Here is a 72,089-nt window from a genome sequence, read left to right as displayed (position 1 = left end):
ATTGTGGATGGATTATCTCAGTTGTTCTCCTGACTGAAGTTTGGTCCGTTTACAGCATCCTGCCATGCGATTGCATTTGTCTCTAACCATCAGGAACCTTCACGTTAACTTTTATAAGTGGAAAAGTGTTAGTGTTCGTCCTCCAGCTTCACTGTTTATGTTATGCTAACATAGCTGTGTCGCTAGCGATCACGTAGCACATCATTATATACCAGCTAGCCCAACTTCAGTAAATCTCTCAGTCAAAACATGCAATATCATGCTTAGGTAACTAGCGAAACTAGCGAGCTAACTTCCGCTAGCTTGCTGCTAACTTCTAACTCTGTTAAATGTAATACATTTTGTTTTCATGGATGCCTGGAAGTTAAACTTCATAGTTACACCTGGTAAAGCAGCAATGCTGATCGTTTTATTAAAGATGAAAGAATTTAGACAGTTTTTAACTCTCAGTGCAGTGTTCGTTTGACCTGAAGAATACGGATACCAGATACCCAGCCCTACTTGTGGCTCCAGAGGTGATTTAGTAACAATATGTATGACAGTAAATGCTGCCACCAATAACTTACTAACAACATATGCACAGCTTGTTGCTTATAATCTAAGCAAAGGTTTTTTATTTCTCGAACTGATGGGGACGGAGCAGGGAGTAGTCCTTTATATGAATCCTGAGCTGAGTCTTTACATAAAGTCTGTTTTATTACAAGCAGTTGCACTATATAAACCCAAAATATATATCAGCAGACCTGACCAAGCAGCATTTTGGAAGATCCTGATGAATGCAGTGTTAATGAAACCACTGCAACTGGTGCACAAGCATAACTACACACATCACGCTCATTCATTTTTTTCCTGTTTTGCTTCTTGTTTCACGCTGCATGTGTTTCTTGATCCTACAATAGAGAACTTTTTGAATTGTAGTACAAGAGGTGCTGTTGCAAATAGGGCTGGGCCATATTATACCGTTCACGGTAATACCGGTATAATGTTAGGCAACGAAAGGAAAATGAAATATCGCGGTAGAATATGAGTAAAACGCGCATGCGCAGTGCCTTTGTTTTCATACGCACATGGCCGATTGTTGAGTGAAACAGATGAACCAGAATTGGTTTGTAAAAATGGTGCAACTTCAGTGATGTGGAACTGGTTTGGTGTTTGTCCGTCAGATACACGACGAAGCACATTTTTTTGCAGAACATGCAAGCGGCCGTCGTTATTGTCGTATTTGTCGGGCTAAGATGCTCTTAAATCTGGGAGTAATCTGGGTCCTAAACTCCATAATTCTTCAGGTCAAACAAACACTGCAGCATCACTGAGAGTTAAAAACTGTCTCAATTCTTTCATCTTTAATAAAACGATCAGCATTGCTGCTTTACCAGGTGTAACTATGAAGTTTAACTTCCAGGCATCCATGAAAACAAAATTTATTACATTTAACGGAGTTAGAAGTTAGCAGGAAGCTAGCGGAAGTTAGCTCGCTAGTTTCGCTAGTTACCTAAGCATGATATTGCATGTTCTGACTGAGATTTCTAGAAAAATTCAAACGTACAGCTCTGCTATCACGTCCAACATAAATGAAGACAGGAAACTAAACAGCACTGACGTTTGTAGGGTTACTGAAGTTGGGCTAGGTGGTATATAATGATGTGCTACGTGATTGCTAGCGACACAGCTATGTTAGCATAACATAAACAGTGAAGCTGGAGGACGAACACTAACACTTTTCCACTTATAAAAGTTAACGTGAAGGTTCTTCATGGTTAGAGACAAATGCAATCGCATGGCAGGATGCTGTAAACGGACCAAACTTCAGTCAGGAGAACAACTGAGATAATCCATCCACAATACGAGGTTAGTCATTAATATACTGCAACAACATGGGAATAGAACAGCTGCCAGAGAATTCAACATTAATGAATCAATGGTACAGAAGTGGAGGAAGCAAGAAGAATGAGTTTAATAAAGTTTGATTTATCTGACTGCTTTGTTTCGCTTAATGTGCCTTATAATCCCGTGCACCTTATGGTCCGAAAAATGCGTACTGCACACTGCAGTTTAATGTTGCAAAGCACCTCTTTTTAACTTCAGTGGATATTATACATGGTTATGCTCAGGATATGTCAGCCCATTTCTACTGGAAATGCCTTTTGGTTAAACTTTCAGCAAGGAATTTGCATTTGCACTGTTACATTTTTATAAAGCTTTAATGTACATAAAAACCAGCTTCTTGTTTAAGTGAAAATAAATGGAAGGTTGTCTTTTTGCGCGAGTAATGTTGTGGAGTTGTATTTTGTCTCGCATCAATTATATTGTCAGTTATATCGTTATCGCAAATTTTCAAATATATATCGTGATAAATATTTTTGGCCATATCGCCCTGCTCTAGTTGCAAAGATCATGTTTCTGTTTTCCTTAAAACCTAGTAACCGCCAGATAAATCCTAGTTATTGGGAATGCTAACATTACGGCTGAATTAATTTGCTAACAGGCAAATGCTTTTCCCCCCAGAAACCAAACTAACATATAATATTTGTTTATGGGTGTTTCTTCTTCATTTGTAGAGCACACAAATCCTTTTTTCCGGTCATTGATGGTTATCAGCATGCTGCACTGTGCATCATGGCTAATGCTAACGTAGTCAGCTATTGTGGATTCAAGCTAATTTGTCCAGCTGTTTGCATTAGCCAAGCTGTGGTACAAAATATTAGAATTCTTAGTATTTTGTACCACAGCTTGGCGAACACATGTGACAACTATCTGTCTGTTTTGAAACTCCTCAAAGCCCAAGGCCATTTCTATAAATGTTAGCACAGACTGCCTAAAGAATAAAAGGAAACAACTGTAAAAGTCAGCATATGATATTAGAGAGCTGTATGTGTGCATGCTGGTTGTTATAGATGCACAAACAGAAAGTTATACTAAAAGGGAAATATTATGCAAATAAAGCATTACTTTAGTAACTCCCAACCTTTACATGTTAACACCAAAAGATGTTTTTGTGCTGGTGCAGGCAGTTAGTATAACATGCCTCACTTCTAGTGACCCAGCTGTCAATGATCCACTGGAATGGGGGCAGTGTGGGGAGTGAAGTTAGAAGTGCTGCTGCTCATTCTGGTTGTAAAATAGAATCACAGCCGTGAGACGAGAAGCTCAGATTAAGGCTCAGACACTTACCCTCTTTGCTGTTGTGGATGATGTTCTTGCAGAGCAGGTCATTGTGACAGAGCACCACAGGTGAGCCAAGTGTGGAAAGATGTTCCTTCATCCAAACCATCTCCTGCTCCAGCACCACCTTGCTGGGAACTTCCTGCTGTATTCTGGACAGGGAAGGAAATGGAGAGAAGGTCAGTGTAGTCGCGCACATTGTTGTGACAACCATTCAGAATAGCTGCACGCACAACACTGTGTCCACCTGTTAAGTAAGTATCACAGGAATACTTTCACTGGCCGTTTTTCACCTAAATAAAACACCTTTCATTATTTTGGTATCATGCCACGTGGGAACATATGTGAAATGAAAACAACTGAGTGCGACATGCACAGGCAGCACACACAAGCTCAGTGGGGCTCTGGCCTGCTGACTCCTGGGAACACAGTTGCAGAGAAACAAGTTCTCAGTGGACCCTCCTGGTGCTGGAGTCACTGTTATTACGGCTACATTACACCTCATTTCCTGAGTTTTCAGACCTGACTACCAACATCTGATCTGCGATTTATTCCACACTGTACTTGAAATAATAACCTGGAGACCGCTGGAAGCACTGTGAGAATCATGTTCTTTGATTTCTCCAGTGCCTTCAACACCATTCTTCCCTCGGTTCTAAAGGACAAGCTGGTGAACTCTGGAGTGGACCATCACCTCACTACCTGGATCCTGGACTACCTCACCGACCGACCACAGTATGTGAGGACTCAGGGCTTTGTGTCGGACAGGGTCGTCTGCAGTACGGGGGCCCCACAGGGAACGGTTCTGGCTCCGTTCCTCTTCACCATCTACACTGCAGACTTCTCCCACAATTCCACCCAGTGCTTCCTGCAGAAGTTCTCTGATGACTCTGCAATAGTCGGCCTCATCACTGATGGGGACGACAAGGAGTACAGAGGTCTGACCCAAGACTTTGTGGACTGGTGCCAGCTGAACTACCTCCAGATCAACGCCAGTAAAACCAAGGAACTGGTGGTAGACTTCCGCAGGCACAAGCATTCTCCACTGCAACCACTGAACATCCAAGGTATGGACATTGAGGCTGTGGACAGCTACAGGTACCTTGGTGTTCATCTGAACAATAGACTGGACTGGACTCATAACTCAGACGCCCTCTACAGGAAAGGGCAGAGCAGGCTGTACCTGCTGCGGAGACTCAGGTCGTTTGGAGTGGAGGGCCCACTCCTGAAGACCTTCTATGACTCTGTTGTGGCTTCTGCTATCTTTTATGGCGTGGTCTGCTGGGGCGGCAGCATCTCTGCTGGGGACAGGAAGAGACTGAACAGGGTGATCCGAAGGGCCAGCTCTGTTCTAGGATGCCCTCTGGACCCAGTGGAGGTGATGAGTGACAGGAGAACGGCGGCTAAGCTGTCATCCCTGATGGACAACATCTCCCACCCCATGCAGCAGACTGTGACAGCACTGAGCAGCTCCTTCAGTGGCAGACTGCGACACCCACGGTGTGGGACGGAGAGATTTCGCAGGTCTTTCCTCCCCACTGCTGTCAGACTCCATAATAAAGACTTTAACTGATCAAGCACACACATCCATACATATGCAATAACACTAAGTGCAATAATCCTTTCTGTCATCGTTGTATTTTTACTCAGTTGTATATAGTATTTGTATTTGTATTCTATTCTTATCTTATTGTATATTTATTTTATTTTATTCTACTGTATATAGTATTTTATTTTATTCTATTCTGTACAGTTGTGTACTGTATTTATTCTTATTGTATTCTAATTTTTGCCTCATAACTTTTGCACTGTCCACTTCCTGCTGTGACAAAACAAATTTCCCACGTGTGGGACTAATAAAGGTTATCTTATCTTATCTTATAAACATTCATGCATATCCTGCACCAGTATTTATATAAATCTTTGCTCTTCTCATCTGTGTGCACATGACACAAACCTACTGAGGCTTCACGCATCACGAAGGGTTCAGCCCAGCTAAGATTGTGTAGTCTGATCTGATGGTAGTCCAAAGGTGGTCTTACTAGATAGCAGAGAAAGAGCTAAGGTAGTCTCATCCAAGCAAAAGCTAAGAGTGCTGAGTAGAAACCCCTTTGTTAAATGTAATGGGCTTATGTGGATTACTCCAGTATCAATCTGAAGACAGTCTGAGCTCAGAGAAAACCAGTGTGCACACAGGATGCACCCTCTCCTCTCAGATTTCCATCTAGCTAGCTCTCTCTCTGACACTCACTCAAACTTAACTAATCTAACATGTCATCCACAAAGGAAATGTTACTGAAATGATTCTGATTTAGACTAAATGCTACAAATAACACCGGCCTATTAAAATGAAGCGCAACATGAGGGCTTCTCAGATAGCAGTGTGCAACAAGTGTCTGCTGTCCAGGACCAGGGACTCTAGCTGTCTGTGTTACCAAGGACGGGATAAAGTGATCTGATAGACCGGGCTAAGCAAACATCTGCTGGCCCACTGAATGCCAAACACTCCCTAATCCAGTCTGCTATTATTGTTACAGTTATATAAGCCACATGCTGGACTTAATCTAACAGGGAAGAGAACAAAGATATTAGCTGGGACTGGGCAGCTGGCCAGGTTATAAAATGGTATACTTTATCTGCTCCACATGTCTCTGCCATGCTATCCTCCTTATTATATAGAGATGAATTTACATTTTCATTAAACACACTTCTAGGTAAGGCTGGGAAATTACATCTCTATTACATCTCATCTTTTGGCTGACAAATATCTTGGTGTTTTCTATGCTGCAAGCCAAGTGTTCAGTTTTATGCTAAAGCTACAAGTCAACGATATTTTACTCATATAAAACACAAAGATAAGATTAAAAAGTTTACTGTCTCCATGCTGCTTTGACATATTTCAGTAGAAATATAAAGCTTGCTCCATTGTTGTAATGAGCTAATTAGCATAGCAATAACATTATTGTGTCATTGGTTAATTCTGCCCGGCGTCTGACCTTAGCACATGTTTACTTCTCTCTACAGACTTGATTTGGGCTATATCCCATATGCTGTCAAATCATGCGACTTTGCAGTATGTGTGCTTGCAATGGAACAGGAGACCTTGTATTTGCAGCAGAGCACCTAACTCTCTTCTACTGAGACTAGCTAAGGTGTATTGCTTATTTAGTCCTACGTGCTTTTTAAACAAACCTGGAAAAAAAAAAGAGAACTTGAGTCAGTGCCGAGTATTTCAGCTGCGTGACAGTCTTAATTGCTAACGCATTCTCAAATGGACAGTGCTGTGCCAACAGGAACATTTGTTAGCCTTCAAACCCAGAAATAATGTTAAAGTTTATATTTGGACATCAATACATGAACCGCACAGGATACAGTCGTACGCTTTTTGCAGTTATCTCTGTCATTTTTTATGCAAAGAAAGCCCAACTACCCCACTGCTTCATCACGGAGAACTTGCAGAATATTTCAGGCTCTATGCAAACAGCTTATGTTCTCATTTAACAGGAAACTCATGCTGGGCTTTATGGACTATTTGCATCATTATCACGGTGATAATGATAACCTTAACTTTGAGCTTTGAAAGTAGATAAGCAGGAGCTCACCTGATGTTGGAGGCTTGCTCTGTGAATTCTGTGGCTACAAGTGAGAAATATTTCCGCATCTTGATCCAGAGGTTGGGTTTGGGGATGCAGCCGTTGTGTGCATGGATGGCGTGGATACGAGCCATTTCCCTGGCTATCAGCCTAAGCGGAGACAGACAGAACAAGGTTACAGTCGTGGCAAGATTTCAACTACAGACCATTAGTATCTAGTTGTAAAGAATCCCCACAGTACAGTGGCAGAGTGTCCTACTTCATTTATCTACAAGGACAAATTTTGGTTACAGAGTTCCTGGAGATAGTTGAATTAAAACAAGAAAATACATAATGTCCACTACACAGAGCTGACGTCCACAATGTTTTGACTGTTTCACAGTCAAAACATTGTGTTACCAGATAAAGCATTCCCTCTAAATGTTGCGTTTCAGCTCAGAACCTTGTGGAATTGTCCGTTTTCTTCATTATACAGTTCTTTTTTTGTGTGTCCTGTGCATTTCTCCATGTGTCTAATCTTTGTTGTATGAGGCAGAAAAGCACTGATGTTAAAATTTTCACCATCTTTGAGTAAACTCAAAAAACCCATTCAAACATTGCTGTGACAAATTCACACCTGAGCAGAGTAGGATCTCTGACATCCTGCGTTCCAAGTGCATCTCCCTGCATGAACTCATAGCAGATGCCATTTAGAAAGGTGCAGTAGAGGCGAGGAGCACAACCATTAGCATGCAGCACCTAGGAGACACAAAAAGATGACAATGAGGTAGGAGCAAACAACTGCTTACGTTAATTAATTTAGGACTCTGCAACGCGGCAACACTACCTGAAAGCTCTTAAGCTCATTGTCTCGGTCCACAATCAGCTCTGTTTTGTTTCCATATACTCGGACCAGGACTACGTCATTTGGACTGTCGTCCACGTAGCAGCCCACTAGCTTGTTGGTGGTTCCATCGGTGAAGAGCTGGAAAAAGATGAAACCACATCTCGTCTCAAACAGAGCCTCTGATTGTACAGCGCCATGGTGCTTCAGGACTGTTTTCCTGAAAGCTATTAGTTACCTCTAAGTCAACATCAACCCTGAAGACACCATACAGCTTTGACCTACATGAGATGAATATGTCAGAACGCCTCCGCAGGGTTCACAGAAGACTTGAGCTAAATGTTGAAGTGGTTTTTAAGTCATCTTACTAAGATTTTGTTTGAATAATAGTTGTACAAGAACATGAGAACAGGGCATGGTCAGTCTGTGTTAGCAAGAGCAGTGTATGGACAGTGACATGGAGAGGGATATTACAGTAGGGCATAAAACTCATCAAAAATGAATGCACACTACAGAGTGTAGTGGTTCAACAGCCCTCTGCAGCGGTCTACACAGATACAGTCCTCAGATAGAGTCATCTGCCACCATGTTCTCGACAAGTGGTTGAGTGTTTGTGTGGCATCCACCAAGCCCACTTGTCCCCTTACGCTGATGACGATGATGACATACCAACATTATACTGAGTTACTCCTTTTAGCCTAAGAGGAAACATTTTTATCTTGATCATATCATCCTGGACGGTACGGTGGTGCAGTAGTTACAACTGTCACGTCACAGCAAGAAGGTCCAGGGTTCAAATCCATCAACTGTGTGGACCTTGCATATTCTGCTAGTGCCTGCGTGGGTGCTCCCCATGTATTCTGATTTCCTCCCACAGTCCAAAGGTTAACTGGTGATGTTCTCTATCTGGCTACAGGATGTTTTTTAAGCTTGTAATGTACACCCAGTATTTGTTTCATATCGGCTCACGTTCACATTGTAAACGAACTGTAAATGAACCTCTCTGGAGTTCGTTTGGACTTTGGACTGTTGGTTCTTGGTGTGGTTGTTTTGGTCCACATGTGAGTGCAGTTACTATGTTCACATCCACACAAACAAACCGCACCAGTTGGGAAAACGAACCAGAGTTCAATTAAAACGGACTAAACAGCGTAGGTGTAAAAACACCCTGAGTGTTCCTTCATATCACTGGTGAAGACTTCTTGCACGTCGCCTGATCAGTCTTAAAGAGTGATGCTGTCAACAAGCTGAGTCAAATGCTTTTTCTAAAATGAAAAGTTAGCAAAAAGCCTTGTGTGTTTGAAACTTGGCCTTAAAAAACAAAAAAATCGGAGTGACAGCGTGGCTCCAGTGGACAGTGGTGGGCTGGTCCGTCCCGCTGCAGCGGACACAATAACAACATACACACTGCCTGCATCTCCCCCCAAGGACCAGACGCTCACTCACGCATATCTGGCATTCCACACGTGGCTCACCACAAAGATGGGCGACAGACATCCCTGTTATGACTATTCATACACAAGCATACACGCCTTTGCCAAAACGTGACTGATCCCTTCTGCCCGCCACACAATACGCTGCTAAGACCTACGATCAATACATCGACAGACAGCGATAAGCTTGGACCCAGACAGAGGTAAACATTCTGCCATATACTGCTTGCATGGGACATTGATGGTGGCATCCCCCCCTCAACCACCCCACTACCAATAACCAGCTCCCTGTAGGGTGGCCTCACTGTACAGGCTGGAACAGGTTTCCTTTGACGTGAATCTTTGAGTCTTCGTTATGTGAAACTTGTAAGAGGAGACCATTTCTCTGTCGCTGCAGGCACTCTGCCATTTTCAGGAAGTGTGTGGATGTTTGGCAATAGACAATAAAAATCTCCCTGTCCAGGTGGCAGGGCCGGTCAGGTCTTCCTGTTAGCAGTGCAGGTGTATAAATCTACTGTCAGAGTGGTAGTCGTTGAGAGAAGTTTTGCCAGTCTGGCCTGGAAAAGTTGAGATAAACACGGTCACATCCTCAGCTGCAGGTGGCTGTTGTGCAAGGCCCAGGGAGAGGAGTAACCAGGATGTAAATACAGGGCTGAAGCAGCTGGGCTTAGACTGTGCCACTGAGGACTTTTAACAGTTCTGTAGCGCTCACTGCTCCAAAAACTTTGACCCAGCTACGACACAACAGTTACTAGATCCTTTTACCTGGAATCAATTATGCATTTTTCTTTCCCTGATGAGTCAAGTCTCTGTGGATTACCTAACACCACCACACTTCTAGGGAAATCTTTTAAAAAAAGACTTCTTGGAACCACATCTGCCACCAACTGTTATTATATTACAATGAATAAAGGTGCTGATACGCACCATTGTCTACATACCCAATGGTACAATATGTCATGACGTTGTTATAGGGGTGGATGTTTAGCTCATGGCCTATATTATTAAAGCACATTGTTATTATCGTCCCACATCAAAGTATAAGCAAAAGCACAAACCTGAGGTAGGCCTATGACGATGAATTCCATATAAGAGTTTCCTTCAACTTTGTAAATCAACATCAAGGCTTTACTTCCAACCTTTTAACTTTGCATTAAACAGGGGATTAATTTGCAAATATTAGATATAGATTTTAATCCCACAGTAGGGAAATTCACTTGTTACAGGAGCATGAGGGTCCGAAAAAAAGGGAATTATAGATGTATTCAAAAACAATAAAAATAAACAAATAAGGTACTAAAAAAAAAAAAAAAAAAAGTTAAACCTGCTAAAAATTAAGATCAATACAATTCATACAATTTTTCTCCTGTTGACTCTCAGGCCTGATCACTCCATCAAGACAAAATGATTTCCACTGTTTAAAAATTCGTGACAACTACTCAATAAAAGTTCAGCTCTAACATAACGAATGAATAAATCGTCCAGTATCTGATAATGGGATGCAGGGGCACCAGGCTAAGCAGGGAGCCCAGATCTCCCTCTCACCAACCAGCGAGCCCTCCAGTTTATCCGGGGACTTATTGGGGTGTTTCCAGGCCAGCCGAGAGACAGAATCTCTCCAGCGTGTCCTTGGTCTGCCCCATGCCTCCTCCAGGTAGGACGTACCCAACTGAAACACCTTACCCAGAAGGCAATACCTCAACTGACTCCTTTCGATGTGGAGGAACAGCGGCTCTGCTCTGAACCCCTCCCAAATGACTCAATTCCTCTTCCTATGCTAATGGAGAGCTTATCTACAGTTCGGAGAAAGCTCATTTGCAAAGCATGCATCTGCGATCTCATTCTGCCTGGTTCTGCCGGAGGTTTCTTCCTGTTAAAAGGGAGTTTTTCCTTCCCACTGTTGCCAAAGTGCTTCCTCATAGGGGGTCATATGATTGTTGGGTTTTTCTCTGTATCTATGAAGCGCCTTGAGGCGACTTATGTTGTGATTTGGCGCTATATAAATAAAATTGAATTGAATTGAATTCTTTCCCCTTTAAAAGAACCAACAATGTCCTGTCTGCCTGCATCTGAATTTGTATTCTCAGATGGCTGGCATCACCATCAGCCCACATACCATAACAGTAGATGGCTTTTGTATGGATAAAAGGATAAAAGTTTTCAAACTACCACATGTAAATCTTACGGTTTGCTGACTTAGACTTTTACAGTGCAGGGTCACTAAAATTCCAGTAGTAATAATTTGTGACATTAATGTTATGACATAACAGTAAAGTATTTTTCCATTGTCAGGTAAATCATTTTTACAGTTTAAATGAGCTGCCACTAACAGCCTGGGCTGCTGGTGAGAAGCAATGATTGGTGGGATTTGACCTGTAAGGCAGGGTTGGCAGAGGTGTGCTCACGTGTTGGTGCCCGATCTACAGCAGCTATAAATAAATGCTGATTAGCACATCTAGTAGCACAGTAACTATTACGCTAAATTAAACTCAAAGTTCAAATGATTGCTGGAGGGCAAGCAGTACTGTTTTTGCCATTCAGGTGGGCGTGTCCCAGTAATCTGACATCACCTGAAAGCTAGAGAGACATGTTGGCTTGCTAATGCCCATCAGTGATAAGATACATATGACTGGGGCTGATGTTTAATCTCTGCTTTTGTAGCTGAGGAAATGTTCAAAGAGACGAAAGACTTTAAAACACTTGGAAAAAAAAGTTTTTTATTTTACTTGTATAAAATGGGAACAACAACAATATTATCCGGAGACTCAGCCTATTTGCTATATCCTCTGTAGTGGACATAGTAAAACTGGAAGATGTTTTTTCCCAACGGTTCTTTGTTTATTAAAACACACACACACACACACACACTTACACTTCTTTAGTACTATTTTTTAAGAAAACATTTAAACGGTTTAAAAGAAGAGACTGTATATCTTGGCCTCCAACATGTACACTCCATTGAAGTCCAAAATCTAGTGTGTCTAATATCATTAGGATTCACACACATGTATTTGGGAAGAAACGAGACACAACAATCAGCTGCAGGCTATAATGAACACAAAGCTCAGGGACCTGCTGTAACACAGTCTGTCCCTTTGAACTAGTAATTATTACCAATCACCGTGTTCCTCTATCAAACTGACCATCGCGCCACCATCAGCTGTCCTCCAACACCAAGATGACAGCGCGACTTATACCAGCTTTCACACCGTCTTTAAGTGCCCTACGCGATGTGCACTTTGGGCATACACTACAGATAAGAAGCGTACCAAGCTTTGGGACATCCTGGTGCAAGTTTGCTAATTAATTAGAACACCTTGATAGCTACGGTAACCTATAAATGTAAATTTTCTCTAAAGCAAAACCAATTTAAACTTCTTAGTTGGTAAAGAAAATAGAAATAGTCAACTATAGGCGGTGCAATAAAATTAATTCAGCTAGGCGACATGTCAGGTTGCCACGACCCTCCTACTAGCTTGCCGGTGATGCTGCAAAGCTGTCAATCCTTTCCTAGCCTAGCATAATCAGTACAGCTAGCTTTGCGGCTAACGTTACCTTGGTCTTGACGTCGCTCGAGTCCCACGCCGGTCTCAGCTCTTTAATGAGCTTCATCGCTCCCTCCGTTACGTTGCGCTCGTCCACGAAAACTGGGATTTTTCTAATTACCGGCGAGCCCACGGGTACATGTATTTGCGTCTCCATCCTGCAGCGATTTCTCTGAAACGTTAATTTCCAAGCCCTTGGCGTAAATTTCTAAAAAAAAATTGCACCATACGAGTGCCGCTTGGTTTAGAAGTAAGTGTTGGTGTGGTTTTTGTGAGTGACCTAAGACTGGCTCAAGAGATTTAACACGCTGCTGTAACGTTGAGTTGAAAGCGGTACAGATGTACGATGAAACTGCCGGGTACTGATGGTCGTCGCCGGTTTTCTTAGGAGTCAGCCAACTGTACCATTTCCTCCTAATTGGCTCCGCCCGCCCGGGATCATCCGATTGTACCGCCGGTTGAGACGCACTGCATTCGAGCACGCCCATTACTTCCGAAGATGCCCGAGCAGTGCCGGGTTCAGCCGAATGATAGCTGATAAAATGGAAAAATGAATTTTGAAAGTGAAGCCTGGAATTAGTGATGGGACGCGCTGCGCCGTCGAGAAATCCAGGAAGGCTTTTATCAAGCGCGTGCCGAGGCTTGCTTCTTTAAGGGCGAGTGACGTCACTAATGACGTCTGAAGCCTCGCTGTTTTAGCAGGTGGTTCGAGCGTTGGTGTGATTTATGATTTATAGATATTTAGTCTTCCTTTTGGAGTTTCACATCTGACATAGACGCGCTTGTTATCATGGAGCATGCTAAAAGGAGAAGGGCTGACATTGTCCTTGCAACATTGGAATTTCATAAATGCACGAATGGCTTGGCGCGCAAAAGAATAATGTCACAACAATGTGATTGGTCACTTGCAATGTTGAACCTGGAACAACATTTTCATGATGGTCTGGGAACAACACCAACACGAGGATATCAGATCATCCAAATAATGATATGAAAATATCATTATTTTGTCATTATTTTAAATGTCTTACACTGTAGGCTATTTTCTTTGCCATCAGAATCAGAATGAGAATACTGAAACATGCAACCACACCTGAATTAAAAATGCACAATTAATTACCCAAACACTTGTAATATAATCTTAGTAATGAAAATAATAATACAATGCACCTTTGGGTCATATAGTCTGGAAAGGAAAGTGATGCTAACCCATTTCTACAGTTTGTACATAACTTTAAAGAGAACTTTAATTCAAAAACACCTCACTTACATTCAGATATTTGATGTAGGGATTATGTCAGTCTTGGCCTGTTTGCATTAGCAATGTTACAGAATTGTTGCCAACTAATCTAATTAGTTGCCAAATGTTTCTCGACCTGTTTCTTTTTAGTACCACTTGCTTTTTAGCCAATGATCTTTTTTTCCCTTCCTGACAAAAAACAAGATAATAACAAAATAAAAACAAAGGCATGTGTCTGTCATGATTAGGCTGTGTGGCAGGCAGGAGAGGACCCAAACGCAAACTCACGGGGACACGGGGAATAAACTCAGAAAGCACAGCTTTATTGCTGGAAAGACAGATCACGAGTAATACAACTGGGGAAAAACTAAAGATAAAGCTCACCAGGAAACACAGGGAGAATCACACACAGCACGAGGGAGAACGCAACACTGAACTGAGGGAGACGTGGACATAAATGCACAGAGGGTAAACGAGGGAAGTGGGAGCACATGGGGAACACAGCTGACACAGATAATTGTAACAAGGCAGGGCAGGAGTGAACACAACATGACACATACTGACGAGAGACTGTCAAAGTAAAACAGGAAGTACACAGAGGTTCAGACAGGAGGAGAGAGAGCACGGACATAACGGGCTGGGGAAAACGTGGAATAAAACACAAGGAGGGGAAACAAGGGTTCACAGATACACAGAGGGGCACACAGGGGGAAAAGAAAGAAAATCAGAATACACTGACATAAGGCAAGGACTATCAAAATAAAACAGGAAGAATGACATCACGACTTGAAATGGAAACACGACAGACTCTGGAACAGAAGAAATACAAAAGCACTAGATGTGGCACACAGGGATATAAAGAACAGGGAAAACACGGGAACAGAGACTAACTGCAGGCTGAGATAAACGTTACGGGAGAGAGAACTAAATAAAAAACTCAAAAACACGAAGATCAGTAATCAAAGAATATAATTCCAGATGTTGAAACACAAATACTGGGTCACAGCATGAAGACAAATGAAATGGACCGACACTTTCATCAAAATATAAAAATGGCTTGAAAAATTTCTGGAGAGATGAGCTCCAGTTAGCATGTGTGATGGACCACTGTGCGGTAGGCAGAGAGTCGACCCAAATGCAGAAGTCAGGAGGCAGAAATAAATAAAAAAAAAAGCTTTATCTGCAGTCATGGCGTACGGGAGGAGTAAACAGACTGAAACCTTGACTCCCGGAGACACACAGCATCAGAATGAGTAAGATGTCCTAACTTAATTATTGTAAGCAAGCTTTACTTTGTTTTTTGAGCCAATGAGTCTGTATAATTTTTTAAAGTTTTATCAGCTAATTCGATTTTACAGTGCATAAACGAGGATCGGACAAGGAACACACGCAAACTGAGAGTTTAACGTGATACACAGACACACAAATGAAGCTAATGCAGGTGACTAAACATGATGATAAACACTGAGTGAGGAATTAACTCTAAAGCAGAGAGGAACAAGGAATAGAACCAAATATGCCAAAATGTGAACCCTATAAACCAGAAACCAAATCAATAATTCAAAACACTGGGTCCAACACCAAGAACCATGGCAGTAAGACATGCCCAGGAAACTGTATCATTTTAGATTTAGTCAAAAATAATCTTATGATATTTAGTAATCACATGAATTCAGATGTCTAAATTCTGACAATAACTAAATGACGCTTCAGTCAAAAGATATGGCTAAAACTAAGTTAAAAGTTGCTCTCAAAACTAACCCTTTTTACTGTCAGCCATAAAAGACAGATGGGGTATTGTCAGGACCCTGCCGGATGGGTAGGCCAGCGACACCTGAGTTTCAAACTCTATCTACTAAAATCTTGGATGACATCACATCTCAGTGACCTCGGCCTTAAGATCAAGGTCAGAGGTGAAGTGTTTTTAAAAATCTTGTGAATGCAATAAGTTGAAGAACAAGGTGATGTAGGTATGAATTTTGAAATTCATACCATTGCAGCATCCATATGTTTTTAAAGATATCTTTCTGCATTCACATTCAAAATGAACTCAAAGTTTTTAATGAAATAATAAAATGACTCTCTTTAAACATTTAATATATTTTCTGTATCATACTGTGAATAAAATACAGGTTTATGATACTTTGGTTTTGATGTGATTATTCTGCAGCTAAATTCAAAATACCACAACCACACCGAGAGCATTATTTTTATTATCATTATATTAGGAGTAATAATTTGTACTAAATGTAAGACTAAAGAATGCATGTTAGACTGACATATCAAAAACAGAACAGGGTGAACAACACAGTAAAAAATACATTAAATAAGTTCTATAAAGTGTATCTACATAAATGTGAAATATAAAAGCAGCCATGTATGAAAATCACACAAAAATTTAATTTTGTTGGTGTAAAAATATGATATTCTTGTTAAATGTCCAGATAAGTCCAACAAAGTTGTTTAAAATGTACCGGTATGCATAATAATTTTTAAGTGACAAATCATTATCACTCAGTTGCGTTTTCAAATCTACTTGTGCCTTACAAAACATGCAGCACTCTCAGATCAGCAGTGACAGGTGTTCTCTGTGTGCCCAGAATTAGAACAAAGCAAAGTGAAGGTACTTTTATTTTACCATATAAACATGGACATCTGTGAGTGTGGTAAGACCTGACTTAAGAGGCCAACGAAGTGCAGGAGACTGATGCTGTCCAGTGTTTGTGACCAAAAAATAAATACTAAACTCAAACTCAAACTCAACTCAAACTCAACTCAAACTCAACTCAAACTCAACTCAAACTCAACTCCACACAGCTACACTGACCTGGTCCTTTCTCCCCAAACACCTGAATTCTTCTGCTTAAATAGTCCACTTAACCAAACAATTTCTCCTCTGGCCTATTCCATTCAGTAGGTAAGATGAACATTATCATACTCAAACCTCTACTGCTACTCTTTACTGGCAACATAACTGGTTACTGGTGTAATCAATACATATTACAACAATAAATCAATTTCTCCATAAACACTCTAAAATCAACTTTATTAAATTACAAGAATTCTTCCCCTTCTGCACTTGGTCTCTTCCTGTGACCTCGGATTAACCAAGAAACTATAAAGCAGGAAGTAAAACTACATTTCCTCCTTTTGTTTCTGGAAGACAGGTAGGTAAGGTAAGTTTAAACAAATTAACAGTTGAAATAAAGAACATGTTAACTTAACAAACTTGTAGGAATTGATTTAAACCAAGATGTTATATTATATAATCTGTAAAAGTGCAAAACATAAACAAACCCGGGATAGTAGATGTTTGCCTATTGCAGATTACATGTGAAATATGGTTAAATCAAATCAAGAATGTTAACTAAGAATATGGATAAGTAGTGTTCTCACCCACTTTGTCACTTTGAAACAGCTCGTCACTTCTTATGTCTGTTTATATTTCTATTATCGGTTTTAAATCGCTCCTTCTATCTCTCTGTAAAACACTGTGAATTTACTTGTCTGAGTTGTACTGTACAGTTTGACTGAATAAATGCACAAACGTCCCACCAAAATGAAGAGAGCACAAAGCCTCCACTCTGACACTGCCATTTCTCAGCCACATGGTGGCAGTATAGTGATAAATATAAGCAGGGGAAACCGTAACCAAAGAACGAAAACTTTGATCTCCTGGGTACACTGCTGCTTCTGAAGAGTTTCCAAAGCCCTTCATAAGGAGTGCAGATCCACTTCAGACCAAAGATCCTCTTACTTGATGCATTATAGGTCTCAGTCTCCTTCTGTTACAAGCCTCGCTGTCAGGTAACATTGATCTTACGGTGAGACTTCTAATCTAAACAACTGGCTTAGCCATTCCTGTGTGCTTAGAGCAAAATAAAAAGAACTAAAAAAAGCTTCCCCAGTGAAGACCGCCACTTGTAATTTTGGAATTACAGAATTTCATCATTCTTTTTCTAGTATGTAGTTAGTATGTCAAGTCTTTAGTATTCAGTATACCCCAGACTTACTGTATGCAGGTCTCATTAACATCCATATGCATTCAGTTTCATAAAGTGCCAACAAAAGCCACAGCACAGTGAGCTAAACAGCCAAGATTAAATTTGCCCAGACTTGTTACATGTATAGCTGAAGTTTTTTTTTTAACCAGAAAGTAGAAACAAGTCCACAGGAAGTTTGGGGATTCTCATTTGTATTATTTGCTGTTTCGAGGCAGAATATGGACCAACACAAAACATTTTTTAAAGCTTTTATTTACTTCACTAACCTTAAAGGGATTCATCAAGTTTTTTTGTGTGTCTGAGACAAAGATGCAAATGTATGTTCTGTTTATTTTATGTTGATATTTACTATGTAAAACTGTCCTGCCTACAGAACTATTTAATGTGCGTTTTCCCCTTTTAATAATGGATTGCATTTATATAGCACTTTTTGAGACCCTCAAAGTGCTTTACAATTCCACTATTCACTCACTGTTGTAGCCACAGCTGCCCTGGGTCAGACTGACAGAAGTGAGGCTGCCATATCGCGTCATCAGCCCCTCTGACCAACACCAGTAGGCAGTAGGTGAAGTGTCTTGCCCAAGGACACAATGACTGAGATTGTCCGAGCTGGGGCTCGAACCAGCAACCTTCCGATTACAAGATGAACTGCCAACTCTTGAGCCACGATCTACTAGTGTCTGCTATTGTTTTTATCCAGCTCTTTAGTGTCAAAGGTTCCTTAATAAAGATGCTGTTATGGGTTGTTTGAGATGTTTAAAGTTAACGTTACATCATAGAAGTATTAGGTATTAACAGATATAGTGCAGCGATGGGGACCTTAACAGAGAGTCTCCCTCTATTTGTAATCCAGCAGCAACCTCTGAATGAAGCTAATACTGAAGTGCCAATGCAGTGCACTTCCTCTTTGCCACAATCCCATCAAATGGACCGAATCCAACGTGTATGAAACTTTTAATCCTTTTTGCGCCTACTTTGTGTTTCTGCCTGATAGAAACACCATTCAAACTCCCCAGTAACTGACTCAGTTGTTGTTGTTTTTGCTGTGGTCTATGTGCTGGTCATAACAAAACTGAATTTTATAAATCATTGTGGAAACTTTTATCATTTCAACCAGTCTCATAAAGCTTTCAGTACTTTAAACATTTTACAGTAAGAAACTGTAAACTGGATGATTCTATTCAAGCATTCAAGGAAGCTTTATTGTCATTCGCATCACGTTTACATGAGGTGGAACAAAATATGTACACACGGTCCGCGAGCGAAAAGAACCAGAATAAAAAACTAAAACACCAAACAAAAATAACCAGAAACACAGAATAACAAGTAATAAAATAATACAAATAAACCTGAGTACCAGTATGGAGTGTAGATATAGAAATGCAAGTATAAATACTTTAGCAGCAAAAGGGCATGATGACCAGCACTGATAAAGTGACGTGTCAGTAAGTGTCAGTAGTGATTAAGGTGCTACAACAACAGTTCATGCCCATTATGCATTGAGAAGTCTCACAGCTTCTGGGATGAAGCTGTTTCTCAGCTGGGGTGAGATATTGGGGTGACTGGTGATTAAATAGGAACACATCTGACTGTAGTATACTATAAATCTTTTATTTTGTGGAGTACAGCCTTTTTTGCACAGTCAAACACTAGTTTGAAGAAGGATTATGGTGATCAGTTTGATGGCTGGTTCTGATGAAAACTGTGAAGTGAATGGGGTGGACGAGGATTACACTGAAGTGACAGCTAACAGCCACACAGGAAACAACACTTCTATTATTTGGTTTGCTCACAGTGGTAATTTTGATTTTGACAAGATTAAATTCTCAAGTTAAGGACTGACCTAGCTGACATCTCTGTCAAAAGCACTTTCTTAAATTTCATATACCTAAATAATGGTGAGTAAACCTGACTTAATTGGGAACGTCAGATCAAGCAAGAATGTGCAATCGAAAAGGAACGCATGTAAAAATGTGTTAACACCCACAATTATGAGCAAACTTTATGTTTACAAATGACTAAGCCTTGGAGTTGTACAAGACAGTGGGATGATTTGCAGTCACACCCAGACACTGTCCTTTCAGTGGGAATGTAGAAGCTCAGAGCAGCAGCTCTACCTGTAGCCACATGCCTTATCTGCTCCCTCTAAACTTCTCATCACGGGCACTTAGGAATGTGGTTGGTAAATTGTGTGCCTGAGTGTGTATGTGTGTGTTCTATATCTGCCATGACCTTGCACACAGGTGGGACAGCTTAAAGGTATAGACCGCCACTCCTTTGATATCTCAAGAATGGGGAAATGTTTGCACACTGCTGTTTACAAAGTAACACAGAGACACAAGATAAATCCCATCACCGCTGAGAGAGCAATCTCCAGGCCTGCTTCTTGTCGAACCCAATTTCTCATGTTGAGGCTCTTGTTGACATTGTCCTCATCTATCACGGACTGCATGGTCGCAATGAAAGGGGGCTGTTTGGGAAGAGGGGCTAGTCCACATGAGGGGTGTTTTAAAGCTAATCCACATCCTTCTACAATCAACTTCATAACCTTTGTTCACACCCACAAAGGAAGTGGATTGGCTTCAAAACTGACCGTCTTTGAATGGAGGAAAAATGCCAGCACTTTATGATCTGTAACAAATTATGTGCAAAGTCGTTCAAGGATGTCCGACCATCTGGACAGTTTGACAGTTACTGGACTGAAAAAAAAAGGATTTTTTTTTGTATCTCTCGATGTTCACTATAAATGTTTATATGAACAGTGACACTTTGGTGAGTATTGTGCCCATTTAACCTGTTAAAATAGCTGGTTTGCTTAAGGTTTAAAAACACTGTACACATATAAACACAACCAACTGCATTTAAACATGAATTTTATTAATAACTATTAATAACTGTTGACTATATTCTACAATTCCAGGACACGTTACAACATTTAAAGTTGCTACGTGTTAGGTGTAACACATTCCAGCATAACATGTTACTGTAATCACATTCCGTTTTTAGTGATGCAGTAATGTAACAGCATATTTGACTAAATTCAGTAATTACATTACAGTTACAATAATGTCATTACTTGCATTACAAATGGTCTTCAGTTATTTGTATGCTGGGTGGAGAAGAAAGAGGGACAAAAACATCAAACACATGCTTTTTTCCTTCCTGTTCCACTTGTGCTGCAACCAGCTGATTTCACTTTGTGTGATGTTGGAGAAAAGGTGGTGTGGTCTGCAGCTTTTGAGGACACAAAATTTATTGTAATTACACAAAAGCACAAGTGCACGATGATAAACTGCAGACTGCTGCCAGGACAGAAAGAACTGCACTATCCCGCTAACACAACTTTAGCTCTTTGCAAGCATCTGCACAGACAGTATGCTAACACAAAGCTAGCCAAGAACCCAGAGTGACATTAAAATCAAATGGACACCAACCCTAGCCTGATCTTCAGCAGAGTCAGTGATGAGTAGTCAGGATTGCATCCTCCACTTGTACCTGTTGATGTTTCCACAGCAGAGTCACTGTAGTGATCTCTTTGGTCTCTTTGGGCTGCTTTTTAAGTTTGTTTTCACGTGCAAACACTAAGAAAGATCATGTGTGTCCTCATTAGGATGGGGATTTGTGTTAGTGTGTGTGGCAGCCTCAGGTTTTTATTGTTAACTGGTAATTATGTGAAAATGTGTTTCAGGCCTTTTATGGAGTAATGCAAAAGTAATGAATAGTGTAACAAATTACTTTTCTTAGTAATTTTCTCTTTCTTGTATTTGTTGCTGTATAGATAGTATAGAGTATGTTCCATGTGCTTTAATACAAAACCAGCTAGCTTAAATAAGATAGGAAGCTCACATGTTTGTCTCTGTGAAAGACACTTCTTGCATTATTCCCACCTATTTATTTTAGTAAAAATCTGAAACTATTTTAAAACTTAGTTAAAAAAAACAACTTTTGTTGTCAGAGCTGTACAGCTGTTTGAATCAGTTCTTTGTGCGTCTCTTGTATTGATACACTGTAAACTTTTCGCCCGTTCTTTCTTTAGCCATTTTGTCCTTTTCTGTCTATACTTTTACCCATTTTGCTCATTCCTCCCTTTTTATCTCTCTGCTCTCTAAAAGTCATGTCAGCTGCCTCATATAAAGTCTCCTTGACTCTCTAGAGTTGATTATTTTGTCAGATTTAGGTCAACAATTGTCCCACTCTGCATCCTTTAGATGGCCACACCTGAGCACACACAGTCGAGATCATCAAAGCGTTCTGAGCTGACAAAAGCTCATTTGTTCTGTCATAAATTAAAGTTACCTGTTATGTCTCACACAATATGGCTGTTCAAGTGCACATGTACAAAGATTCAAATCCAGTGTAGTCATCAGTGATAGAAGATCCTTGATCATATACAAGCAGTCAGACTGCATAGGCCGTATTTTTTTAATAGCATTTGGCTATCAAATTAACACCCACAGAGACATCGTGTGACTTTGCATACTGCATAGAAACGTAAAAACTGTGCTGACAAATCAAGCAGCTCATTTGTCAAAGTGAGCTGAGTGAGTTCTGATCCTTCAGCTCGACTCAACATTTGGTCGTTTTCCATTACGGTCAGTGTTGGGAAGGTTACTTTTAAAATGTATTCCATTACAGAATACAGAATACATGCCCCAAAATGTATTCTGTAACGTATTCCGTTACGTTACTCAATGACAGTAACGTATTCTGAATACTTTGGATTACTTAATATATTATCATGCTTTTTACGACTACGTGAATGTACTATTGCTGTGTGATTTATTACTATTACTGAAGGTCCGCGACTCCGAACTGTAGTAAAGGGACCTCTGACTAATACGGCGGGGTCCCTGTCGGCTCGTAGCCGAAAAATAGCTTTACTTTGTTGTGTGGGTCAACTTTTCTTGCGAGAGACAGAGACAGAGAGAGGCGTTGAAAGGCTGCTCCAACGGAACTTATTGTTTTCGGAGGAAAACACGAACACGGTGTACAGTCGAGTCTTAATAGCTTACTTACAACTGGGCTCGTCAGGCACTCTTCTTGGCTGCAGTGGTTATTATTATATTTACATGCTTCCAGCTCCCGTTTTTCCTCGATGACAACTCGTACCTTTCCACTCCCCTTTTTTCTCCCTCCTCGCGCTCACAGACCCATAACGTGTATGGCAGTCCATTCTCCCTGCAGCACGGACTACACTGCCCATGATGCTACATTCTTTAGAGCAGGGCTGCCCAATCCCAGTCCTCGAGAGCTACTATCCTGCAGCTTTTAGATGCATCCCTACTCCAACACAGCTGAATCAAATGAATGGCTTGTTATCAGGCCTTTGCCAAACACGATGGCATGCTGAAGAGGTAATCAAACCATTTGATTCAGCTGTGTTGGAGTAGGGATGCATCTAAAAGCTGCAGGACGGTAGCTCTCGAGGACCGGGATTGGGCACCCCTGCTTTAGAGCTATGCTTGTAGCATTCTGCCTGTTAGCTTAGCACAACAACAACAACAACGAAAAGGCGCTCTCTCACCCAGGAAACACACAGTCGCAGAGAGAGAGAGAGCGTCGCCCTGTAACCATGGCAACCGTAACGCTGCCGCCTGGAACAAAGAACGTAGCTGTCAAACAAAACCCAAACAGTCCTGACCCGCGACAAAGTGAAACAGGGAAGTACCGCCGTGTAATCCATTTATTTCAACAAAGTAACTGTATTCTGAATACCACCCTTTTAAACGGTAACTGTAACGGAATACAGTTACTCATGTTTTGTATTTTAAATATGTAACGGCGGTACATGTATTCCGTTACTCCCCAACACTGATTACAGTTGAGTATCACCTCAGTGTGCAGGGGCTTGTTATAGCAAAGTCTGTGACATCGTATGCATGTGACACAAACACAACACAACACAACAATGGAGGACGACGAGGCGACGGTACACCTGCTGCTCGGTCTTGGTTTGGCAGATTTGGGTGGCAGTTTTGAATTTTCTGGAGTCATTCTCACGACTCATCGACTGACATCTCTATTTGGTCAACTTGTGTCATGTAGTCAGCTGACATCACATTTTTGGATTGACTCAGCTCCTTTGGAACCCTGGATGAGTATGTACTAAAAAGTACTCCAGGTAATACCACCTAGTGAAAACTGCAAAAAGCTGAGCTGAGAAGGTACTAGTGGAAAAGAGGCAGATGTTATACGCCTGCGAAGCTAAGTCGTGGACATGAAGTGAATAAGAGTGCGGTGTTTTGTTGGGTAAATTCAGGTCCTTGGTTTTACACCTTAACATTGCCGGAGACCAAACACCCACCTTCCAGGAAAAATGTTGCAGAATGGTTAAATTCTAATGAAGAACTCAAAATGGTTACATAATCCATTTGAGCATCCACATGACAACCCTGATTCAGGATCGAAACTCAGCTTCATGATGTCAGAACAGAGGGGAATGCCAACACATGCATCTGTCAGGTTGCTATTCTTTTATTATAAAAATGCCTGACAATGGAATCAGGAAGTTCAAACAAAAGGAAAGCTAAATCACAGATTCTTTTCAAAGGTTTTTTTTGTTGTATTTTTCACTTACAAACTGCGAAAGGGATTTTCCCTTTAGTGTAGAGGTTTTGCTACAGGAGGTTAGGGTTTAGTCAGTTTTACAGCTGAAGTCTTTACTTGCTTTGCCACATTATCTATTTCCTTTATCCAGCATCTGAACCTGCACTTTTTACAGCCACAGGTGACACTGTGGTAACATTGTGCGACCCACATTTTAGTCCCTGACATGTGTCACAGTCCTGAAACACAGAAGCTGTGCATCATCAGTGAAAAAGTGAGTGGACAAACAATAGCTCCCCCCGCATTCAGAGACCTCAGCACAACTGCAGGGTAAACCAGTTCGAGTCCCTCAGTGAATCTGGCATAAAATATCTGTCAGTGTCACTACTTTAAAAAAAGGTGGTGAGTGTGTGTGTGTGTGTGTGTGTGTGTGTGTGTGTGTGTGTGTGAGTGTTAGGAGTCTGTGGTTCTATTTGGCTTTTAGTTGACCCTTGGAAGAACATATGGGAGTGCAACGCTAAGCCTTAACCCAACTGCAATCAATACTGATAGTGCCTCACTCCTCCTCTCCAAGGTGAACAACAGGACACTTGGGTTTGCATGCATGAGCGCACGAACACACGCACGCACACACACACACGCACACACACACACACACACACGATTTTAGATCTCCACCTCCCCTTTATTTATAGCCTCTTGTTGTTTCTTCCCATCCTTTCATTTTCAGATCAGGTCCTTTCACCCCGAGCAGGCAGCAGCTGGAGGACTGTCTGTCAGAGGGGGGCAGGATGACAGCAGGACTCAAGGGGGGGTCCTGCTGTCTCATATTAACTACTAATTACCCCACACAAACACACACATGCGGCATTTAGCTCTATCAAAACACCTATTATGCAATTTATTTAAGCTCCTTCTCATATTTTTTTTTGAAGCATCTTTGATGGAGAAACACGAGATTTAATTAAACAAAAACAATGCGTGAGTTTCTCACACAACACAACTTGAGTTGTCTCTGTGAAAATCCTCATGACAAGTTGTCTGTTTTTTTCTCGTTGGATGCGTGGCCACAGGTTTGAGCTGACAGCTAACAATTAAATGTAATACTAGCACCAAAGGACACTTTCACACTCTGTGTGTGGGCTTTTTGTTTGTAGCATAGTGCAATATGAGCTCACTTTAACATATACTTTTCATGAGAGAAGAGCATTCATGCATTTACATTTAAATAGTGTTTACTCAGGGTTAAGGCCCACCCTTAAAACCCCCCTTTTATGGTCCCCTTTAAGCTGATTATTAAACACACATAAAAAGTCATTTCTGCATATAGTGTTCTTTTTTCCTTTCAGTTGAACTAAGTAGTGTAACTAGTGTAACTAGTGTAGCTAATAACCAGAATGGGTTATTAGCAACCAGGTTACTAATAACCAATTCATTTATTTCTATTCCATAAATAAAATCGGTGCTGTTTAACGTTTGCCTCAGTTTGTTACCATCATGCATCACATGTGCATCACTGTGCAAAATGAATTATAATGTGTTTCAAGTTTCAAGATCCACAAAGTTTGTTTAAGTCACTGAAAACTTTAAAAACTTCCATCAACGAGGTTTTTTGGCCCACAGATCTGGCACTTGGCGGATATTCTTTTCTTTTTTATACAATTTGCAGCAAGCCCTAGAAAAGCACGTGTGGATAAAATGCCAGCCTGGCATCAACAACCACTTCATGTTTAAAGTCCCTTTCTTACCCATCCTTAACTTAATTCCAGCAAGTTATCTTGACTATATCTACATCACTAAATGCAGTGAGCTGCCATGTGATTAGCTGACATTTGTCTTAATGAGCACTTGAAGACATGTTCCTAATAAAGTATCCTCTAAATCTGTGACACCTGATTTGAATGCAACATTGTCTAGTTTCTGAAAATCTGCTTATTTAGAGTTATTATAACCGTAGACAGTTAGGTAATCAGAAAACAACAACTTTAGTTGTATTATTATTTATTGTTTATAGCTTTTGATTAAATGTATGACAAACTGTTACTATTTAGCAACAGCAATAAAATACATTATTTACAGTTTAATACATTTAACTCTGTGATGGAGGTCTGCCAGCCAACAAAGAGATTATAGCTGCCGGTCTGCTAAACCAGCTAAGGGCCTTTAGCTTGTTGTGAAGATTTCATAAACTTCACATTTTAGGTTTATAGATATAAAACTAGTGAAAAATAAGAAGATGAAGTTGGGTTTTTTTTGTTGGTTTTTTTTAAATTATTATTATTCTTTGACTCAATAGGTATCTTGCTCCAGTGCTAACTTTAGTGACTAGTTTTTCTTTATCTGAAGCTGTGCTGTTAGTTAGTATCTACAGCAAAGCTTTGCATCTATAGTTCAGGCTTGGAGTTCAAATTTGGGGTTTACCTAACGAGATATGGTATATAGTACCTTTACTGACTTTGCTTTTTCCACTGTAAAAGTACATGTGTGGTGTGTAAAAGTAATGTGCATTAAACTTGACATTCTTCTTTCAGCTGCTTTAGGGGTCACCACAGCAGATTAACCCTCTTCATGTTGTCCTTCAGTCGTCTTACCCTTCAGTTTCTGCCTGGCAGTTCCATGTTCAGCATCCTTTGTCTAATATCACTATCCGTCATCTGTACGTGCCCAAACCATCTCAGCCTTGTTTCTCCAACATTGTCTCCCAAATAAAAGTAATATGTGCCTGTTTCCATATCAGTAGTGCATGCCCCAACCTTGACTGCCTTGGAAGGAAAAACAATGTTTCTGAGACACAATCAAAGGACTTAAATTGGCTTCTATTATCCTGCATGCCTCCACATGTTTGTGCCTGTGGCCTCAGGGGATAATTGTCTTTTATATTTTCTGGACACTTTTTATTTTTGCCTTTAAATAGCACTGACTGAAACAGAACACCTTTCCAGGGTAAAAGCCTCCGATGAGTCACTGCCGAGCACTGTCAGTCAAGCATTTTCAGATTACAGCTGGAAACCAAAACAGACTAAACAATATCTGGGATTTTCTTGTGTGAGCTTTTATAAGTTCTATTAACACACCAACTAGCCCGTACGTTAGTGTGTGATTTGCAAATGAGAAAAAGTACTGGTCTTTATCTTAAATGGTCTAGGCGTGATGATTCATTTAGAAATATCCTTCTTTAAGTATCCGAGTATTCTTCGTTCCTGTTATGCATAAAAGGTATTTGCGTTCACGAGTCTCAATCCTCTCCTGCAATGTCAACAAAACTCATTTCTGTTGACTTTCACTTTAACAGTATACTTATTTACTGTCTTGTTGAGAGTTAGAGAATAGATTAAAATCACTGTTATGTCTGAAAGCCAAAGGTAGAGATGAGGTGATAGCCAAAATGCAGGATGCATTTGCATTGCTTTGCTAAGCGGCTGAAAAAGGTTTCAGTTAAAAGCGGCTCATAATGTTCTCGTTTGGTCACATTGCCAGATTGTGTGTGAAACATGAAATGCACTCTAGTACAGCCCAACCTTTAGTGGTAAACCATGAGCAAAAATATCTGTTATAAAAGTACCACAACTTGGCATTATGAGTTTCCTAATGACAGATGCTATGGCAGGCCTGTTATGTTAGATTGCATAATGGCAAATGTGTCTCTACACCAGTGACTCCTGAATATCTATGTAAGGATTAAATGTACTGAGAACATGACAACAGCTTCCATCCTGAATGGATCATATTGTAGTTTGAAGAGGTAAAAGGGGAAGGGCTTCTGTTGAGTCAATAAAATGTTCACAAACACAAAGTCGGCTCCATCAGAAGTCTTTTAACACAGCTTTATCTGTGTCTGTGTCGAGCAGCAAAGAGTACTGAGTACAACGTATGTTGAAATAATGTCTGTCTGACTGTGCTTGCATGGAAACGCACTGCTTTTGTCTTTGCTTTAATTGCTGCGTTTGTGTAAACAAAGGGCAACATTTATTGGGAAAAGCCTTCAGAGCCAAACAGGACATCTTTAGATGAGTCTTTGTGAGTAACTAACCAAACACAGAACTCAGTGACCACAGCTGAGAAGCTTTTTTGCTTTTCTGACTGATAAACTTCCTAAATGTCAAACGCATTAATGTTGGTTTACAAATTGTTTTGGCACTAGTTCTGAAGAACTGATTTCTTTTCTGTGTGCCATGTAAGTGCAGCAGAGGAGTGTGATTAATGTGGAATCTGCGCTTTGTGGTGCAGTCATGCCCAGGTAAGTAAACTCAAGAAGCCCTCTTTGTTTTGGCTGTCAGGTGGGTGATAAGTGGTGAGGTCAGGGTGTGGGAAGGTATTTCCGGTTGACGTTGCTCAGCTTCCCAGAAACAAATTCACATTTGACTTCTAAAGGAAGGTATGTTTGTGAGATCAGTGGACAGAAGATCCAAAAGGAGTCAGGTTACTCGTCTTTAACAGGCAGCCCAGTGAGACCGATGCAGAAGAGAAACCCGCCATGACTCATTCTGGACGCGTTGTTGTCACAAAATACCCTGCAGATCACAATTTAACTGAAAAACGTGCAACAGATTCATATATGGAAATCTTTTGCTCTTTGTTGAGATTTCTTCTACCTGACATTTGATCCACTTTCATGACAGGCATCAAACACCCGGAATGCTTCGCAGTAAGCGGTTAAAAACACGTATTAACGCACTCACACGCACGCTCATGCGGTCACTGTATGCACACAGAAGGGTGGAGCCCTCCCTTAGTACTTTTTTCCCCTTACCGGCGGGGATCAGATCTTGACTTGATGCGTCGCTGTGAGGAATGTAAAGTGAGGGTTTTCAGGGAAATGCGCAGGGGCACACCAACCCGTAAATCGTCTTAGCCTCACACGTTTTTAGATCTCATCCAGTGCTAATTTCTCCAGTCTGCTTCCGTTTGATAATATCTTTTAATTTATGTGCACTTCACCGGCCATGCAGCGCGTACAGCCCTCACCGCGTGCAGCGCGTAAAAGCGAGTGGCTCCGGAGCGCCCTGGCACATCACCACTGCTCCGATCCTGGAGTGGAGAACGAAATCGTTGTTTTGGCCACTGGAATAGACCAATATCTGCAAGAAGTCTTCCACCACCTGGCCTTCCCCAGCCGGGACGATACTGTGTCGGCGAAAGATTTCACTGCGCTCTGTGCCGTTCTGGGACTGAACAGAGCTGAGGTAGGAAAGAAAACTGCGACCGTAAAGGAAACAGCGGGAGCTGGAGAACGAGAAGAGGAAGATGAAGAGTTTAGAGATATATGCTCTGGGCTTCCCAGCCAGCTCTCTTTCAAAGAATTTCACTCACGGCTCTGTGGGTATTTCCGTGTGCGCAGTGCGCGTAGAGGTACCGGGGAGTGTGCCTTGCGTCTGCCCGTTAGCGAGGATACAGAGCTGGTAGAGAAACAGATCCGGCTTCGGTGGCCACGAGTTAGGCGGAGAAAGTGTGTCAGTTTTGATCTGACAAAGGACCAGAATGGATCAGTCAACACATCTGTGAAAGATCGGACCTCAGAGCACCGTGAACCAGGTACTGGAGAAGGAGGTCTGTCTTATATGTGCATTTTAATAGCTCGATGATGGAAGCCAGAACATTTCAAATCCCTGTTTAGAATGTGCTCTGCTGTCTCACCTTTATTAAATTGTGCAGGATGACCTTATAATTATATACAACCAAACACTATAATATCACTACTTCATATACCAATTGTTAGTGCAGCATAATCCCAGGCTAATACAAAATGTATTATTACACTATCAAAGACTCTTATTTAGACTTGACATCTAGAAGAGCCCGGTAACAGCTGTCATGGCGGCGGGCAAACTGGGCTTTTGGGCACAAGCGTTTTAAAATTGTTATCTTTTTATATGTTTTACTAAAGAAAGTTTAATTTGCAGCTTCATTCAGGGTTTCCTCCACTGATCTTAATTGTCACCTTGCACACAAAAACTCTGTAACATTATTACAATGTTCATATTATAAATCAGGCTTTAGTTAGCGTAGGAGACATGGTTTATGTTCTGTAATCTGTTCTTAATCTGAGGTACTGGCTCCACAAGACAGAAGATGTCATCACTGTTGTAGATAAGAAGAAAGCATTTATCCATTGGGATGTTTTTTTCATTCTTCTCTTTATGTTTTTGATAAAGTTTTGGAACATTCAGCTTCTTTGTGTCTCAAACTGTTATAAAAATGAAATTATGAGAGAAGTTTAGATTAGATTAGATGAAACTTTATTAATCCCTCGGGTGGGTTTCTCCGGGAAATTCAGTAGTAGTTTAGTAGAACTGTCATCCACTTATCGGCATATAAAACATGACAAGCAGCTCAAACTAGATGCTGAGTATCTAAAAGGATGAAGAGAATCTGTCTTAATAGTTATCATGTTTATATCTTCATTTAAAATCTTCTACATATTTAGCGTTTTTGCCAGACAGGTATAGTGGAGTAAAAAGTAAAATCACTGAAATCTAATGAAAAGAAATATGCAGCAGAATAAATGGTAAATGGCCTGTATTTATATAGCGCTTTTCTAGTCCCTAAGGACCCCAAAGCGCTTTACACATCCAGTCATCCACCCATTCACACACTGGTGATGGCAGCTACATTGTAGCCACAGCCACCCTGGGGCGCACTGACAGAGGCGAGGCTGCCGGACACTGGCACCACTGGGCCCTCTGACCACCACCAGTAGGCAACAGGTGAAGTGTCTTGCCCAAGGACACAACAACCGAGACTGTCCAAGCCGGGCTCAAACCGGCAACCTTCCGATTGCAAGGCGAACTCCCAACTCTTGAGCCACGATCGCCCAAAATGAAATAAAATAAATAAAATAATAAAATAAAATAAAATGAAATAAAATGAAAATAAAATGAAATAAAATGAAATAAAATGAAAATAAAATGAAAATACACGCATTTCACTTTTAAAGTTCACCTATAAAGGTTATTAATGTAAAACTATGGATATATTATTATGCACATGATCTGGTTTCACTTCACTTGTTCCTCTTTCTTCTTCTCCAGATGAGGTGGCAGCTCTAAGGGAGCTGGTGGAGGACCTCCGCTCAGCGCTGCAGGGGAGCGATGCCCGCTGCCTGGCCCTGGAGGTGGTGCTCCGACAGGAGAGGAGCAGCACCCTCCCTTCTGCATCCTGCTACAACCCTACGGTTTCAAAGCCTAAGACTTCCATCACATTTATCCAGGGAAAACTAGTTCCAACTCAAAGAATTAAAGGACAGTTAAGCAGTGCTGCAGGAGACTCAGCAAGGAGAGTGGCAAGGAAACGAGATATCAGAGACCCACTTCTAAGGGAGCTGAAGCTGATCCGCTTCTCACGTGATGGGCAGCTGGAGGAGGCCATCAGATTCAATAAGCATCTGGAGGAGGAGCTGCAGTGGGCGTACCAGGAGGTGCGCAAGTTGCAGGGGGTGGAGGCTGCACTGAGGAAGGAGAACACTCAGATCAGGTTGGAGTTACTATTCATCAGTGGAAGGTTTTTAAAAGCTTGCTGGATGATATTTGAGTGGATGTAGGAGACTAGTGAGATGATCTTTGGTGATCTCCATCAGGAAGCGGGCAGAGGAGGCCAGGGAGGCTCTGAGCTCGGGGCTGCAGCAGGTTCGGCTGATCCAGGAGCAGGCCCGGTCTGTGCCCCAACTCCAGTCCAGGATCACCCAGCTTGAGACTGAGCTGCACAGATACAGGTACCATGTGTGGTCATGAGCAGGTGAAGGAATTCAGTACATGGGTGTGTTTGTGCATCTATTTACACATCATTTGCTTGTGTACTCTGCTGATTTGAAACTTGATGCCACAGGGTGCCCAGGTTAAGCTGCACACAAGTTTGTGTCTAGGAGACCTTACGCAACCCCTAGAAAATAACATTTAATAAGCAACTTAACTTAGTTATGCAAAACCTGAGCATAGCAATAAAATGGACAGTTCTGATTATTATGGTACATGCATCACTTAGTTATTGCTATGCTATTAAATTTGAAATGTAATTGGTAAAAACAAAACAAAAAAACATTTACCTTAAAAAGGCATTTAAGGTATGGCCTCTGCCTTTTACCACCCTCAGAACCAGCTGCACGTGTGTCCTCAGCCCTGGAAGTCAACAGAACCACCCCGAAGACACTTGCAGCAAAACAGGTGAGTAACTGAAAAAACACAGATCAGTATGAGAGTGTTAGTGTGGTCTTATTGAGGCTCCACTTAAACAGGCCTAGAGACTGCTCAGTAACTCTATGGACATCACTGGTCGCTATGGAAAAGTATGTATTCTGTAATTGTGGGAGGTTGTTTGCTGTCGCTATGTGAAACCAGTCACAAAGAAACCAAAACCTTATTCCTTTAACAGTTGCCACAGAAGAGAAATCGTCAGTATTCTGCAGTCTTGGGCCCTAAGCTGTCTTTGATGACTGAACTATGCAGTTGCTCTGTCTGCAGATGCTGAGTGTCTACAGAGGGCAGTGGAGGGAAGAGCTGCATCTGATGAAGAGGAGGAGGACAGTAGGATGAGAGAGGAAGAACAGCGCTGCCTGATGGAGGTGAAGAGGCACATTGGACGAATGCACGGCTGTAGCAAAGGGTTAGCTAACATCTTGTGTTCATACTTGGCATTTTCTCTAATGTTAATCTGACAAATTGATAGCAAAAACAAAATACAGCTGGCTTTCTCACATCTGTTCTACTGTTGAAGAATTCAAAAAACAGTTTTCACGACACAAAAATGATTGGTTTATGTTTAGGGTTAGGCAACCGAAGTCACCAAAGATGTGTACTTTTTACTTTGCACCAATAAGCTCAAACACATATCTTAACATTCACTCTCTACACAGACAACACTAATGGTAAATGGACTGGTTCACACAAGCACTTTTTCCTATGCAAGTGCTTTTTATCAAACATTCACACACATTCATGCTCTGATGGATGCATCGGAGAGCAGCTTGGGGGTAGTAACTTGCCAAAAGATAGTTAACATGCAGACTGGAGCAGATAGGGATTGAACCACAAACATTCCCATAAGTAGGTGAGCTGCTCCTCCACAGCCTGTTTCTTTGGCTGGATTAAACTTTGGATATCTCAGTGTGGTGTGCATTGGGTCCTTAAAAAACTGAGAAAACTGGAGAAGTAGAGGGCAAACGAAGAGGTGGGAAGCCTACAAACCTAGAGCAGATGAACAGTCTCTGAACATATTCTTGAGGAATAGGAAAAAATCCATCCATGTATGCATCTGGTCCTTCAGCTCATCCATCTGCTTTTTGCTGAAGCATCTCCAGTGGTCTAAGTGGTAGGGTGGGTTTCAAGAAGCCTTTCTTAAGGAAGAGAAAGAGGGAGAAAAGGCTGAAGTATGCCAGGTTACACAAGAACTGGACTGAAAATTATTGTAAACAACTTTTATTAAATGATGAATCAAAATTGAAAATGTGAAATTTTCAGTTTCAGCAGCACTTCTAAAGACAACAGGGGGCACTTCTGTCAGAAAGGACCAAACCAAGAGCGGCCGCAGGGAGGCTTTAAACAAGCGGTGAGGAAAAGATGCTCTTGCTTTTTGTCAGTTTGACATATAAAGTGTCAGAAATGTATTAACAAAAGATTGTCTTTTCCACCGTTTTTTCTTATAAATCATAATTTTTGACATTTGCGTTTCTAGATTTTTTGTTGTTGTTGCTATAAATACACTTTAATGTTGGAGAATATCTTCTTATCAATATAAGTCTTGAATGTCCTGACACATCCTTTTCAGCTGGCTCATACTCATCTAGCTCCTTGAGCCTGGATGTCTCTTCCTCTTAAAAGGGACTTTTTAATTCTCACTGTCGCCAAGTGCTGCTCATAGAGGATCCTCTGACTTTGAGGTCTTTAGCTTATAAAAAAATGCACCTGGAAGCACTGAGCTTTTTTTGTTTTTAAACCCACCCAGTTTGAACAGGATTGTAATGGGCGCATGCATTTCGTGTTCACTAGAGTCCTGAGGAAGAGGAGGAGAGGACACAAGAGGAAAATGCGAAAACACGTCTGTCTTTGTTGGAGGGCAAACTCACTGATTCGCTCGCGTTGCTGCTGCAGCTACGTAACAAGGTATTCGTGCATTGTTACACCTCATCAGCGCCATCTAGTGGTTCCTCCATTTCATTTTCTGTTGCTTACATTTTATATGTGTATTTGTGATGCGTTAAAAAGCCTCTGCTGACAGAGGTGCTGCTCATAAAAATGTATATAATAGTTTATATATAAATATTATATTCACTGTGTAATTAAGTTCATTTGAAGTAGGATTTTGGACCTCATATATAACATTACTACGCTTCCACCCCAACAAAACGAGCCTGTCATTAACTCGTGTTTATTCTGTTTAAAATTACACACAAAAAAATCAGGAATCTGTGATTACTTAACATTTAAGTGATTCAGACCAGGGTGTAATCAATGTGCCAGTATACTGTGCTAAGCACTGGTATGACATCATGCTGTTTTGGCTTAGCAGTAGTCTTACAATGAGTGAAAACGTTTGTTTTTTCTTCTAGAACATGTCCAGCAGGGGGCTGGGGAAGATGGTGATGGATACTTTGGATGTGTGCAGCAGGGGTGGAGCTGGTGCGTCTGCTCTGAGCTATCCAGTTTTATCCAAATGCTCTTATTTCTTCATTTTTGTTACTTTTTCAATAGCTTTTATTCCCCTTTCTCCGGGACCGTCCCAGATCCTGCAGGTCGCTGATTCTCTCTCCGTCCACTGATCCACAACTGCTCAAAGATGGAGGAGAAAGGATGACGGAGGAGGAGGAGAGACAGAGAGAAACTCCTGCTTCTACCCTCAGGATATCAAACTAGCAGTGTCAACCCACTGCTCATCTCCTGCTGAGTCAGCTGTAACACATGTGCTGTATTGCATGATTAGCTTGTTTGCACCATGTAATTTTTAAAGTATTTAATAATGAAATAATTTATGTAATTTAGTCTGCTAGTGTTTTATTCCGCATCTGTTTAGGTTGAATGATTATTTGTTTTTACTGGACTTTTCTTCCATTTCTGTGAAGACAGAAATTCCAAGGCCATCTGATCTGAAACACACTCAAGCTGAAAAGAAAAGCACATCCAAGAGACTCTTCAAAGAGACCAGTTCATCCAGCTTTCATTTACTAGTATAGCAAACGTCTACTAGACACGTTTGGTGGAATATATTGTACTTCAGTGATTCTTGTGTAATTATTGTCTCATTAAGTTGTGTTAAAATATATCCAAATACCTTTATTTTTTGAAAAGCTAATGTTTTCCAGGTTTCATTCTAATCAGATAACACTGAAAACCCCCATTAAACTGCACTGCTATCCTTGTGTCTCTTCTAATGTATCCGCTTTGAGTCTAAGCTTTATTTGGATGATTTGAGGATAGTCGGAGAATATCAGGTCATATCTCAGGTTGTGTCAGCACACACGAGGTGTTATTCAAAGAACATCCCTCTATTTGGCAGCCTTCATTCACCGTTTACGTCTGATCAGCCTCCTCATATGTGCTGCTAGGAAGTACCATCATCACGTGATGCCGTGTGTCATTGTTCAGATGTTTTAGGTAGCAGCTGGACAGAAATAATGCTTGAAGTTATGGCTAAAGAGTTTATGCACCAACAGACTTCCAGATGTTTTAAATGCTGCTTGCCAAACTACCAGAGAGCTGTCAGGCAGCCTCTTACCTCAAGGTAAAGCTCAAAGCAATGTAGTGCAGCTGAGATGGCATGTTCTCCGGACACTGCAGAGAACTTCTAAATGTCTGTTAGAGTCATCTTAACTCTCTGTGGTCGCTTCCCTACTTGCTTAGTTACGTTTCAGGCAAAGCGCGAGTACTGTTGGTTTAAACACAATTACTGTTCACAATTATTGATGAACTGTGCTTCCTGGTACGCTGAAAGCTTTAGAAACATTTGAGAGCCTGATCTGATGTGTGATTTGTCACAGTTTTATGGATAGCACCTGCAGACATCATTGGTCTTTATGGCTTAGGTTTTGTAAATTCTTCTTCTTCTATATAAAAGAGCTTCATTCTACACTGTCCAATCAGTCCAGTTCTAATAACAGATCAAGAGTAAATATAGCACCACAATTTACTGCAGCAAAGAGTCTAAATGTTTTTGTTAAGGAGAACTGTGTAACATTATCATTGTAGGCAGTGTAGTTTGGATTAATGTGGAAAAATGTCAGTTTTAGCCGTTTCAAAACAAATGTCTGCAAAAATTGGAGAGATGTAGGAGGTCTGAATACCTCCTGAAGCAAGTATAAAATAAATGCATGTTCCTTGATGGCTAATTAACTGTACTAAATGATATGCAGCAATATTAATAACTGCTAAAAATATAAAGATACACATCAGTGTGTAAAATAAAATTATGCAATTTAAATAGATCTTTGGCCAAGTTTAGCAACCATTATATTGACAATGAATTGGGCAAAAACGCGCGCGCGCACACACACACACACACACACACACACACACACACACACACACACAGGGATGGTATGAAATAATATAGTTTATTTATTTCCAGCAATTTACAAAGACCTGCAGGAAGAAAGCCTTCCTCCTGCCTCACAGAGGGAGGCTTTTACAAAAGGAACACACAGAGAACACAAAGACCTCAGACCCAGTAAGACTGTCCATGTGTTTAAAATAATTTTGACATTAAGAGTCAAAAGCTGATATTTAAAGTCAGCGATGGCAGTCTGGGGGTCAGCGTGGTTCCCTGTGAGTTCAGGGGTTCAACAATTCGAAGCACTGAGGTTAACAAGGCAGCAGGTGGGTGGGGGGTTTTAAAGGCTGGATATGTAAGATAGAGGGAAGGATACATCTGGATTCATAAGAAGACAAAGAACCAGAGAACTCTGTGTTTTCTTTAGGTGTGTTGGACTCTTTATTTCTAATCCCAGACTTCCCAGATGCCGTGTAAAGCAACTTGCTGGGGGGTCTACCAGCTTCCGAACTGAACAAGAACTGATCTCCACTGCAGCGTCATATAAAATCATTATTACATTACACATAATCAACATATTGTACAGTTGTTTTTTTGTTTTTCAAAATCAGAGCTAAATAAACAGACACTACTCTGTGGTGAACCTAGTTCCTGATTAGTTATTCTGAATAGAGCTTGGCTCTGATAGGTTAAGGCCATTCTATGTCTCATAAGTATGCTTTCCCTGCGCGAGATAGGGCGCGTGAGCGTGTGTGTGAGGTGTGTAAGGACAGATATTAGGCACTGTGCTAGTCATTAGCCTCACTGCAATTCTATCGCAGAGAGTGCAAAAAAGCTCTACTGGCCTTCAGCAAAGAATAGAACGAAGACATGGTGACCGTGATACTGAGCCAAAATTAAAAATAAACAACCTTATATATAGAATAAATATAGTATGTACAATTTGCTTTGTGTGTTTCTAAAAATAAATAAAGCATTACATGCCCCATTTTTGAAGTATTCACAACTTTCCATTGACGTCGAGGCAGAATGCTGGCACCTGGTCAGTAAGAGAGTGGAGGGTACAGACTAAGTGGAGGGGTGCAACTCTTACAAGTTAAATACTGTAGAAAAGCAGACAAAACCAATGATGTCACTCCAGCTGAGGATGTGAATCCAGAGGACACACACAGGAGATGTACAGTTAGGAGAATCCCTGCAGTGCCCTCTGGAGGCGGTTTTGCAGATTACAGTACAATGTTGCATTTGACCAGCTTGGAGACAGTGTTTACAGTGGTTGTTTGATCAAATTCATGACAAAAAACTATAATGATGAAGCGTTAAGAAGAAAGGAGGCAAAGAATTAAAGGAAAACAAAGAAAAAAAAAATCACAATTTTAACATAATTGACACTTTAAAAAACATCATGAGATCAAAGATTTTAAACAGATACAATAATCAAGTTTTGCACATTCACACCATGTTCCCTGCACATGCATTCTGCTGGCCCCCTTTGGAAACAGTTAAGTCAAGCATCACATGCAGGTTTCTCCTGGACTGACACCGGCACTCGATACAGTCTGTCAACATGGCTCACCACTTCCCGTTTCATTCTCCTCCTCACCTGCGAGCCCTTGAATACAGAGTTAGCTGATGGCAGATCAGTTGTGTGGATATGGGGCACACACTAAAGTTATCTCATTATGTCAATGATGATTAAAATGTGGTTAAATAGTATTCAGTTACTCCTATGAAACACTTTCCTCCCTTATTATCAGACATCATTTCAAAAACAAAAGGGAAAATACACACTTTGGCATAACTGGGGAAAAGTAACAACTAATAATGAATTCTGCCTCGGTGCTCAATCACACCAAGCAGTAGAATGGTAACATTAGTCTGTACTCGAGAAAAAAAAGGTGGAAGAGTTTGGCATTTTGCAAACCAATGCAGTCAAATCAAAAGAAACAGAGCTACTATGTTACAAAGGAGTTAGTCAGTGCAAATATACTGTTTACAAGACCGGAGAAACCTGCAGTCAGCTGAGGCTGAAGAAGTCGCCGTTGATCTGAAAACACTACGTCCAGATCAACAGAATCAACGTTCTGGGATTTGTTAAAAAGCAGTTTCCTATTGGCAATGTGATTTCACACCCAAATCCTATATTTGTAGGAAAGCTACAAGCTATACTTTCATAAAACAGCTATCTGCTTTGTGACTCTGTCCTATATACTAATAGTAATAAACATAATTCCTGACAGTAAGTAAACAGGTTCTTGGAAAGGGGTAAAAGTTCCCAGAGATGGGGTTAAGGTTAGTGTACATACATGCAGCCTTATGACCTCACATGTCATCCACGGTCTCTTTCCATCATTTCCTGTCACTTATTACTGACATAGGAAGCTTTTGAGAGTCTGAAAGAATCTGAACTTTCTTTCTTTTAAACTAAGCTAACAATTGCTAACTGACAGCTTAGATGGCTTAGTGAACTTTTAGCATCATGACAATAAGTTAATTAATTAACTTATTGTAGTGTTAAACTCTTTTTTTTTTGTCTTGAATTACTCTTTTTTTTTTTCTCGGGGGGTATTAACCTAACTGTATGCATGTATTTCAATGGAAGGACAAAACCAGGTCTCCTGGTGAAATTTGCCCAAGAACAAGGAGCACAGGAAACTCCACAATGGCCGTATCAGTGTACAAAACCAGTTCTACTGTTACTATTCTATACTACAGAAATCTCCAAACCACATTTTTATTCAGCAATTTATAGTAGCAGAGGGTTATTGCTGGTTAGTGAGCTATGACTCTATCTGGGTCAAGGGTTAGAACTCAAATTTGCTGCACCTGATTATTGCAATTCTGCAGGAGATTTAACTGCTACATGTGGGACTTCATTGTGTAGTCTCACCGGGTTTTCAGGCAGAAGAATTTAGAATTACAAAGAATTTGGAAAATTATGTTGACATTTGCATGAATCTGAATTGACTAAAATTCTTCCCCATATCCTCCTATGACCTGACGCAGTTCCTTGAGCTGTCTCTTAATTCACTACCCTAACGTGGCCTAATTGCTCTGTGGGAACCAAACATTTAGTACGGCCAAATATTCACACAAAATATCTGCCATCATTACCTTTCATCTGGTGCCAGACTGAACACGAGTCAGCATAACCTGGCGGCCTGGCTAAGACAACTTAACACACTTTCAGACTCTGTCCTAACTCTGCAGGCTTGTTCCAGTGCACTACAGCGTGTTGAGCCTCTTGTCACTTACTGAAAGCCTGGCTTGGGATACACAGCAACAACCGTTTTGTTTGTTCAGTAGAAAGTTGGCAGAAGCTTACATACAGGGGCACTGGTGTTGTTCTCACCTGGAACCGCTCAGGGTACAGTTCGACCTTTGCTGACTTCTTGGCACCACAAGTGGAGCTCAAGCTCAGAGGGAGTCGAGTTTTGATACACTCCTGACTGACAGTCACACAGCCATTACACACATATTTATTTTTTCTTAAGTGTATTTGCTTGTTTTTTCTGTGAATAAGGATGTTTTATGAGCACAGTTGGCCAACAATGGAAGCAGTGTAACCTGTGAGGACAGCACGGCTAAATAAACTAATTATGTGATTTCCAACACATCATGTTAAAACTAAGAGACGAGTCCATTGTTATAGTGACTGTCTGAAGTGCTGGACTCCCCTCAGGTCTGGTAGTCCTTATTTTAAATGCCAGAAATGGGCGTGAGCAGCTACGGAAAACAAAGCCTCACGTCTTCATTTTCATACCCTGACTCAAATGAAGCCATCCACCCATGGAAACAATGTTAAAAAGGGATTTAGCTAGTTGGTGGTCCAGTCTCCTATAGTGAAACCCCCTAAAAGAGCTCCCTACTAGGAGGACAGTCCTATAGGTTCTAGTAAATCAGATTTTCCATTAGATCTCATATAATTATCATTCTATATACGTGAAGTAGCACTTGGTGATTATGCATTCTAGGCTTGTTTGGATGTTTTTTCTTTTTGCTGTCTTTTTTCTGTCAAGGTTTCAAGTGTTAAATGTTTTTAAAAACAAGACGGCGAATGTTCCCATTGAAAATAATGAGGACTGGCCGTGCACATAGAACAAATATCCATTCATATATCAGCTATCAAATGCATCTTTTTGAACAATAACAATCATTGTCAATGGTATGATAACAAAAGTGGCAGGACTCATTATGTAAAATAACGGTGGAGTAATGAATCCATCACTGGTGGGGTTTTGTTGCGTGGTTGAGGTGAAGACATTCCATTTTCTCTAAGGTGGATTTGTGGGCTGCTGCTGAGCAACAGTGTCCTGATATCCTGAAGATGAAATGCTACGTGCACTATATGCACCGTCAGTCAGAGCCTGACAGGAGTTTAGCCCTTTCGTTGTAGATGTCCAGTTTCAGTGTTCAGACAATGCGAGTGATGTTCGTCACTGCTCGAGCGTGCAAGGATACAGTAAGGATTTAAGTTGTTTTTATGTGTGTGTGTGTGTGTGTGTGTGTGTGTGTGTGTGTGTGTGTGTATCTGTGCATGCATTCAGTTGCCCACGTTAGTGTCTCTGTCCCCGATGAACCAGCGCAAGTGGAAGCACAGGGCTAGGAAGCCAGTCCCCAGCAGGTCACCCAGGGCGGTCAGGTACGGGATGGAAAAGTTGTCAGGGTCCATGCCCCGACCCCACATCCAGTGGACCATCCAGTCTGCCAGGTAGAGGAGGATCATGACCTGAAGAAAGCATAGCCAGATTTAGTGAACAATGATTTTTACATAATATTTGTATGTCATAACCAAGACGCAAGTATCAATATTTCGGAATTCCTCAACGACACCCTTACAATGTTGTAAAATGATGTACAAACATATCTGTACCTGCAGTAGTGCAGCAAACAGGTAGAAGGTAATGAAGATGGGTGTGAGGGTGGTGTGTCCCCCCCTCAGGGAGTTGATGGTGTAGAGGAAGACGAGGTGCCCTGGGGCAACCAGCAGGAAAAGTACACGGGCTGAACGGGAGTTCACAGCTGGAATGGAGAGAGACGAACATGAGTTACATACGAGGCGATAGCATGATGGAAAACGCTGGACAACACTGGAAAAGACTCTCCTGTGAAGCAGGAACAGGACATGCCAACAAGGCTGTGTCATTAAGGTTATTTTTGTACTTGTTTTCTTTGAAATTCTTTAAAATAGTTTTGTTTTTCATAGTTGGTTTGTCTTTTAATGGTTCTTTGACACACTGTTGTGGTTGTTTTGTCTCTGTTGTTGTTTTCTGTCTCTGTTGTCAATTTGTGACTTCGTGGTTGTTTTCCCTTTGTTGAGGCTTTGCCGTTTTCTTTGTTTGTTAAATGTTTGTAGTTATTTTGTCTCGCTGTTCGTGCTTTCTCACTTTGTCTGTTGTTGCTTTGTGGGTTTTTTCGACCTTTCCTCTGTTTTGCCTCTTTGTTGTCATTATTTTGACTTTAAGTTACTTAAAATTTTTTGGTGGTCATTTTATGTCTGCAGTATTTTTAAACTCATTGTTGTTTAATTGCAGTCATGATGCACCTCATTATAATTATTTAATGGATTTCCTGATATCAAATAGTAACATCAAACTGGGCCCTGCACGAGCTGGCTTGAAGGATAAACTATGAAGAAGTCCAACACAGTTAGGATTTCTTTGTATTTGCTGGCTTGATAAAACCTCGAGCCCAAGTTGTAGATGACGGGTATCACAACAGTGGTAATCAGCTGTCTCTGTTAAGCCGGGTTTTCTGCTTCAAGCTCCGTGTGTGTCCATATGAAAACATGCATTTTACAGGTTTTACTCTTGTTTTGCACAAATATCCCCATGAGTGCCACCTACATGAGTAAGATCTAGTAAAATCTATGAAGTCATTGCTGCAGATAAATGTTAAACTGATGATTAACAATTGTTTTATGGCTGACTGCACTGTCTGTGCTGCTGGTTATTTCTGAGCGGATAGACCTGTGAAACTTTAAACTGGACCCATTTAAAGATTAAAGATTACTTTAGTGTGTGAGCAGATGAAAGTGAAATAACGTTATTGATTGATTGATTCCTGGTGTGTGTTTTCTATTTTAGTAGCTGCAATCTCAGCGGTGTAAATAAGACTTAACCGCACATTAGAATAAAATCTAAAATCATTTTATATATTTTCTCTATAACCAAATGAATACATGCACATTCCTGTGACAATGCAACACACGGTTTGCACTTCATTCAGTGATTTTTACTAAGGTAGGGCTTAACAACTTCTACACTTCCCCAACAAAGAATCAGTATTGCTTTTAAAATACGCTGCAAATAAAAGAATCAGTAAAATCGCAGCACCTCCACCTGACTTTAAACTAAACTCTGCGTATAGCCTGCTCCCGCCCAGGTTACATTGTCAGCATAATGTAAAAAAGAGTGGCTCTTATCACACAGAAAACACTTTAAGCTCAATATAGCCAGTAGTCTCACTTGTAATACACCCTCCGTATGGAAAAAACTGTTTGTATGAGATAAAGAGTGGGCGGGGACAGTGGAACATTTATTCCACTGCTGCCTGATAACTTACTGGAACCAAAGAAGGAAGTGCAGGGTGTGGGACACTTCCTGGGGGCTGGGTTGGGATCCCCCATGGGTATACCGTTCATGTGTAGATAGGTGGAGATTCGACTTGCCTGAACTGCTACCAGGTTACCTCCCACACCTGGCACATGAAAACATGACAAATCAACCTCAGTACTAACAAAAACATTTCTCCAGTCGAGTATTGTGGAGCTGGCCTTTAGCCGTGCAAGAGCACGGCGCCATGCCAGCTCCATCGGTTAGTATTACCGCAGTGCACATATGCTTCCTCTGGCAGGCATTAGTCAGTGTGTCACTGTTACATGACACAGATGGGTGAGCACAGCAACAGCTCTAAATACACAATTTAATTGGTTCCAACAGATTTCTCTGCATTTGTTGTTTTACTAGTTGGCATATTGAGGGTTGTTATTTCCACCTCTTTTGTACACTTTTGTTCTCTGACTGCTCACCATTGATGACTGGAGTGAAGACAGCCATGCCAGCAAAGTTTGGGTTGGTGACAGTTTTGTCGAGGATCAGACCACCGACACTGAAAGACACACACAAGCAAAAAAGTGAACAAAAAGTGAACATACTGCTATTTACCATACAAAAACATGGGTAAACTGAGAAGAGAGAACTACAATCAGACATTTAAAACACTTAAGGACCCATCTGTAATCTCGTATACATTATAATCCGTTATCCCGTGGAACACATTGGAGGAATCTTGAGGAAACCCTCGTTGTGATTTAGCACTGTATAAATAAAACTGACTGTAAATGTACTCAAAAACATATTTAAAGTTTTATTTATTAATTTAATATATTCTGATGGATTCAGCCCTGAGCCTGAAAAGAAAACCTAAGCACCCTAACTAGAGGCTTCCTCATGGCCAGCAGGGGGAGACTCCTGCGTGTGCAAAAAGATGCCTCATTGGGTTTTCTCCTGTTCTGAGGATCGGGGTCTAGGATGGTGTGGAGCCTAGGTTGTTGGTAGGCTCTGTGACATCATCAGTGAATACAGCAATAGTAACTGAGAAAAACAAAGGCAGCACTGTGAGTTAAAAATCCACATAAGCAAGCACATCCTACCTGCTGATGGCCATGGCGATGATGACTGGCTCCCAGCCGCAGTAAAGGACCTCTCTGGTGGATGGGATCTTCCTGGCTATCAGCACCCATAGTGGGCACATCGCCACAAAAACTGCACACACTAGAGGGTTGGCATAATCATTGTACTCTGAATGGGGGGAAAAAAAGATATTGATGCTTTAGCAGGAACATCTTTGTCATATTTTGACATAACAAATTTTTCATTTTTTCATTTTCTGAGAATTCTATAAAAAAACCACCTTGGACGTGGCTGAAACGCAACATAAATCACACACTGGCAAATTTTGACTGTTTTCATTTGGATTGCCGTTAAATCATGGCCTTTCCTGCAGAAGGCAGTACTGCAGCTTGACTAACAAATGCAGGAGATTACAAAGCACCACAAACAGCACATTAAGTACACGGGCTGGTTACAACACCCAGACACCAGCCGTGTTTGTGAGTGTCTAAGCCAAAATATCCCAAATAAGCTCAACAAGCAGCAGTGAGTAAGACTATAAAGTCTGTAGATTCTCTGACAGACTAAAGAGCTACAGGATTACTCCACACTCTGCGTGTCAGTGTTTGTCACTGTCTGTGGTGTGCAAATGATGGAACAGCAGGGAGCTCGATGGAGCTGGGTGTGCTGCCGGTGAAGATGCTATCACAGCGCTAACAATACAGCCACACAGCTGTGGAGTTTCTTGCCCCGGAACACAGCGAGAGTAGGTGTGGGCGGCTTTCATCCTTATTTACCAAAAGCAGAGCAACATTTCATACATTCTACTCATGCCGCTCCCTTTTCTTTAATAACTTCAAAGGTAAAGAAGACTCTGGAAGCTGTTTGATGGATCTACCAACTATCAAAATAATGTTGAAATGATTCTGTCGGAATTTGGGAGTTACCTTCAGTTGTGAATCAGAGGCTCAGTTTAAGACATGCGAGAATTTGAGACGGCAAGTATCCACTATTCAAACCACCTAATTGAGCACATCCAGGTAAAATAATGGATCGCACACCTGTTTTCAAATGGAAAAAGCAAAAAGATCTGTGGGTATGCTCGTCATTTCCGTTACCTAGCTCTTTGTAGAGTCCTGTTGAGATGCCTGCCAGCAGGGACAGGGTGATCAGATCTCCTAGGCTAGCAGCGATTGGCGTGGCCACATTGTCAGGGTTGATGCCGACTTTTCTGGATGCAACAATCACGCCGATCATGATGAGACCTGTGAGATTTTAGATCAGAGGCATCACAACACAGAAGGCAACAATGCTCTTAACTGTCCAACAGTACTCACTTAAAAAAAACAAAAAGAGTTATTTTGATGCTTGATTGCTCAATTGGGATTCTTTTATTTCCCTTAAAGGAACTGACTTTGGCAAATACAAAGCCTGGTTACAAACAGCATGTGGGAGTAAGAGCCAGCACAATGTTTCCGCATATCTAAAATGTTTAAGGTTCTTTCCTACAGCAACCACAGACAGCTCATGTTGGTTTATAGCAAAAACAAAACAGCAACAAAAAATGGTTTTGTCTGAAAAACAGTTTCGAAAACAGCTTCACTCAAACGTAGTTGTTGAGCTGATGAAAGCCAGTAAAAACATGACGACTGCACCTATAAAGCAATCTGATGTTGTCAGCGTGGTTCCAGGAATGTGTGATCAGTCCACCACTGTGGTTCAGACTGAAAGTTCTCAACAACAACTGACATCCGCTGTCCCCAGAGTAAGAAACCTACCGAAACCTATCACCCAACTTTTCAGCTGGTGCTACTTTAAAGTTTGTGGGTTTTACTGAAATGCTCTTATATTTGCTAGATGGAGATTTGTGGTGCACACAGAATGAACCCTGGTGACCTATGAGGTTGGACATATTAAAGGTTTTTGTTCAGATATAACAAATATGGATACGACTTCCATGTACCTGGGTATAGATACCTCAGGATGAACTGTCATGTTTGTCACTTAAATGTTGATCTCACCAAAATTTTCAAATGTTTTCCATTTCACACTTTGTGTTTAGTACTAATCTGCATATAGCATGCTAACACACTGAGCCATGATAGCATGTTGGGACTATTATAGCAGCTACATCCAAATATTACACATTTAATCCTACATACTACAAAGGCCAGCAAAACATTGACCAGTTCAATCTATTAGAATTATCCAGATAACTAATACTTTAGTTTTATTTTAGTTTAAGGCATTTCATTGATTAGAGATAAGAGATTCTTATTTCTTCTGTGGATGCTTATTTACACACAATTTATTTGCAAAGCATGTTTTCATTGCACTTTACTAATGCATGTACCATATTATACACCTTAGCCAAAGGCAATATTTTTTGTGAACTTTTGGCACATCATATTAAAGAAAATAACATAAAAAAGTACCATAAACTACTACTAAAGGGGCTAACACTAAAGACATCTTATCTAACTGATAGCAAAATGAGGTTAACTTATTTATCAACTCCTTTTTGTGTAGATAACTATGGTATATGGACTGATTCTCATATAGTGCTTTTCTACTCTCCCGGAGTACTCAAAGCGCTGTATACAACATGCCACATTCACACCAGCATTGTCTTCTAAGTTTCTTAGTGCTTCCTAACTACCATTCATACGCCGATGAACACATCGGAGAGCAATTTGGGGTTAGCATCTTGCCCAAAGATACTTGGCATGCAGACTGGAGGAGCCACAGATCGAACCGCCAACCTTCTGATCAGTAGATGACAAGCTGAGCTACTGTATAGCCACCCTATAGAGTGGTTCACACGTTTGCCTATCAAATAAAGAGCTGAGGTTCAAGAAGGAGGCACATGTGCCTTACGGTGGTGCCACGAAGGGCATCAGGTACTAAAGAAATCTGTCAAATCAAACTCGTGGAGCTACCTGCTGTGGTGACCACTTGTGAACAAAGAGGCCGCTAAATGTAGCTTCTTCTTCTTCTAGTTGTAACTATCAAGAGCTTAAACAGCACTTGAGTGAAAAAGACTTGCTAATGATGGCAAATTAGCACTGAGAGTTACATAAAATCCCGACGTGACTGATGAGTAGCACTGTGAACACCCCTCACTTCCCAACTGGTGACCATACCTAGCAGCAGAGAAGCGATGAAGGCGGTGGCCACACTAGAGGCACACAACAGCACTGCATGGCCCAGCTTGAAGTGTCCCTCTGGGATCCAGCCAAAGATCACAGCAGCTATGGAGGCCAGGAACCCCACTACTGTGGCTTGGACCTGGGTGAAAACACACATATACAGATTTACCATAAGATAGTTCTTGTTGCTATGACTCACAGCTAACATGTAAACTCCTGATGAATGATATTATTATGGCCCATATAAGCATATTTCAGTCAGTCCATATACAATTTTTGACCTCATCTTCTTGATACATACAGTAACATTACAGGCTGCTTCTCAAAGTCAAGGAGGGATTCTTATCATCATCACCATCATCAAATACTGTTGAAGGGCTGGTCCATTATCTACCATCTTTCTAATTCAACCAAGGACTGCGTGGGAAGGAAGGTGTGTATTATTACTATTCTTACAGAACAATAAGTACAGTTATCAAAAAAAGAAAGTTTTCACAGACTACACAGGACTATGTAGTCTGTGAAAATCTAAGATCACTCTTCCATAGGAATTAAGAGAATAACTAGCAGCCAAATACTGCCAACAGAATGGACTTGATTAACTGACCATCAGCAAATGTGAAATGTACCTCCATATAAACAGAATCTCTGGCTGTTTGCTGGTTTGGGGCATTCACATGTATGTTAACACAAAGTTATAACCTTCCCAGGAGTGGACGTTCCTGCAAATTCATCCCAAGGTCAGACCGTGCAGGGCTCGAAGAAACAGCAAGAAGCTCTAGAAGGCCTCAGTTTGCATGTTAAATGTTACAGCTCGTGACGGTATAATTGAAAAAAGACTAAATAAGTATGGCTTGTCTGGGAAAGTTGCCAGGACAAAGCATCTTCTCTCTAAAAAGAAAATGGCAGCGTGGCTTAGAGTTGCAAACCTGCATCCAAACAAACCACACAACGCAATGTGCTTTGGACAGAGCAGACAAAAGCGGACATGTTTAGCAACAATACACATTGCTATATCTGGGAAATCTATCTGTCCGTCCACCAGATAAAACTTGGTCAAAAACCGGGTCTTGCAACAGGAAAATCATCCCAAGCAAGCCAACATATCTTCAAGAGAACGGCTGAAAAGAACCCAGTCAGAGCTCAACCTGACTGGATGCTGTGGTGGGACCTTAAGAGAAACGTGACAAAGACTGTAAGGAAGAATGGTTCGTGACAGACTGTTAAATTTACACAGAAAACAGTTACCTGAAGTTTTTGCTGCTAAAGGTGGTATCTTCACAATGCTAGTATTATTGTTAGCGTAGCATGCCTCCCTCTTGTCTAAATATGGTCACTTCTGGCTCCAAAAAAAAAAAAAAAAAAGATAGTGACTGCCATAAAGGTAAAGTGGAGGCTTGAGTGTGGAGTTCACAAATCAATGAGTAATGTCACGGCGGCTATGGTGCACACTCGCTATCTGTTTCAGTGTGAGTTCTCAGAATCATATGAAGCAGTTTCCAGTGTAACCGCCTTCAGAGAGCACCACTGTGACCCAGTGTGAGTGCAAGATAACCCTAGATAGAAAGTTGTGACAGCATCGGCCAACACTGGCTTAGTGTTCCAGGAACAAGGACTCACCAGGTATTATATAACTATAAGCTCACATCACTGCAAACTACTAGGGTCGGGGTCTGTGTCAAGAGAGACCAAACAAAGACTTTAAGCAATAAAGAGATTTTCATGCCTTTGTTTGTGTACAATAAATAAAACACACTGCAAACTAATATAAAGAGCCGAGTACATGCAGCTTGGCTGCAGTGAGAGCAAGTAAATCAAGCACAAAATAGACCATACTCGACTGACATGTCTGTTCTGTCTCGATCCTTTTGAACGTGAGGTCAGCCCCTATCTCTTTTACAAATGTTACTGTGCTCTGTAGTGACTGGTCAGTGTGTTTACTGTGTGCAATAACTCGTGCAACAAGCTTTTCCAGACAGGCTGGTAACTGGCTTCCTGAAATGCGACATAAATGTGAAACACTGTACATTTGGGCTAACCCTCTCACGGCAGACGATGCAGATTGGCAACAAGTAAAAGCTAACAACCTGATTACCCCACATACATATTTTATGAGGTTTTTTTTACTCAGACGTACCACTGCAGGTATTCTTTTGTGCATTAGCAACAAAAACTTAATTTGAGCCTGAGAGGGTTAAAGGACAGACTGTATTATGGGGACCACAATTTACAAAACGATCATCTTGCTTTATACAGTAAGGCTTTAAATCAGTGATAGGGACCATAAACACATCAGAAAAGGGTTTACTGAGGTAGCAGAGCAAAGTACCTAGGAGCCTTTTTCCTCTGAACTCCCAAATAATTTGACTTTCAAACTTGACGGTGACAGTAATAAAATTTGGAATACTTGCTGAGAATGCAGATTTTGACTTGTTGATTAGGACGTTTTTGTTAATGGGAAAATTTTTTATTCACAAATGCAGATACTTTAAAGCTAAACCATGTATAAACAGATGGCTGAATGACTTTAAACTCTGGGCTAAATCGCTGAAACTTGTGAATAACAAGAAAGCTCATAAACTTGTTGTTTTATTTAACGAGTTTAATCTATGTTAAAAAAGAAACCTCCCTATTTTATAATCATGACTGCCCTTTTTTGTTCATGTTATTTTTTGCCTTTGGTTCAAATTCTTCAATGACTGTTCTTTCTTTTTGTGCTAACTCTTTTGGCTTTGTGTTTATTGGTTTTTGTTTTGTTTTGTTTTTTCTTACTATAATGCTCAACCGAGGATATTACATATTCAGATTAATGATGGTGCCTTGTATGTTATACTGTTGTTTGTAAATAAAGTTCTTAAAAATAAATAAATAATAATAATAAAAAAATAAATAAAAATTTTTTTGACCTTCAAGCAGAGAAATCTACCCCCTGGTGGCCATCAGAAACACTGCAAGCTTAACCTGTTAACATCTACCAGTCACCTGTGACCTGTTCTCATCTAGATGCTTATATAGATTTTTTTTCCTGCATGGCATTAGTCAGTGGTAATCCTACAACTTAGTTTAGGTGCATGCAAAAGGGTTGATTTTAAAAGTTACAGCTAGTTTTGGTGCTTGTTTAGCATGTAGCTAAAATGCAAGCTAATCCTAGTCCTACCGCGAAGTGGTTCAGCAGGGACCTGATGAATGTTAAGCTGTTAAGGCAGTGCACTGACCTAATTTTAAACCCATCTTTTATATTCTGTTTCAAAATATTTTGATTTCAGTTTGAGATTTTTTAAAACTTTGCTGCTGCTTTGAGTATTACGACATGATTCCACTAGTACTATAATGCATTTCAGTGGTCTCGTTATGAGACTGGTCTGTTTAATGGATGTAAACATGGTTGAAGATGCTCCGTGACAGCAGTCTTCATTGTGTTTCCTGTACCTGGATGAGGGCCAAGTTCCCCATGATCATCTTCCACATGTCCTTGGCTGTGTCCATGTGCCCAATATTAGCCTGAAAAACACATAAGAACGAAAACGTTATCATGACCATGTGTAAGTAGCTGTGTGTGTTTGTGGGTGCGTGGGGGGATACAGAGTGTTCACAGTCTGTTGCCTCTTGGTCCCATCAGAACAATAGGGCGTCAGTTCTCTGGACAAAGACACTCTGATCTGATCCCCCACCCTGCGGCCGACTCCACTTATCTCATCTCTGCTCTTTCACATACACACCCTTAAAAACACACACACACGCACACACTGATGGTCTTGTGTATCAAGTGGCTACAGTGGGCTACTGTGAACCCAGATCAATGATCCTAATGCCCATCCACAGTGAGAGGACACAAACAGACAATCTCCTCTTCCTCTTTGTCCTCGCTCGTTTGCATATGCAGAAGGAAGGGAGACAGCTGGATACATGAAAATCGCCCGTGAGGATATCACTTCATCCTTGGTTCTTCATTGAAAAGTGTATGAACTGCATGATCCCACTGCATGACTCAAGACAGCTTCCAGAGCTTTAAATATTTTGTGTTACCTAATCTGTGAATTTAGTGTAATGCCACGTGAGATACGGCTTTCACCTTTAATTTTGTCTCTAACGTTTATCCTCTGCTAGAGTGTTTGTTAATCACTCGTTAAAGTGATTTTCCCTGAACTTGTACTAACGTTTCTACATGAATATAGTTAAATGATTGGTGAAGATCCACAGCCGAACCCATAGAGATGCTTTCACCAGTAGGCGTGTGTGTGGTTGGTATTGTGGTGGTTTGATTCAGACAACATAGCTTCACAAAGCGCCTGTGTATGCTCTTCTAACTGACTGATTAACTTTTAGGGTTGTTAGTAGGGGTGGGGGAAAAAAATCGATACTGTGTAGTATCGTGATATTTTGTTTGCTAATAATGTATCGATACAGGGACAGCAGAAATCGATATTTTGTTACAAAAGTTTTTGTGGACTGGAACTCTGACTTCAGAGCATGTTGATCCTTTTTCTGAGCAAGAATCCTGACATTCCTTCACTGTCCAAATGTGTTTAACTTTTTTTTTGGCAGCAATAAACATGACAGTTTACTTATTTTAATTTAAGACATGTTTTATTTTAATTAAGTTTAAAACTTTTTTATTTAATGTAAAATTATATTTTGTTTTATTTTACTTTCAAATTCTTCAGTTGCTGAAGGGGCTGCATAGTTTTCTTAAATTGCATAGTTCAGAATAGCTATAATTGTACCAGATGGTTGCATTCAGTTAAGTTGGACTAGACTGTAATACAAACCGTTCAGTTTGTCAACAATAAAACTGAAATGAGAGAAAGACTGAGTGTGAGACTTTGATATTAGATAAAATGAATATTGATAAAGTTTACCTTTATGTACAGAATTTGAATATAGCAAAATATTTTAAAAAATTGCAATAATATCGTATCGTGGGATGTATGGTGATTCCCACCTCTAGTTGTTAGAGTTGTCAGGTATTTCCTTTATAAGTGCAATCTGTTCTACTTTCTTTGTGTCCCGAGTGCGAACTTGTGAGAACAAATCAGAGCTCGGAGATTTAAATAGACGCTAGCTGTAATAAATCTAAAAAAAGAACATTTTCGAAGAGCTACTCAAAATGTTTTTTAACAGAAAATAGCATTGTCCAGTGGCTGGTGGTGTTATTCTGGTGTTGCAGACAACAAAGCACTGTTTTATCAAAAGCATTTGCGCGATTGGTGTCTGTCTTTGGCTAATGATCCACAAAACACCTCACAACTTTTGGTTGAGATCAGGCAACTAAAAGTTCCAAACACCGGAACAACTCTCGTGTTTGTGGCTGCTAGATTATTTGACCTAACAAAACACAGACTGGAATTCACCCGCTCTGCCTATCAAAGGCAAACCCACATACCAAAGTATTTAAATGAAAAAACAAAACAAAACAGCACTGAGAAACAGCAGGATGGTCTCTATGCCTCAGTGCGTACGTGTGAAGCATTACTCATCCTCTTACATTTCACGTAGTCTAGCAGCATCCAGTTAATCTGGCACTAAAACAACTAGTCTTACATGACAATCAAGTGTGCAGCAATGTACGTCAATATAACTCGTGCATCTGCCAGATACAAAGCATTAGAGTCACGCCACGCCCATCAGTAAGTATGTGCGTGCACGCCTGCTGCTACGACAGCCGTGCTGTCACTCAGAGTGGGAAGATTGCCACGAATGCTGATAAGAAGGTTTAAGGGAAACGGATAATACTGAGCCAAACAGCTGTGCAACTCCACATATGACTTTCTTTAAAACCTTGGAGCGTAATATAAGAGCCTCAGTTTCAAAGAATATATCTTGATGCAATAAAAAGGCTTTTGAATTTCCTAACCACATTTCCCTTTAGAACAACATGTAAACTGACAGAGTACACAGACGACACACAGAAATTCTCAGAAACATAGCCTGGCGTTATGTGATGATGTGTGATAATGATGCCAAATCCTTAGCTCTGTGTGTGTGTGTGTGTGTGTGTGTGTGTGTGTATCTGTGCATGCATTCAGTTGCCCACGTTAGTGTCTCTGTCCCCGATGAACCAGCGCAAGTGGAAGCACAGGGCTAGGAAGCCAGTCCCCAGCAGGTCACCCAGGGCGGTCAGGTACGTGTGTAGGAGGCTGGATTAATGGCGTTGGGATCATCAGAGAGATGTTGTTAAAGTGATTCATAGATGACATAACATGGATATCTTAAAATTCAAAAGCAGCACCATGTTTTTCAGCTGCTGGCATTCACTCTTATTTAATAAATACAGAGCAAGTCTGCAGTTTCCAGCTCTGAATCCTGAACATACATGAGTTGAGTATACAGGGAAACAGCGACTGTTGTTGCCATTGTAATCTCTGATAACACTTTGCTATTTTTCCCAACTTTCTTTGCAATGCAGGTGGTGCTGGCAATCCATCAACAATCATACATAATCAATTAGGCCCAATTATATTCAACAGAACTGAGAAAACAGCTGCTTATTTCCTCATTCCTTAAACGCCTCAGTAAATAGGTTAAAAAAGTCCAAGGGGAAAAAAATCAAAAAGGAACCACAGTCATGTGAACTGAAAACTCCGACAGCCAGCCAGTACTAGGGATTACATGATTTTTTTCAGTTATAAGCGCATTAGGAAACTTACAGTGGTCTTAATCTGCTCATAATTAGCGGCGGCGTGGAAAGAAACGTGGTCCTGCTGAGGCCAGCCAGCAGAGAGCTAACAGTAATGTCTCAGGACAAGCACCAGGGTCGGGCCTACTTTGTGAAGATGGTTGTGAGAAAAGTGAAAACTTTGCAGACTAAAGAAAGAATTGATGCAAAAGTCTGTTTTATTTATTTCCATATTTCCACGTAGATGCATGTAACGTTATTATGACTAATGCATTTTGTGTTTTCATTCCTTTGAATACAGCCAATCGAACTACACAACGTTGGTTCAATCAGTGCTGAAGCTCTGACAAATCATTACTACTTCCACTTCCCAATCTGACAGTTATTAACCATTATACACTGGGCTCTGAATTAAAACAGAAATAAAATAGAAAGTAAAGCAAATCATTACAAAAATCTGTTGAAGTTTGAACCTTAAATCAGCATCAACGGTGTTTCCTCAAATATTCAACTTTTCCCGTTTGTTTTCCTCTATCGTTGGGCTCTTACTGAGAAAATATGGAAATTATAAATATATAAAACCTCTGCAAAGTGCAGTTTTAAGTAGTGCACCTGAAAATCATATTCAACATTCAATTCTGCATCTGAAACCTTTGCTGTAGCCACCAATTCACAGGTTAAACCAACTGGTGTATTTAGGAGGTGATGACATAAACAAGATTTAAAGATTTACCTTTAGCTTGGAGCAGAATGAGTTGGTACACTGGAGCAATTTTCCAGAACAAATTTGCAAACATATGACTTTTTTTTGCAGCACGGATGAGGAGTCACTGGTTTCACACAGGCTAGTGGAAAGAATGTGAGGATTGGTGCAATTAAGAGCACTACTGGACTAATTAAAAAAAATGTAAGTTTTGTTGCTAACCCCTGGTTACCTGTGCTGTCAGGTCATCGACCCTGCTAGCTATGTACAATGTGAAATGGTATTGTTAGCTCACAGATAGCAAAGCCGTAAGAATTGCCTCTAGTATCAAACTGCAGTCATAGAATCACTGCACCTTCACAAACAAAAGCATGTGACTGTATACATTTGGCTATGAATGGCTAGATGGGTAACTAGCTGAAATTAGAGCTACTAAGAACTTTGGTATCTGTGAAACACTATAAGCAGCTAATAGTTAACCAAATGTTATATGACAATATGTTATTAAGGTTTCATGTTATGTGACTCCTAACAATGTGACGTTAACTGTCGAGCAAATAAAGTAGCAGTCACACAGGCCTAGAGAGCAGCCCATCACCCTCCAGCAACTGCTGGTTACAAGGAGCAAATAAGTGTTCTGCAACCAGTTGGAAAGTGGTTGCAGAACAATCAGTGTGTATTCCTGACCGGTTGGTGAAAACTTCTTACAGTTGCTATCGATTTCCGTGGTACTGACTAGAGATGGACCGATCCGATATTACGTATCGGTATCGGTCCGATACTGACGTAAATTACTGGATCGGATATCGGAGAAAAATAAAAAAAATGTAATCCGATCCATTAAATATCAAAAAAGCACCTCACAAAACTTGCGACATGGCGTAACTCGGCTCATAACCGTAGCACATCCAGCAGTACGGGTGTGTATTTGTAGCCTCGCTAGCAATCCGGCATTTCATCTCCGAGGAAGTTATCCCAGAGAGAAGTAAAGCAAGTGTGTAAATTCATCTCTGAATGTTTGTAAAGCATTCCAGCGTTAAGCTTAACAACCGATATATGGAGCAACTGCCTCTTCTCTCTCCCTCCCTCTCCTGCTGCTACTTCAATCGAAACTGATCAATGATCAGCTGATCGGCTTTTCTGTCGCGAGTCGGTCTCTCTTGTTTGTTTATCGCTCACTTCGCGCCAGAAAGAGGAAACCAGCAGCTGAACAACAGCAGCATGTTTAAGCTTGATAAGCTGTTGTTAGAATTTATTTACATTCTACACCAGGATCCTTTTCTACGTAGCTGACGGCTGGTAACTGTGCAGGGGCGGATCAAGCAAGTTTAGCCAGGGGGGCCGATAGGGCCCGGAGAGAACCCACGCAAACACGGGGAGAACATGCAAACTCCACACAGAAAGACCCCGGCCTGATGGTGGAATTGAACTCAGGACCTTCTTGCTGTGAGGCAACAGTGCTAACCACCGTGCTGCCCTATATAGTAACTATATAGTAACTATTAAGTCCAATATACCCTAGTAAGCTATAGTATATATAGTAACTATTAAGTCCAATATACCCTAGTAAGCTATAGTACTTTTTCCTTTGGGAACATACGATCTGTGCAGTCTGCAATTCTGTTGAAGAAAGATGTTGAATCTATTTAATTATTCTTGAAAAATAACTGATTTCTGTGTATTTGTTTTTCACACTGCATCAAATTATAGTTGATTATGTCAATTAAGCATCATGAGGTGGAGGGTGGGTGGTTCCCTATTTTGTTTTATTTATTTATTGTTTTGCTGGGAGTTTTAGAACCCTATTAGTTAGGTTGCTTAATATTTCTGCTAAGTACTCTTTAAAATACCAGAATAGGGAGGATGGTGTAGGTTTAAGTTTATTAGATTGATCAGTATTGCTGAACTATGAAATATTTTGGGTGCAGTGTATTTTTTTACATACAGGTATAACAGAATGGCTTTAGTGTTGTTTTTTTTTAACTTGAGTATGAACTTATACAAAAAGCAGCAAGATATTAAAAAAAAACTGTTTTATTGATTTAAAAAAAACACTATATCGGATTCATATCGGTATCGGCAGATATCCAAATTTATGATATCGGTATCGGTCATAAAAAAGTGGTATCGTGCCATCTCTAGTACTGACTCTGTGAAAATTGCGACACAAACAGGAAATGAAGACCATTTGCCTTCAGCTTAATTTCACCTAGCGAAAGGCAGCAACCTCCAGCAATAACTCCTCAGACAATTGGAAATACTCATTTTTCCCTCACAACTGGTGGTTTTATGAAGTCCAATATGACAGAAAGTTCATGTCGCATTATGCAAGAAAGCTCTTAAATTATCTCCCAGCTCCAACAGTGATGTGACACTGGGTTGAGCTATACCAGCATATTCTGAGAATTCAATCAATTTTAGCTACTAGATCAAAGGAAAACACTTTTAGTTCAAATTACTTGATATTTGGAGTTCACGTCTTCAGGCAGAGGTAAAAAAAAACTTCCATTCACCTTTAAACAACCTGCTAACCCAGGTGAACAAGCTAGATGGGGTCAGTGGAAATATTTAGTGAGGAATGTGAGGAATCAGTTTGTCTGAAACCTATGTCACATAGGCAATATAACCTCTGAACCTACGCACAATCAGCTTTGAGGGGTCTGACAGTGACCATAGGTCTGGCAATAGATTGAAAAACTATTAAAGAAAATTCCATGCAACTTAAAGTAAACAAATCCAAAATTTATACCTCAGTTACTCATCACTGCTAGGACAGCCTTTCAATATAAGATAAAAGGTCATGGAAGACGTGTAACCTGTAACAGGCTAGTAGTCTGACAAGTTTCTTACCGCTGTAGAAAGTCTGGAGGCCAGCGTCATCTCCAAGTTGCCTTTAAGCCCCAGCAGTGCAGGAACTAGGATGAACACCTCAGACACATCGGTGAACACCGTCCAGTGCTGCAATGACATAGCAAAACATTATTATCAGCACCACAACATTAACAGAGCGCACACTCTGCCATACTGAAACTGGTTCACAGCCACACAGAATGCTGTCACCCGCATAGATAGAGGTTAGCTGCAGTTCGGAGCAGACTGTCTCTGGGTCTGTGCAACCTTTAATATTGATTTAGAGGTGAAACCACTCCTGCATTAAAGAGCAGAAAATCTGCCTCTATAGACCTTTCACACTATGTATCATGCCAGCTCCCTCTTAACAAGAACAAGGGCAGTAAAACCTAAAGCTGAAATGATTGATCACTCTCCTACTTTAGCTTGCATTCTGTTTTCCTTCTCTATCACCTTTACCCACCATCTCCTGTAGTGTAAACACAGGGACTGTCTCATGTCTCTGTGTAATCATAATACTATACACATTTATATCGAAATCTGTACTGTACAAGATATTCCAGAATAAAAGCAGACTGCAATCTCGGTATTCTTTCACCCCAACCGGTTGCAGCAGATGGCCCCGCCCCTCCCTCAGCCTGGTTCTGCCGGAGGTTTCTTCCTGTTAAAAGGGAGTTTTTCCTTCCCACTGTCACCAAAGTGCTTACTCATAGGGGGTCATATAATTGTTGGGTTTTTCTCTGCATCTATTATTGTACGATCTACTGTGCAATATAAAGCACCTTGAGGCGACTGTTGTTGTGATTTGGGGCTATATAAATAAAACCGAATTGAACTGAATAGTTTTTGATGGGCGGAACCAGATCTTGTTCTCCACACGGCCGTTTCCCCATCCAGTGCCACACAAATGGAAACACGGCACAGCTAAACAGCATCAGTAAGATAGATGGGACTGAATATTTAGAAGCCAAGTGAACTAGATGATTAGCAACTCTTAAAGACAAAGCATTATGTTAATTTCCAGTTCAATGTCTGAAACAAGTCGTTTTAGCTCCCTCACACCTAAGCCAACTCTCTTCTCATTGGTTAAAGATACCCAATCTCATTGATATCATCAAGCAAATGCTAAACCTGAACTCTGTTATGGCTTATAGGATTACTTGTACATATGGTACTCTGATTATCTGAAACTTTGCCCATGTTTAATATGAGCATCCACCACTGTAATCTATTATATAGTATGCATACGATAGAAAATAAGGAAAAGCAAAATATTTCTCAGTGCTCTGCCCTCCTCATGGGGACCCTCTGTGACACATAACACAGCATGAGTGTACAAAACATCCGACTGAATTAATAGAGTAAAGCCAAAGCCCAATGCATCATGTACCATAGAAAAAATAGTTTGATATTACTCTTGCCTACTTTAGTGCTTCAGCATCTGATCATTCATTGCCAGGGGTGCGCTTGCTTGCTCAGCTCTTACCGCAGCATTAAAAAAGCTACATTTTGCTGTACACACTACTCCGAGAAAGTCAGCCAGCAGCTCATCTATCTAAATCAGCTTTGAAGGTAGTGGCCTAGCTGGACAGAGCCACAAATAAGGGAACAAGTAAGGGAACAAGACTGCTCAGCTGTGTATCCAGTAGATGGTCTGAAATTACATTTACAGCTAGTATTATTAGGCCTGACCTTCGATAACCTGGTCCCTGGCTGCTGGCCAGTCCTCGAGAGGTGGGTTCCCTGTAACTCCCTCTGTGAACTTCTCCCTCCATTAGACTTCATGCAGCGATAGCAGATTTGCGGTCTACTGTGGCCAGAAACAAAGCTATTGCTGAAGCTAAGGCCATCGATTTATCTCCAGTCAAAGTGCTTATCATAGGTGCCGGTCCCACTGGCCCCCAGCACTTACAGTCCAGTCTAACCCGAGCGGAATCAATATTCACTGAGGCTGGCACCGAGCAGAAAAGAAAGAGGGGAAAACAGATGCTGAAGCTACAAGACAACACTGCTGGCCTGCATTTCTCACACAGAGGTCTAATGTGTGTGCTTGCTAGGTTGCTCCCACCAGATGTACAGCACTGATAAGGAGTGTCGGCTACACTCGTGTTGTCTTTAGAGGTGGTGGTTGAACTCTTTCTGCCTATCCCTTTAGCTGTCGTTAAGCCAAGTAGAGCTCGTTTCCAACAACCAGCCTCTCAGCTTGGCTCACTGCCCTCTGCCAACCCGACAGCCTTGTGAGCACTTCTCTCTTCTTTCATAGCTGTATGTTTTCAAGCTTTCCTTCTGTCTCACTGGCCTATCTTCCTCTTTGCCTCCCCTGTGGTGATATATGTTGTTGTCTCCATGGAACGCTGGCTCGGAGCCAAACAAACCCTCCCTCCTCGCTTCTAAGAACTCGACTGGAGAACTGCAGTACCTCTGTGTACAGACCTATAGGAGCTCTGGTATGCAAGCCCCGCAAGGGTCAGGATGCCCAGTTGAGAAACGTGACCTTTTATTTTATTTGTGATAATTGCACTTGCTGTGTTGAGCGGGACGCCGAACCCCGATGGCATGCAATGTCAACGCAACTCCAGCAGCGTCACAGACACTACAGCAGGTGGTGTCTGTTTCATTTTTCTGTTGCTGCAGCATGGATGGTACAGTCAGGGTCTAGTTTATCTGTATAAACTAATATCTGCATTTAGATAAGAAGAATATGTAGGGCAAGCTACCAGAGGAATCTGTAGTCTATATGTAGTTTTACCGAGCAGGTTTTGGCTGCATGAATGGAAAGAGTCCAAGTGGGGAGCTAAAGAAAGTCAAAACTCCATCTCAAAACCATCAGCTATCATCACATGGTAATTTACCTCTTTTTAGATTTCTATGAATTTATAAGGAAAATCAAACACTGTCCCTACAGTTCAAGTCGGCAACCTAGATAATGCGTTCGCAGGCCTGAGCCTGGTTCTGCTGGAGGTTTCTTCCTGTTATGAAGGGAGTTTGCTGCTCATACAGGCTTGTATGATTGCTGGGGTTTTCTATCTACTATTGTGGAGGCTTTGCCTTATGATACAAAGTGACTTGAGGCTGGTAATGTTGGGATATGGTGCCATATCAATAAAACTGAACTGAACTGAATTGTTTGGGACCAGATAAGAAGGGCTGGGGTGGAAAGCCTGAACTCTGTGATGAGGGGGCAGCCTAGGATCAAAGGTTCCTCAGGATCTTTCACACTGTGAAAGATTAATCAGAGCATGGGGCAACACAAAGGCACTCTAACCCACTAATCCTGTCCATCCCTATCACTCACATCCTAACCAAGCAGCTATCTGAGATATGGTCACGTTTTAAGAGCTGCGAGGTGATAACATTGTTAATGACCGTCACGTCATCAACGTTACAAGCAGAAGTCACCAAAATAAAACAACTACTCATAACAAGCAGTCAGTCACTGCAATAGGGAGGGCAGAAGTTTAGAAACTTATCCTTACATGGGGTTATTAAATTGTGATTTTTAAGATTTTGGTGATTTTGTTCAGACAAATTCTGGAAAACATGGAAAAATAGCATACTGTGGTGTGAATTTAAGTGGTGTCTGATTAAGCTATGGAAACCAAAGTCTGGGTATGAAGCTAGAAGCTGAAGAGACAATGCAGTTTGAGGGAATTAAGCCCACGTTCTGGTTTGAAAGTGACTCCTGAGTGAAAACCAAGCACGTGGATGTGGTTGGACCAAAATGGTATCTGGTGGGTAGTGAAGGCTTGGCCACAGTTAAACCTTTGTGTGGACTATGATTTCCTGTTTACCGGTTGCTGTATTTTTAGACCGTGTGTCTTTGAGGCTGAAGCTGTGTTCTATTCTTTTTCCTCTTTTTTGGTGTTTCAGTCTACAGACACCGCACACCAGGCCAGACGGCTAACTCTGAGGCAGACAAACACACGCGGATGATTATCATAACATACAACACTGGACACGCATATTTGCTTTTGTCTTTTTTCAGCTTTTTGTTTGTAGATTGATTGCACAAATGATGAAATCTTATGTGACTGTGAGTAAGTGTGCGTGTGTTTCAAAATAACAAAAATCACCCATTTGGCCTTGGACTCCGACATCCCCAAGAAAACTAGCACTGCGTGACCTTTCCAAACCACACGTAACCTTCAGTCCAACTGAGCAGGTCAGTCCTGGGTTCCCGGCCCTGCCAATGAGAGACTGACAGTTTTAGGTCATTTGCCTGCCAAGTCACTAAGCACAACTATGCAGACGTCTCACTCCTCTATACCAGTTGGACAATCCTTTCTGGGCCAACCTTGTGAGGGAAAAAGGCCAGAAAACTCTGTGCGTGTGTGGTAGATGGTCAAAGTGACCAGGATTTAAGAGGTCAAAGAGCCAATATAGAAAGTGACACAGAAAGTCGAGTACACAAGTGTCCAAACCACAGCTTTTAAACTCAGGCCAGGCAGACACATTAACTAAAGGTTCAGGCATCCCAGAAGAAAAGCTTGCTACTGGCTATAGTGCTTTCTTTGTCTCATAACCAACATATCATCTTTGGAACTGGAGATTACTGAGTCCTGACCTTTTTATTCTAACCTCCAGGAGAAATAAGGGGTAAACAAATGAACCAAAAGAACAAACAAATAATTCTGTCTAATTTGAGAACAATCCAAGAAACACAAGAACAGCAAGACCCAAATGACTTTGAATTTTATCCATAGAGAGAAACTTCTGAACTCAGGAGAGCTAGTTAAGTTCTCCTGGATCACTTTATCTCATCTGATAATCAAATAAAGATCTGTGCTTCACTTGTCTGCATAAATTAGCTCCTTATTTAGCGAGACAAATAAAGATCAGTGCAGCAAGAAAACAGACCTGCCTCGTGTTTTAGCATCAAGTTAAAACTTGTTCTATTCACGTTTTGGCAATCAGGAGACAAAAAAAAAAAAAATAGAGTTTTCCAACACGAGAAACTACATCTACCTTTTCATCAGCTTCATATACATTAGGTATTGGGGCTCGACCTAACCCTAAGCACGTGACCTCAGAAAGTTATGCTCACTTATAGCCGAGGATCAACTGCAGTCCCAACGGGAGAGAGAGAGAGAGAGTAAGATCGAGTTAGACAACTACCTTCCTGCAAGGACAGGGGGGATTAGCTGAGTTAGCGTTTCATGGTGTCACGGGGGGAATTAGGCAGCCAGACGACCTGCTGGATGCTCAGCCGACCTCAATGGAACTGCAGTAAGAAGCCTCGCATCTTACTGCAGCCATTTCTTTCAGCTATTTACTCTCAGGTACAAGAGTGCTAGACCAGCAGGGAGGGATACGGCCCTCTACCTTCTGTGTGAGCTTGTTTCCAGTCACACCTCTGAAAGAATGGTGCACTGAGTGTTTTGGAAATTAAAGAGAACGCAGCAGCATGGTGCCTAAGTTGAGGCAGCATGAAAACTTTTTTGACCTCAAACCTCTGCATTCCTGGTTTAGCGAGGATACCTAACCACATGGCAATAGAGGCCTTGGCGCTGAATTGTATTTTGTTTTTACTCCGACTCTAGCTCAGCTGTAGTACGCTGCCATTTCAGGTGCTCAAAGAAAGTAAACTTATTCCCCCGCCTCCCCCCTCCTGTCTGTTCTGAGTTTCTGGGGTCCACCATGTTGGCATCAGCGTATGTGCACACAGTTTGCCCAGACCTGGCGGACTGACATGGCCGGCTTTATCTGCATTCCAAGCGGACTTCAAATAAATATATAACATTTCTACAGAGCACACTTGGATCCTCTCAGAGCAAAGGCAGTGACTCATCAGGAAATCAAGTCCTATTCTCCTTTAAAGGCCAAGTGGATCATATAGCTCCCTGGCTATGCACTGCTATGCAAATACCGTCTATTGTTTCTTGTACTTTATGTGAGATTTTGAAAAGAGGTGTGTGTGTGTGTGATGACTCGTTAGAAGACACACCAGTGTGTACCAGTATGCGCCAGCCACAGGGACAGTCAGCCCAGCCGCTGAGGAGAAAATGTTATGTAAATACCCCCATGGTGTCTGATAACTGCCCCATACACACATCCCCAAAGACAGGCAACCAGATAGGCCACCAGCACGATGACTGACACACGCCAAGGCAAACCGGCCTCGGTGCACTAGATCATTCAAATGTTTCACGAGCCTATCCCGTAAGTGTGACTACACATGGCCTGCTTGGTGCAGTGGATCTGCTTAGAAAAACAGCTGTGAAATGAAATGTAAATGCCTGCGAGGAAAAGTTGGGGTTGTGCATTGACACCAGACTTTTTGCAAGTTCCAACAGCCGAACCCCTGTCAATGCAAAAAACAAAACAAAAACTTTTTAAAGAGTAGACAACACAGGATTAACCAGCCTGAGTTCTTTATTCTGAGTTGCCAATTACATTGTGTAAGAAATCTCACTCACCTGGACGATGTCTAGCACCATCCCTGCTGCCACCGTCCCGAACCCGGCCAGCAAGAAGGGGAAGACCACCTGCAGTCCGATGGAAAAGGAGGTCTCCTTGAGGGGTGCTGTTGGTTCGGGGCTCTGATCGGTGCTGGTGTCATCACTCTCGTTGCTCTGGCTTGCATTCTCCAGGAGCGCATCCTCCTCTCGCTGACCTTTGGCATTGGCCCGACAGTCCATGGCCACCACAATCTCCGACCTCTCGTCGTTCTCCCCAGTCTCATTCACTCGCTCGGGGAAAGATGTGACCTCGGTGAGCTCAAACTCATCCCCGGTCACCGGGCTCACTTCTTCGGGGCCCTTTGTCAGGATCACCGGGTGGACGGTGCAGTTGGAGTTGAGGAAGGCCGAAGTGAGGGGGCCTCCCTCCTTCTTCATCTCAATGGCCCCAGAAGACATGTCGATGTCGGGGAGCTTTTCTTGTTCTTTCGACCAAAGTACCATGCGGAAGCCTTTGAAGACAGTGGGCTTGATAAGAAAAGGTCAGCGTGCCTCAGCCTAACGGTTTTATGGGAAAGTCAGAACTGACCACCGGATCTGGTTTTGAACCTGATCAGTCCAACTGATTTATCCCATTAAAGAGGCCGACAAGGTGTGGAGGTCGGTCATAAAGACTGGGAGAAAAACACTCTGCCAGAAAAAACCTGCAGCGAGGCACATGCAGCCGTGCGTCTGCAAAGCCTGTGTTCCTGTCGGTGCTTCGGGAGCAGAACCAGTATGTTCTCCATTCACTGCAAGGTGCTCAGGTTAGGCCGGCAAAAAACAGAAGACATACTGGTTCAACATAGAAAAGGATAGAAAACAACAGGGAGGGGACTCACCACAGAAATCCCCTGCAGTCAGCTGCAAACAGTCCTTTGCAGTTCAGTACAAGCTGGAAAAATATGTAAATCAGAGACCTGCAGTGGCACCGGTCATGCTGTCAGTCTGCTGTCCATGTGAGACTGGTCGCTGCACAGGGCTCCAAACGTCTCACTTTACACCACGTGGCCGCTGGACAGTTTTCAAATGTGATATTTAAAGGTCTCAGTATGAGGATTGAATTACCAACAGTGGAAAAGTATCTCTCCAACCAGAGTGGACCGTCACCTGGGGAAAGAATGAATATCATTAATTATTCAGTCTTAAATAAAATCATTTTCCAGCAGTACCCCACATCTATTTCCAAAAATCTCTAAGTAGCAGGGCAGCTTTTACTGCCCTGATCAAAATATTCATAAATCAAAAATTCCAAAAAGTTACAAACCAACATTCAGATCTAACTGGTGAGAGGACAGAGACACTGTGCGGTGGTGTTTAGGCTTGGATGCTGCAGCTCGTCATATTCAGATGTTAAAATAAATAAAGAGGACAGAAAATCACTGTTAGGCACTAACTTCACCGTGGGTACCACAAATGCCCCGTCAGCCCTACTAATAGATTAGTATAGCCCCAAACAATTGTTTGCTCTCCCCTCCATTACAGCAGTGCTGAGCAGATCCCAACAGTGAGTTTAAAAACAGTTTCATCCAGCGCCAAATTTCCTCCCGGTGGCTAAAAATATTCCACCATTAACAGAGGCGCTGCGCACATCCTCTGCAAGCACAGCTTCCAACCACAGCAGCGCAACAACGACCACTGTCACAATTTTCAAAGTAAAAAACACCCCTCACTTTACCCGTGAGCCCAGAGTGCCGTCAGCTTAAACCCCCCAACTCTTAAACTCACTGCAGCAGACGGGAGTGTAGCAAACAGTAACACAACAGAGGTCCCCTTCACACATCAGAAACAACCTCACTGCAGTCAAGTACCGAGCGTGGACACACATGGTTAGTCATTCACACCGACATGAACTACTTGTATCAACAGAAGTAAGCAGCAGGTAAAGCAAAGCATTCAGTGCTGCTTTAATTAAAACAGTAATGTCAGCTACTGACATAAACTGCTGTATTATTCAACTCAGTGTGGTGATGAAGCCTGTTGAAAAAATACCATCACCAATCTATGACGCGATCCTTGGTGAGATCAGGTCACGGTCCACCCGTTTTTACTTCACATAATAAAGCAGCTTTTACTCTGAAGGCCTTTCTTTTACCTTCCAGTGTTGCTGCTGCTGACTTGAAGCAGCTTTACTCTGACTGCAAGTTGCGACATCCGCACGGACTTTCCCGGCTCAAACAATCCTCTGCTTAGTAGTCAGGACCAACACCACCCGAACCCAACATGGCAAAGGCGTAAATTAGTGCTCCCCTGGTCAGGGCTGAATAGACGAGCCCTGCTATTCTGTTCTGCTTCTCATTTAAACGAGGGCAGAGGGCTCTCTGTTCCATCGCCGGGCTGGAGCCCATGTCACTGCCACTGTAACCACGAGTGTTAAACTCGTGAAAAATTGTGTCCCCCCCCCCACCCCCCTAAAAAAGAGAAAAAAAGTAATCATTCTTCACCATCACAGGTACAAGTTGCGGCTTTGCAGTTTGAGTCTCGAATGACACATCCCGGTAGAAATGTGCACATTAAAATAAGTAATGTAAAAATAAATACATACATAAAAAAGCTCACGGGTGCTTACCTCTGAGTGCCAGTGGTCCTCGGTGTGAGGACAGACCGGAGTGATGATCTGTATGAGTACAGGGACTCCGTGTGCCCGGCTGAATTTATCCTCCACCTCTTGTTAACGCGCTCAGGCTTGTGAGGCGTGGAAGCCGGTACGCACGCCTTATGTGCGGTACCGGCTCTGCACAGCTGATTTAATGGTTAATGTTAGTTAATGGTTAAGCCCTGCCCTCTGTGCGGCTCCAGTCTGCCTGTTACATTGTAAACATGCAGTGCCGCCCGGCTGCCTGGATGCGCATCTATAATACACCCGCACGGTGCAGGGGGCCAGGAAGCCACTAGGCGGGCCCTCCCTCCACAATCTGGATAGTCGATATAGACCCCCGCCCCACCTTTACCTCCCTCCCCTCCATTACCGACCTTCCACCCCTCTGGTTTCCATTGCGCACAAGCCCCCCACAACCTCTACCCAGTGTGTGCCCATGCCGTGCCAGTCTCTTCCACAAGCCACTAATTTACTACCACCGCGCGGAGACTGCAGTTTTAGTTTAACAGTAGAGCTTGATTTCTCAATGAATGGGCTGGCAGGGGTATGAGTACGGTCTGTATGAGTCTGACCAATCTGGGGCAAATTTAGTCACTGATCCACCACCATGGAAAGGACAGCTTGCATAAGTGAAAGTTTTGAAATGTCACCAATGTGACCTAAAGCAGGAACGGTTAGAACTGATATGGCTGTAAAATGTGTAAAGGTGACACAAAACCCCACATTATTTAAAAATAGACAGAGTACTGCATCATTATTATGATACTACTACAATATTTATTTTAAAACCTGTAATGAGTAAAACAAAACAAAAAAAAGGTAGACAACTCATTTTATTTGTGGGCCAATTTCATTTCAAGTGGGCTTCGGTTCAGTTATATTAATGTATCACTTCACAACAACAGTGTAACATTAGAGAGAGAACCCCAACAATTTCACTGTTATCAGCAAGCACTTGGTGATGGTGGGGAGGACGAATGTACATTCTGAAAAGATTCACATGTAATGAACTATCTACACACATGACTGATAGCCTAATAAAAAGGAAAAAAAGATCTTAGGTCTCAAGAAAAACAAGTGTCCTTTCAAGATTTGTGCCTTTGGTCCACAGCCCTGAAACAGAGATGTGTTGAACAAAGTTTCTAAGCTCACCTGTGGAGTTCCGCAAGGCTCCATCTTTGGGCCTCTTTTATGTAACACTAATCCCCATTAGAAGAAGCCAAACTGCTCTAATAGGTTTGTGACCTGAAATGTAAATTTATATCAGATAACCTTTTTGGTCTCTTGTCAGTACACAGACCTGCCAGTTCAACAAAGTTAAAATGTTAAGAAATAATGTTTAATGGTTCTGCTTTCCTCCTGTCATTCAGAAGGTAGTGTACAGCAGGCTTGTTGTTGAAGGCAGCAGCTGCTGTTTATAAGTGTTGCAACACAGAAAGGAAACATAAAGCTGTAGCTCCTCAACACCAAAACAATAAACTGAAAGCTGCTATTGTACTAACAGGATTACACTAGTTTGCCCGTTTAAACTACACTCACTTTGGAGGCATTTTTTCTACTTATAAGGATTAATTGCACTGTTTTGCTACTGTTATTAGTTTTTGTTAGTTTTTGAAATGCTATGTACTACAGAAATACCAATACACTTTAAGAAAAAAACAAAAAACAAAACAAGTGCTTGTACAGTATGTGTGGATGTGTGTTTATGTTATCTGCCTCTTCCTGATGTTCCTGTAGAACAACATCTCTAATAATGTCCCCGGAGAAGCAGCAGCTTTGTTGTGCTGTTTGCCTGTTGCTTTACAGCAGGAGTTCAGCTCAGCAGCACCAGGATCACCCAGCAGGCAAAAGCTGCAATTCATCCACACCCTGCCCCTCTGAGCTGAGCCTGTTTGCACACAGCAGAAACATCCAGTGGATGTGTACTTACGCAGGTTTGCAGGTGAACAGGAAGCTGCACTTTCACTCTGCGGTCAGATTACTCATGCTGTAGCAATTTGGCAATTACAATTTTATTCATTCATGCATACTGATTGCATATTGTTTTCCATGAGCGTCAGGATGTGTGATTAGTTTTGGACTTAGTGCACAAATACATGAGCGACATTAGTCTTACAGCTCTTGCAGGAATTCTTTCTTAAACTTAAAGATGTTATTAAGATTTTATTAAGTCATTTGTTGTTGCTTTGTTTTACTTTTGTCTGTAAAAGGCCAGATGTTGTCACCTTTCATGGCTCAAAGCTGAATTTAACCTTGTTTACATGAATGACTATTTGCTTTTGTTCTGGATATGAAAGATAAAAAACTGACTGAAATTACTGAGCATTATCTTAAGATGTCTAAAGGCGGGGTGGGGGTTTCCAGGAAGCAAATCAGTGCAACTAGGAACAGCTCTGTGATCTAGATATGAGGGGTTTTCAGATAACTTGGCAGAGCGGCTTCCTGGAACAGATCACTTTTTACAGTTTGCACCACAATATTGTGCCAGTGTAAATAAGGCAGCTGCAGAAATTGCATTTAAGCACAATTCACATTACTATTTTCTGCATTTTTCATCTATTCATTGCTAGTGCTTTAATGTGTACATGCAACATACACACTGACATTTTTTGATGTCTCTGCTATGACTGGTGCGCGTGTTGCAATCTGCGTTGTAGGTGGACCCACTCCTCTGTTGCTGTCACTGAGTTTTTCCAGCATTTATGTTTTTATCTGAAATTAACTTAAACTTAAAGGCATTAGTTTCAGTTTACATGAATTCCATGGAGAATACAGTTTATTTTAGAGAAGCACATTAATGCAGATTCCACGGGTAACCTGCACTTCTGTGTAGGCACCATTAATGCTGACTGGTTTCGGAGCGATGTTCACTGCCATCCTGAGGAGGTTGGGTTTTTTTTAAGGGAAGGCCAGTCCATGAAAATATTGCAGTTACTCAGTAGATTTCATAAAACTGGAAGGTCCTTCACGATCATTTCCCTTGATTACCAATATTATACACCATTGCCATTGTCCACAATCTGGTGATGAAAACAGGAAAATTAAAATGTCAAAGAACTCTTTTGAAATACAGGACATTTTGTATGCTTCTGGTCACGGTTTCACAAAAATGCTAATTTTTTTCTCCTCAGAATCATCAGAAAACAGATAAGACAACAAATGTCCCAGTTCTTGTTTCTGTTATATTAACCTAGCGCAGTTTTACTGTGTGTACAGTGGGGCAAAAAAGTATTTAGTCAGCCACCGATTGTGCAAGTTCCCCCACTTAAAATGATGACAGAGGTCAGTAATTTGCACCAGAGGTACACTTCAACTGTGAGAGACAGAATGTGAAAAAAAAATCCATGAATCCACATGGTAGGATTTGTAAAGAATTTATTCATAAATTAGGGTGGAAAATAAGTATTTGGTCAATAACAAAAATACAACTCAATACTTTGTAACATAACCTTTGTTGGCAATAACAGAGGTCAAACGTTTACTATAGGTCTTTACCAGGTTTGCACACACAGTAGCTGGTATTTTGGCCCATTCCTCCATGCAGATCTTCTCGAGAGCAGTGATGTTTTGGGGCTGTCGCCGAGCAACACGGACTTTCAACTCCCGCCACAGATTTTCTATGGGGTTGAGGTCTGGAGACTGGCTAGGCCACTCCAGGACTTTCAAATGCTTCTTACGGAGCCACTCCTTTGTTCCCCGGGCGGTGTGTTTTGGATCATTGTCATGTTGGAAGACCCAGCCTCGTTTCATCTTCAAAGTTCTCACTGATGGAAGGAGGTTTTGGCTCAAAATCTCACGATACATGGCCCCATTCATTCTGTCCTTAACACGGATCAGTCGTCCTGTCCCCTTGGCAGAAAAACAGCCCCATAGCATGATGTTTCCACCCCCATGCTTCACAGTAGGTATGGTGTTCTTGGGATGCAACTCAGTATTCTTCTTCCTCCAAACACGACGAGTTGAGTTTATACCAAAAAGTTCTACTTTGGTTTCATCTGACCACATGACATTCTCCCAATCCTCTGCTGTATCATCCATGTGCTCTCTGGCAAACTTCAGACGGGCCTGGACATGCACTGGCTTCAGCAGCGGAACACGTCTGGCACTGCGGGATTTGATTCCCTGCCGTTGTAGTGTGTTACTGATGGTGACCTTTGTTACTTTGGTCCCAGCTCTCTGCAGGTCATTCACCAGGTCCCCCCGTGTGGTTCTGGGATCTTTGCTCACCGTTCTCATGATCATTTTGACCCCATGGGATGAGATCTTGCGTGGAGCCCCAGATCGAGGGAGATTATCGGTGGTCTTGTATGTCTTCCATTTTCTGATGATTGCTCCCACAGTTGATTTTTTCACACCAAGCTGCTTGCCTATTGTAGATTCACTCTTCCCAGTCTGGTGCAGGTCTACAATACTTTTCCTGGTGTCCTTCGAAAGCTCTTTGGTCTTGGCCATGGCGGAGTTTGGAGTCTGACTGTTTGAGGCTGTGGACAGGTGTCTTTTATACAGATGATGAGTTCAAACAGGTGCCATTCATACAGGTAACGAGTGGGGGACAGAAAAGCTTCTTACAGAAGACATTACAGGTCTGTGAGAGCCAGAGATTTTCCTTGTTTGAGGTGACCAAATACTTATTTTCCACCCTAATTTATGAATAAATTCTTTACAAATCCTACCATGTGAATTCATGGATTTTTTTTTCACATTCTGTCTCTCACAGTTGAAGTGTACCTCTGGTGAAAATTACTGACCTCTGTCATCATTTTAAGTGGGGGAACTTGCACAATCAGTGGCTGACTAAATACTTTTTTGCCCCACTGTATATATATATATATATATATATATATATATATATATATATATATATATATATATATATATATATACACACACAGATAGATAGATAGATAGATAGATAGATAGATAGATAGATAATTCAATTCAATTCAGTTTTATTTATATAGCGCCAAATCACAACAAAAGTCGCCTCAAGGCGCTTCATAGATACAGAGAAAACCCCAACAATCATATGACCCCCTATGAGCAAGCACTTTGGCGACAGTGGGAAGGAAAAACTCCCTTTTAACAGGAAGAAACCTCAGGCAGAACCAGGCTGAGGGAGGGGCGGGGCCATCTGCTGTGATTGGTTAGGGTGAGAGAAGGAAGACAGGATAAAAGACATGCTGTGGAAGAGAGACAGAGGTTAATAACAGATATGATTCAATGCAGAGAGGTCTATTAACACATAGTGAGTGAGAAAGGAGACTGGAAAGGAAAAACTCAATGCATCATGCATAGCAAATTCAAA

At 41.4% G+C, this 72,089-nt stretch overlaps 3 protein-coding genes across 4 annotated transcripts in view; 1 reads left to right on the top strand and 2 right to left on the bottom strand.

Moving 5' to 3' along the window:
- Positions 1-12,929, bottom strand: part of etnk2 (ethanolamine kinase 2) — a 15,135-nt gene extending 2,206 nt beyond the window's left edge. The window contains exons 1-5 of the mRNA XM_085353731.1: positions 12,567-12,929; positions 7,582-7,719; positions 7,372-7,493; positions 6,765-6,905; positions 3,172-3,314 (exon numbers count right to left, since the gene is read on the bottom strand). Of these exons, the coding sequence (XP_085209857.1) occupies positions 3,172-3,314; positions 6,765-6,905; positions 7,372-7,493; positions 7,582-7,719; positions 12,567-12,713 (691 nt within the window). The 5' untranslated portion in view covers positions 12,714-12,929. The remainder of the gene's footprint in view (positions 1-3,171; positions 3,315-6,764; positions 6,906-7,371; positions 7,494-7,581; positions 7,720-12,566) is intronic.
- A 16,342-nt stretch (positions 12,930-29,271) lies between these two features.
- Positions 29,272-35,093, top strand: LOC146631525 (EF-hand and coiled-coil domain-containing protein 1). Its single transcript, XM_085353730.1, has 8 exons — positions 29,272-29,893; positions 31,375-31,816; positions 31,920-32,054; positions 32,432-32,502; positions 32,800-32,941; positions 33,796-33,883; positions 34,324-34,437; positions 34,884-35,093. Exons 1-8 carry the CDS (start codon positions 29,272-29,274, stop codon positions 35,091-35,093), a joined length of 1,824 nt encoding a protein of 607 aa, XP_085209856.1.
- A 1,779-nt stretch (positions 35,094-36,872) lies between these two features.
- slc41a1 (solute carrier family 41 member 1) lies at positions 36,873-66,977 on the bottom strand. 2 transcript variants are annotated; one of them, XM_085352993.1, is made up of 11 exons: positions 66,755-66,977; positions 64,165-65,295; positions 57,749-57,856; positions 51,009-51,080; positions 47,574-47,718; positions 45,549-45,695; positions 44,472-44,619; positions 43,848-43,927; positions 43,382-43,516; positions 41,691-41,839; positions 36,873-41,546 (listed from the first exon to the last, which is right to left on the bottom strand). In XM_085352993.1, exons 2-11 carry the CDS (start codon positions 64,648-64,650, stop codon positions 41,361-41,363), a joined length of 1,656 nt encoding a protein of 551 aa, XP_085209119.1. In that variant the 5' UTR covers positions 64,651-65,295; positions 66,755-66,977; the 3' UTR covers positions 36,873-41,360. The 2 variants fall into 2 exon arrangements, with proteins under 2 accessions (XP_085209119.1, XP_085209120.1); XM_085352994.1 differs by lacking the exon at positions 66,755-66,977 and adding an exon at positions 65,453-65,559.
- Positions 66,978-72,089: the final 5,112 nt, after the last annotated feature.

This window comes from Diplotaxodon limnothrissa, linkage group LG5 (genome assembly GCF_057381915.1).
Source record: "Diplotaxodon limnothrissa isolate DT_005_m linkage group LG5, D_limnothrissa_male_GT1.1, whole genome shotgun sequence".
NCBI classification, from domain to species: Eukaryota; Metazoa; Chordata; class Actinopteri; order Cichliformes; family Cichlidae; genus Diplotaxodon; species Diplotaxodon limnothrissa.
This window is presented reverse-complemented; position numbering and strand designations above follow the sequence as displayed.

What these genes read in the sequence shown, in the direction of transcription:
- LOC146631525 (XM_085353730.1), top strand. Translation starts at nt 29,272, where the DNA reads ATGTGCACTTCACCGGCCATGCAGCGCGTACAGCCCTCACCGCGTGCA. An exon ending in ACTGAGCTGCACAGATACAG is followed by an intron (nt 32,055 to 32,431) that starts GTACCATGTGTG and finishes TACCACCCTCAG; the next exon opens with AACCAGCTGCACGTGTGTCC. An exon ending in TGCTGCAGCTACGTAACAAG is followed by an intron (nt 34,438 to 34,883) that starts GTATTCGTGCAT and finishes TTTTTCTTCTAG; the next exon opens with AACATGTCCAGCAGGGGGCT.
- slc41a1 (XM_085352993.1), bottom strand. Translation starts at nt 64,650, where the DNA reads ATGGTACTTTGGTCGAAAGAACAAGAAAAGCTCCCCGACATCGACATG. An exon ending in TGGTGCTAGACATCGTCCAG is followed by an intron (nt 57,857 to 64,164) that starts GTGAGTGAGATT and finishes ATGTCATTGCAG; the next exon opens with CACTGGACGGTGTTCACCGA. An exon ending in GGAACTTGGCCCTCATCCAG is followed by an intron (nt 47,719 to 51,008) that starts GTACAGGAAACA and finishes GTTTTCACCCAG; the next exon opens with GTCCAAGCCACAGTAGTGGG.